This window comes from Cupressus sempervirens, chromosome 1, assembly GCF_028749045.1.
Source record: "Cupressus sempervirens isolate cs-2001-9-10 chromosome 1, ASM2874904v1, whole genome shotgun sequence".
NCBI classification, from domain to species: domain Eukaryota; kingdom Viridiplantae; phylum Streptophyta; class Pinopsida; order Cupressales; family Cupressaceae; genus Cupressus; species Cupressus sempervirens.
This window is the reverse complement of record NC_143118.1, coordinates 593,475,198-593,547,286: the sequence shown is the minus strand read 5'-3', so window position 1 is coordinate 593,547,286 and position 72,089 is coordinate 593,475,198. Positions and strand designations below refer to the sequence as shown.

The 72,089-nt window shown below is 34.9% G+C and overlaps 1 pseudogene; it reads right to left on the bottom strand.

Moving 5' to 3' along the window:
- Positions 1-18,845: 18,845 nt before the first annotated feature.
- On the bottom strand, positions 18,846-50,556 carry LOC149578818 (wall-associated receptor kinase 3-like; annotated as a pseudogene).
- Between the last annotated feature and the right edge of the window lie 21,533 nt (positions 50,557-72,089).

Below are 72,089 nucleotides of genomic sequence, written 5' to 3'. Positions count from 1 at the left end.
TATATATATATATATATATATATATATATATGGCTTAGCTATAGGGATTTGAGGTCAATGGTAAAGAGAACTTAGTATGCAGATTAAAGAAAAGTTTATATGGCTTGAAGCAAGCACATCGACAATGGTATCTAAAATTTGATAGTTCTATCCATGAGCATGGATATAGTAGGTGTCATTCAAATCATTGTGTTTATTTTAAGAGGATGGGTGATGAAAGCTACATTATTTTATGTTTATATGTTGATGATATGCTTGTAGCTGGGTCTAACATGGATCATATTAAGGGGTTAAAACACCAGTTAACACATGCATTTGTTATGAAGGTGATCTGAAGAACGAATCTAGACTATTTGCAGTAATGAATGCTTAATAAAATCAAATTAAATAAATCACAACTTAGCGGAAGTCTTAATTCATTTACTATCAATGAAATCAAAACTTAAGATGAGAAATGGAATTGAGAGAGAAGATAAGAAGATGTAAACAGAGTTTGATTTCGGAGTTTGCCACAAACGTGACTACGTCTCCGGGTCGGCTCCAATAGAGTACGATCGATCCGATTAATCTCCAAAATAAATTACAAATGCACCAAGATTATTCCCTTAAACACATCAGCATAGCATGCCCTCGACGTGCAGAATAGTCTTCAAAAATCTCTTAAACATTCTCCTATTCTCACCACCTGAATGCTTCCAAGAGTCTCCTAAACCCCCTTTTTATACATTAAATTAGCCAAAATAGGGCTATAACAAAATTTACAAAAATAACCCCTTTAATTAATTCCTCTCTCGGAATAACCTATTAGCCATTTTTAACAGATTTGGCTAATGTCAATTTTAGGACAAAAAAAATAACAAATAACCTTAATTTTCTAAGGTTGGCGGGTTTGTTCAAAGGATAAATATAAACAGGCGCAAAATAATTTTCAAGCGCACAAATAGCACAACGGCCAAACCCATTTTATAGTGAGCCGCTGGTCGGCAGTTCCAACCCTGCTGGTGGGCTTCCTTTATTCAAGATTGGCGCTACTAACTGTTTGAATATCAACTCTTGCTTATATATTTTGAATGCATAGTTTGGTCTAGTGGTTAAATTAATAACTCTAAAGGAGATAAGTTGTGGGTTCGAATCCCACTCAAAAATTTTGCCACCTGGTGTCATGTCAGCTTGATGATGTCATGTTGACATCATCGCACTGAATTTTTTATCTGAATTTCAAATTGCAATATCTTTCACATATGGAGTCTTTTTTTGATGAAACAAACACTGTCGGAAAGCTCTCGACGAGCTCTTTATTTTGAAATCCATTGTTGACCACTTTCAAGATGGTCTGATTTTGCCTCCTATCTAACCCTCTGGTTTGCCTATTGACCAAAACTTTGACCACGAATAACTTGCACAAATGGACTCCTTTTCACTCTGTTCAAGTTGCGTTAGAATCAAGATGCTGAGATATTTCTAATGGTAATGGTGCAAAAATTTGGAGATTTGAAGACACTTCAAATTTCACTAAGATTGTCCACCGGGTAGCAAGAAAAATCCATGGTATGAAAATTTGCAAAGATAGGAAGAACATGAAATTGACATTATCTTAGGTTGATTATATTGAGAAGGTGTTCCAAAGTTTCTCTATGGAGAATGCTAAAGTTGTCAGCACACCTTTACCTAGTCATTTGAAGTTGACTAAGAAGATGTATCCCAAGACACAAGAAGAGAAGGACAAGATGTCTAAGGTACCTTATGCTTTAGTTGTAGGAAGCTTGATGTATGCTATGGTATGTACTAAGCTAGATATTGCACATGCAGTGGGAGTTGTTAGCAAGTATATGAGTCATCTAGGGCTTGAGCATTGGAATGTAGTTAAATGGACTCAGATATTTGAGAGGAACATCCAGAAAGTATTTACATTTTGGGGGCTCTATTACTAATTTACAGTGATATGTTGACTTAGATTTGGCAAGATATATTGATACCAAACAGAGTACTACAAGCTATGTATTTACTAGTTGGTGGGGAAACATTGAGCTAGGTTTCATGGTTATAGAAGGTTAATGCTTTATCCACCAAAGGCAACCAAGGAGATGATATGGCTTCAGTTCTTTATGGAAGAATTGGGACACCCAAAGAGGGATAATTATTTATTCACAAATAGCCAGAGTGTTATTCATCTTACAAATAATTCAGCTATGCATTCAAAGACAAAAAATATAAAATTGTGGTACGATTTCATTTGATCAATTTTGGATGATGGTAGTCAAAGTTGGAGAAGATACATACAAATGTCAATCTAGTAGATATGTTTACAAATTTAGTGACAAGGGAGAAGTTGAACCCCTCTTTAGCTTTGGTTGGTCTTCTTGACTAAACAGAATAAAAGAACAATAGAGTCTAGGGTGGTTTGATATATTCTAGTAGGAGCTATAGGTTTAGCAGTGCTATGACCAGTCTCTTAGTGGGAGGTTATTTTTGTGGAGTCTGATTAGTCTCCAAGTGGGAGATTGTTGTGATATGGAGCCAAATCAAACTTAGAGGTTTATTTGGAACGATTTTTCTCCAGATTATTTCTACAGGGGTTTGGGGGAAACACCCTCATGACAGGGTCAAGGGGTAGTGCCCTAGGTGCACTCCCTATCATAGTATAGGGTGGGGTCGAGGGGTAATGCCCTCGCATGGGTTTTTGGGAGAAGTCACTTGAAGTCAAAAATGCACTTATATTGTAAAAGGTGTCAGCTACTATTTTTCCATTATTTTAGCCCTAATTTTGTAAGCATCAAAAATCTTGTATAAAAGGCTTACTATTAGGGATTTTCATGATGTGTGAAGCAAAAATTGGTTCTTGCAGTAGTATTGAGCTACAAGGGATTACAGATTGTAATAAGGTTGTAATCACTGGATAATAATAATATTGGACTCATTGTTGGTGGATGAAGCCTAGGGATTTGGTGAACCACATTAAATCTTGGTGTCTTGTGTTATCTTATGTGCGATCTATTATTTTATGATATTATTTATATTTACATGTATCTATTATTTCTGTTTGAGGTTAATCCTAACATATAAACACCATTTTATAGAGCTCAGATTTAATAATATTATCATATAGAGTTTATAGTGTTTTAATTAGATATAGTTTATTGTAATTAAAAAATTCTACAACCACATATTTTAACACTCAAAAGGATGTCAGTTTTGAGAAAGAAAAAATATTAAATCATATTAAAAAAAATTAAAAATTATATGATGTTCTAGAGGAGAGAGTCCTCTTCTAGAATGTATAATTTTTCTCCGAGTTAGAATAGATTTGTTTTGAAAAATGTGGTGGGAGATGAAAACTATCAATTTTAGGTGAGTTGAAATTATAATCATTATAAAAGAGAAAATATAGGTCTAAAGGTGATTTTATTTTTGATTGTTCTAGCTATATATGTTATCTATAACATAGTTTGAGATCAAAATGAAATAAGTTAAATTCCATAAAGTTTTGTGGTGGGAACTAGACCCCTAATTTTCAATAGCTAAAAAATTATCTATAAAAATTAGAAAAATTTATCAATTCTTATTCCAAATAATTATTAAAAATTATAATCCTAAACTTCATCTATTTCTACACATTTCATTAGTTTACTTCATTTTCAAATTCAAAATAACAATACCAATTTTATGTCATTAAAGGTGAATAGCTATACTTTTGTTAGCCTTTTCCTTTACAAAAGGGGGACACAATTTTGTGCTTTTACTCATGTCTTTACTCTTGCAGGTGAAGCAATTAGTTGGATGTCAAATCTCCAAGCAATGGTTGCTCAATCTACAACTAAGGTAGAATAAATGGCTATCTTACATACATGTAAAGAGGCAATTCGGTTGAAGGGTTTTTTGGGCGAGTTTGGAAAAGTGCAGGATAATGTAATTATATTTTGTGATAGTCAAAGTGCTATCCATTTGGCTAAAAATCTAGCTTGTCACAATAAAACTAAGCATAATTAGATTAGGTACCATTTTGTAAGATAGGTTATTGAAGAAGGTGGAGTATCTCTTGCAAAGGCCCATACACCTAAAAATTATGTAGATATGTTTACTAAACCAATGCTGGTAGAGAAGCTAAAGTGGAGTGTGCCTTTGATGTAAGTAAACATCTTGTGATATTACTTTCTTTGGTGCATGATTTAGAACCTACTTTATCATATGCACTCATTAGATTATTTACAATGTTTTTTTCATTTAAATCATCCATCATTCTTAGCCCAACAATCTTCATGATGGGCCTCAATTTCAAATTCCTCGTCATTTCAACAAATAATTGGCATTGACCTGTCATTTTTAATTCTTCAAAGAATAATCTCCACATAGGATTAACTTTTCTTTGACAAGTATGCTTGCTAATCTTGTCAAGCATTGATTTCAAAATATTAGTAGCAATATTCATCAAATATTTTGGTCTTCTAAAACAAATTCTAGAAGGTGTTATAATCTCTTCCATTCCCTCAACATTTTAAACATCAACATAAGTGTAGTGCCTACCCCTAGTCTACATTTTCCTAGTTTACATTTCTGCTATTATTGCCAAACTCTTTTAGGCTAGTTTTATGTTTGATGATTAGTAGCATTATCTTGAAATTATTAGATATTGTTTCAAAATCAGTTGATATATGATGTGATTACTTGGTACTCTATACTTCATGTGTGCATGATGATTATTACAATGTTGTTAAATTATTGATGATGTTTAGTTAGATGGATTATCATATGTGTTTTCTAATGGATACTTACCCCATACTACATGTGTATGGTGTGCGTATTTGTTTTCTTTGTGTATGGTGTTTATGATGTGGTTAAGGAAGGGAGTCGTAGTCACCTGCTAGTCGAGATCTACACGATGCACCACTTCCTGCCATTGCATGTTTAGCTTAGTATATATTGTGTATGTACATGCATGGATTTTATGCAGGTTGTAGATATCGAGTATCGACTTCCCTGAATTGCTAGGATGAGCGTACCCTATCGTATTATCTCAATGGTAAGAGAGGGAAGATAAGTTCTTAAGTCTAAATCCTAAATCTTTGAGCCATTTTTCTTAATTGACACTTAGGACAAGTATCTGAGTCGTGTACCTTCAGAATGCATCGAATGATGTTAATTCTTGATTTTAAACCCTTAGTTGATTTTGTATGTGTTTTACTATGATGGATTTTTGTATTTTACTATATGAGTTTTTGGTGAATTTTTTGATAATTAAATTTAATTAAAAGATTTGATTAATGATATAATTTAATGGAAAATTATATGTTATGTTATTTAATTAATTGAGAAAATTAATTAAATAAAAAGAATTAAATAAAAGAATTAACTTGAGGATAAATTTATAAGTTTAAATTTGGAATGTGATAATATTTAGTTAGTTTAATAATAATATATATATTTGGAGTGCATTTTTAAATAAATGTAAATAATATTATTATTTAAACTTATAGGTAGTTATCAAAATTAATGTTCAAAAATAAATTTAAAAGTGGGAAAAGAAATTATTTTATTAAAAGTTTCATGATTGCATAATACGTGCATGACACAAATTTAAATAAATCAATTTAAAAGAGGTCAAGTAAAAAAATTAAATAAAGTAATTTAATGGATTATTGAATGTGCATGAAAAGATAAACGATAAGATAAATAAAAGTTAATTTTAGAGTTAACTCTGTTGAGCAAAGAGTCCTCTCTGTGAACGCACAATTAGTGCCCCAATTTTAGGGAAAGAACTCTTTATCATAACTTGGGGGTTCATTTTTCAATTGACTGTGAATTTTGGAGACACAAATTTTGGGAGACAAATTTTGGAAGTGAATTTCTAAAGGAAAATTCTAGAAAAGATTTATAGAGAAAATTTATTGAAGGGGAGTGAATTCTCTCATAGTTTTTCGGGGATTTTGTATTAGCATCAAGATCAGGTAGGGTCTTGTGTTTTGATCACTGATTATTTACGCATTTTCCCTATTTCCTGTCTTCTTCGTGTCTATGGATTGTAGACCTAAATTTTCTATGATGAATGTTTAAACATTTCAATATTGGAATTTATCAGATGCTTGTCAATTAACTTCTATATACATAGGATTTAAATGGGAAGGGTTGAATCTAAGACCGAAATTCTAAATTTGGATGGTTGAATTTAAATGGAGAAATCTTGTTTTTTTTTTTTTAAATCCTTATTGTATTTATTGATAGTGCTAGAAATTCAAATTAAATATATACATATATTAAACGTTATTGGGAAAAATGTTTTAAATAATATATATACAGTAAATGTTAAAAAAATAATAATAATTTATAAACGTTATAATTGTTATTGAAAAATGTTTTAATTTTTTTTTTTAAATTACATATAATTATGGGGGGGAAAGGGAATTACCCCGTACCCCACGCCCCTACCACTGCTCTGTGCAATAGTACCTACGACAGGCACTGAGTACCTAATGCCGCAGGCCCCTTTGTTAAGTTGGCAAGCTTATTAAAAAACACGTTTATTTTTATATTTTTATTTAAATTTTTTTTTAATATATATTTTTTAAAAAGATAAATTTTATTAAAAGATTTAAATCATAATTATTATAATGTATTAATAATAATATTATTATTTTTAATTAAAAATTATTAAAGTTTTATTTATTTATTTATTTTATAATAATAATTAGTATTTAAAAGATATTAATTTATTTAAAATGAATATATAGTTAATGTTAAATTAATGGATATTAGTTTTTTTTTTAAAATAAATTTTAGATGCAACGCCCTGCCAAGGGATCCAAAAGAAATAACCTAAAGTTTGACTAAGTCTGATAGCATTTATTTTATTTTTTAAACATGAAAGATACACCATTCACATCAAACACAATATAGCAAAAGCAATAACATACATAACAAGTTACATTCCTTAAAGATCCCATGACATTGAATCACATTTAAATCTAATCTAAAACTAAGTCCATCAAATGCCACATCCATATGAAAGAATAATTATAAAGGCCAATGTCCATTTAATATACATTTTTTCTGAATGCCTCTTGGCAAATTAATTTGGAATGCTCATTCATCCACTGTACATGTCACAGGGTATGAAAGGCTTAAAAGAATATACATATGTAAAAATAGATATACATCATCCTCTTCGGATCCATGATACATGTGCAAAAAAATAAATGAAATCACTCACCATACATGATACATCCATACATCCATAATGATAAAACATCCATCATAAAATCCATGAACAGAATGAAGGTAAATGCCAACCAAGAAAGCTTTACCCATGGTGACCACGGATGGATCTCAATGGTAAGAGTAAAAAGCACTACCACCTGACCACATGGAACCTAAATGGCCCACTCCCACCACATTGAGGAGATAGTCTCAAGTCCCAAATAGGAAATCAAATCACATAACACAAATACTCTCTAATTCTAGGAAATCCTAAAAGTATGCTAACTCAAAGGTTCCTAAAATAGATCAACATCTAAACCCAGAGGCACCACAAAGACATGTAGGTTTCTACTATGAAAGCGAGCAAGTGTCATTGCATAAATCATGTTTGGAGTTACCTGAGCAATCCCTTAGGACTCTCGGGTCCCTAGTGATCCCTGTGGCCACTAGTATCCTCTCACACTAACAAGGCATACTACAAAATGCAAGGTCATAACCAAGCATTATCTCTACTCCCATCCTAGTTTCTATTAGCACTCAAGGCATGGGTGAGGACATACAATTATCTCTTATTAGGTTCATTTAAGTTAGTATTAAGTGTAAAGTTATCACTTATTAAAAAACTTACAATGGGTTACCCCCAAGACCACTTAGGGTCCCCGACCCCCATTGCAAGCCATTTCCTGACATTGCATATAGATAACCTACCCTAATCTCATGAAATCACAAATCACATAATCATAGTCAAATCACCTCAGTCCTATACAAGTGACTGGGAAGCATCATAAAGATAATCATAGTAATCACATCAATTCTCTACGAGCAACTGGAAAGCAACAAGATAAATCACAATATCCATCAGTTCTCAATGAGAAACTGGAAAGTAATCCAACAATACTGATCAATGACTCAGAGTGGTTAATCAAGTATCTCATAACATACATCCCACTATCCCATAAAGACACTGAAACATAGTAACCAACAAAATAAACATACTCATCATAAGCATACCATCACATGCATGGTTGAGCAATAATGATCAACATCGAGTCAACATGATACCACACTCACAAAACTCTGAGCCTCTGGTAGACATCCTATAACTGGTCAACAATCTAGTCAACCCAAAAACTCCAAACATAAATAGCTTAAGAAAATAAGATATAAGCACATGTTTTAGTTTATTGAAAGCACATAGTTAAGTTAAATGCGGGGTTTCAAATTTCCATTTTAGAGTTTACCAACAAGTGAAAGAAGACTCTCTTTTACCCTATAGTTATCCCAGATATACCCTTAGATAGTTAAGGTTTAACCCCCGTAATAATCAAAATCCACCTTTCAAAACCTTAACAAGGGTAAAATATAATTTGGTCTTCTATTTATCTAACACTCCTAATTTTCCAAAAAAAAAAAAAATTTAAAAAATGCTATCAGACTTAGTCAAACTTTAGGTTATTTCTTTTGGATCCCTTGGCGGGGCGTTACAATAAGGTTGAGTGTTCTACATACCTTGAACTAAAGATGATGTGCCATGGCAATAAGATGCAAAAGATGGAATATAACCTACTTGATATATTGATGTTGTGCCTTCAACATAACATGATGGAGTGTGTACTTCATCGGATGTAAAAATTAGCATCTCTTCAACATGAGATGATGATATGACTCCAAGATTGGAAGATGGTGTAGCTTCACAATTCAATTGTCTTTTGAGTGTAAGAGTCTCATTCATTCTCTTTGTCTTTGAAATTATTACTGTTTGTTTCTTTGTATTGGTGGTTCATGTTCCTCTTCCAAAGATAATTCTTCATTATTGCATTGTTATTTTTTTTGCTTACGTATTATTTTCAATTCATCTCTTTTAATTGAAAAATCTCTCTCCCTTTCTTCTATTGTTTGAGTTTTTGGTTTCTTCCTTGGCATGATGATGATTTCTATATGTCAAATTTTTCAAACATCTAAATTACTTACAATTTGTAAGTAATAGATCATTCAAATACATATACAAATTACAATTATTTCAATGAATACACAATATATATTTAAAAACTTGTAAAATTATAATGAATTTTTCATACATTAAATTTTTTAACCATTTTCAAATAAAAATTCATTCAAACATAGAAATTTCAATGAATTCACTATATATTAAATAACTTGTCAAATTATAATGAAATTTGTCTCTATAGTAACAAAGAATATTTAAAAAGGACTGCACTAACCTTTTCTATAGAAAGAATGTTCAAAAACCCTTCAAATAGTGTATCCAATAATTGAATTTGATGTTTTCTAGCTTCCAATACCATGAAACTTGGATGTTTTCTATCAGAACAACATAACAGTCAATAGACAAAAAAGAGAATATGGGTCAGTAGGGACCCAAACTTTCCTTATAACCATTTTTTGTTGTTTTCATATAGTGTGTATGTAGTATAGTGCATACACACTATGTGAAAAATCTCACTCTCTCCCTATTGCACCCTCTCCCATCCTCTCTCTCTCTCTCTCTCTCTCTCTCTCTCTCTCTCTCTCTCTCTCTCTCTCATCCCACCCTCTCCCATTCCCTACTATCTCTCTCTCCACCCTATCCCACCCTCTCCCATCCCCTACTCTCTCTCTCTCTATCTCTATCCCACCATCTCTCTCTCACCCTTTCCCATCCCCTACTCTCTCTCTCTCTCTCTCTCTCTCTCTCTCTCTCTCCCCCACCATCCCTCCCTCTCTATCCCACCCTCTCACATCTCCTACTCTCTCCCCATACTCTACTCTTTCTCACTCTCTACCCTTTGTCCCTCTCTCCTTCCCTCTTTCCCTCCCTCTCTATTGAAATAAAAGGCTTAAAAGTGCATGCATGTGTGCTCTGTGTAAGCCTTACATTTAAAAATGATTTAAATAATGCATGCACACTATGGTGCACACACTCTATTGAAATATTTAGATTCTACCAAGCCTAAGGATTGAATTTTTCTTGGGGATCCAACCCAAAGGTTTGGAGTCTCTAAACTAGTCTAAGATGAGTTTTGCAGCAAGCATACAAAAAATGATTGATTTTTCTTGTGTGCTCTCCTTCAAGTTTCCTCATGGTTGAGCATCGACAAAATTAGGTTACTTGATATTGTAAATCTCTATGTTAGCTATATAACCATATAATTTATTTTGAATTCATACTATTTCAAGTCTTTCAACTATAATTTCCTTTGAATGTATGTCCATATCTCAACAACCAACATGTACTAATTGGGGTGTAGATTTTAGCCCATTCATCAAATTTCACAACTTAATTTTTTAGAAACTAAACTCCATTCTACACACTTTTCAAAAAAAGTTATGATTTTAGATTAGTTTGCAATCATTTCTAGGAGAGCACACAAATATTTCACATTTTTGGGATGTGTTTAATTACAAAATTCATTAGAAAAATACACATAAAATTACCTAAGAAATGTGGGATAAACTACACGGTGTTAGGTAAATTTTGACCAAGAATTTCAAAAAATAAAAGTTAAAATTTTAGGGGAGCCATACTTTGCACTATGTTATGATTTTTCTAAAAATATAGTACCACTTTCTGTGGCCCTCTTTTTTAAGGACCTAAATCTAAACCATCTTGAAAATAAATTAGTAGTTGAGAAACTATATTCAAAGGAATCCTACTTTTGCTTTTGTCATGTCTTAAACTTTTTGCATATCTATCTTCAAATTCTTGTTAAAGTTTAGAAATTGTTGATTTAAAAAAAAAATTGGCCACTTATACCCCCCTTTGGGCACCACAACTTGGTGCATTTACCCACTTGTGTCTTGGTACCTTTATGATAGATTGCTATCAGGTTTTCCTCAACCTAGATGTTGGTTATGACTTGTGGATTGATATTTGTATGGGACTTAAGATCATCTCCTCAACATAGTGTGAGTGGGCCATTTAGGTTTCATAAGGTCCTATGGTAGTGTTTCTTATACCATTGAGATCTGACAACCAAATGTCGTTGTTGGATGTACTTGTGCAATTATTCCTGTTAGGATATATATTCTACCAATATAACTAAGAGGGTGGGTGAATCAGTTATCCAACTAATATCACAATTATCAACATTATTAATCTTTAATAATATGAGCAATATAATCAAAAACCACAACAAGATACTTATACACAATAACACTAGATATGTTAACTAGGGAAACCCTTGATCAGAGGGAAAGCCTTAGTGGGGTTGGTACCCACAAGATGGTGTACTAATATAAATATTCCTTGTTAGAGGATGGACCCTATTAGGAGTCTATGAATACATTCAGTACATATGAATCCTTATTAGGAGAATTTGAATTCTTGTTAGAAGATTCCAACCCTTTTAAGAGTTGTGCCAACCCTTTTAGGAGTTATGGAAGACAACTAGACCCACTACCCAAGTAACTTCAAGGTTAAGACCAATGAATCCACTGTCCAAATGATCTTTGTATTATTCCTTCCAAAATAATAGAAATGAAACATGTACTTCATCTTCCTCTATCCTATCAACCAGACTTTTAATCCTTCAGATCTTGTAAGAAATTTACAAAACTCGCATCCAATAATCCCTTCAATTTCTTACACTCATTTAACAAACAATTTGCTACATTTTGTACTTTTCACTTCATACAACAATGGATACATTAAAATCAAGGAAAACATCTTTCCTTTATACCGTATCTTCAAAATAATTCCTTGAGTCAACCTTGAGGCTTTCCTAATTATTTATAATAAGATTAATTAATTAATTACAATTAAAATAGCACTATTGGCTCATAGTCTACACAAAAATTCACACGTGTGATACTAGGGCATTTGCACTCACTGACATCATCAATAGAATGTCCTCTGTCATTGGTTGACTACACATCTCTTCATTGCATCACCGATGGAAGATATCCAACAAACATTAGGAATAGTTTTCCCAATACTCTATCTCTAAACTACTCTCTATAAATCATGTACAACTTCCATACGTCTTTGAGTCACATGCTACACATTGAACCATGCATCAAGACACTATGTTGAACATGTCCATGATTATGCATCACCAGAAAATCAAACCATTGTTCATACAACTAAGATCTCTCTCTGCTACTCAACCAATCTTTATAGAAACCATACTATATTTATCACATCAATGAAAAACATAGTCATGAATGCAACATGTTAGTACTTTCCAATGCTGAGGATACTTCCCCAAATTAGTATCATTAGCATTCATTCTAACAATCTCCCCCTTTGGAATTTATGGAAACATATATGAAAAACATCTAAGTTCCAAGAATACCAAAATAGTACTCTATTGTTGTTGCTACTTTCATCTTCACAAATCCTATTCATTATCCAAGTCAGAAATCCTCTAGATTCTAGGATTAGCACCAATTGTTCAATCACTAAAAAATTCTCAACACATTAGGTGCATGTCTCTTGCTTCCTAACATGAATCTCTCTAAATTTCCCTAAAGAGATATTTCTCCCACATTCAGACTTAGGAGTTATTCTCCTCTATTACTTAAGAGATATTTTTCAAGCACATTCTCCCCCATTGACATCAATGTTAAAGGCCTCAATATTAAAAAATACCAATTGCTAATACACTACTCCAAGTCTTCAACCAACTCAAGTGTCCAAAGAGATTATTCAAAACAATATACCAAGAGTTCTTAATGACTCAACTCATCACAGATACTCCCCCATATGGGAAGCATCAACATTTAGTCCAATCTAACAATAGTGTGTTGTACCACTGGACTGATGCACTTACTACATCATCTACTAAGAAGTAGGTAGGGGCATAACCCCAAGCATACCTCTCAAGTACTCAAATGTATCTTTAGGAAAAGGCTTCATAAAGGCATCTGCAATCTAATCTTTAATACTCACATACTCCAATCTGATCTCCTTTTCTACTTCTTTTTCTCTCAACACATGATACTTAATAGATATATACTTAGTCTTAGAATGTAATACTAGATTCTTATACATTCTCACTATACTTGTGTTATCACGTTACATAGTAATAGGATTCACAAACTCAATTCTGATATTCTTCAGCATTTGCTTCATTCACATTACTTGATTACAATTATTTTTTGCTGCAACATACTCTACCTCAACTCTACTGTATGAAAAATAATCTTGCTTCTTGCTTAGCCAAGAAACTAATCTTCCTCCAAGAAAAAATATTCCACCATTGGTGCTCTTTCTGTCATCCATATTTCTTACATAATTTGCATCAATATATGCACATAGAGTAAAATCACTTGATCTATCATACCAAATTCCATAGTCAGATGTTCCTTTCAAATATCTTAATATCCTCATTACTACTACAAAATAACACTCCTTGGGATCACACTAGTACATTTGAGACCATTTTTTGACCATTATTGGTCAAAATTTCAACCCAAACTTCAACCAAACTTCGACCAAATTCGACCAACCCATTGGTCAGAATTTTTCCAACCAAAATTTTGACCAACCTTCTGGTTGGTCAAAATTTTGACCAATACGTTGGTCAAAAAACCTCCATAGCCATGGTGCAAGTTCTACCAAGAATTGGTCAAAAATTTGACCAATGAAGGTAGAAAATTTTGACCAATAAAAGTAGAAATTTTGACCAATAAAGGAAAAAAATTTGACCAATAAAGGTAGAAATTTTGACCAATAAAGGTAGAAATTTTGACCAATGAAGGTCAAAAATTTCAACCAATAAAGGTAGAAATTTCGACCAATGAAGGTCAAAAATTTTGACCAATGAAGGTAAAAATTTTGACCAATGAAGGTAGAAATTTCTACCAATAGTTAGGTGCAAATTTTTTTCAGGCATTCTATAAAACAGTCACATGCCTTGCGTATGATATGACATTTTGCATGCATCTTGCACTCTCATCCGGCTGATGATGGATTATGGAGAGTGATCTAAAACCATGATGCTAAAAACACACACAATCAAATCCAAAACAAACTTGCATTACAAATGGATTGTGGAAATCTAATATTGTTAATTTTGCATGCATGTCTACCAGGACAAATATATGTTTAAGTTGTGATTGTCCTAGTAGATATGCATGCAATTTTACCAATATCAAATTTCCACAATCTATTTGTAGTGCAAGTTCATTTTGGATTTGATTGTGTATTTTTTAGCATCATGGTTTCAGATCACTCTACGTAATCCATCATTAGCTAGATGAGAGAGAGTGTAGGATGCATGCAAAATGTCATATCATACACAAGGCATGTGAACTATTTTATAGAATGTCTGAAAAACACTGACAGTAACTAATATGAAAAATATATAATTAGTTATATGATTGGGACAAATCATGTACCAGTGAGTTGGTCAAAATTTTGACCAAAATTTTTTTGACAAATTTGGTCGAAAATTGGGTCAAAAATTTGATCAATGAAGGTCAAACAATGAACCCAAATGCACTAGTGCAAGTATGCTCACCAAGTTGACTCTTTGAGTTCGGTCATCAAGTCACCCCACCAAAGTGCCTCATCAAGGTCAGTCTTTAGGTCCACTCGTCGAGCTTGCTCACCAAGTCAACTCACCATGTCACATCTCTAAGTGGCCTCACTAAGTCAGCTCGCCAACTTGCCCCACCAAGTTGCCACTTTAAGCCCACTCACCATGTTAGATCGCCAGGCCGACTCCCCAAGTCAGCTCGCCAAGCTGACAATTGAAGTATGCTCACCAAGTTGACTCTTTAAGTTTTCTCACCAAGTTCTCCCCCTAGGCCAACTCTCCAGGTCAGCTCACCAAGTCACCCCCACCTAGTCACCTCAACGAGTTGACTCATTAAGTCAGCTCATGAAGTTGACTCACCCAGTGGTTTTACCACCTTGCCCCAGCAAGTGGGCTCACTCAGTGTGCTTACAAAGTTGCCCCATAGAGTTGCTTCTCTAAGCTCGCTCACCATGTAAACTCACTTGGTCGACACGCCAAGTTGACACTTTAAGTTTTCTCATCAAGTCACCCAACCAAAGTGCCTCATCAAGTCCAGTCTTTAAGTACACTTAGTAGGTTGGCTCACCAAGTCGCTTCATGAAGTCACCTCACCAAGTGGCCTCGATAAGTTAGGTCACTAACTTGCACCACCAAGTCACCACTTTAAGTTGACTCGCTATATCAACTTGCCAGGCCGACTCCCATAGTCAGCTCGCCAAGCTGACAATTCAAGTATGCTCACCAAGTTTTCCCCTAGGTCAACTCTCCAGGTCAGCCCACCAAGTCACCCCCCACTGAGTCACCTCAACGAGTTGACTCTTTAAGTCAGCTCACCAAGTCTACTATTCAAGTACGTACGCCAGGTCAGCTTGCCAAGCCCACCAAGTCATGTCACCAAGTTGATTGTTTGAGTACACTCACAAAGTTGACTCTTTAAGGTTGGCTCACCAAGCCAACCCACCAATTCATGTCACCAAGTTGCCTCACCAAGTCAACTCACCCACATGTCCCACCAAGTCCCCAAGTTTTCTCGCCAAGCTGATAATTCAAGTGCGCTCACCAAGTCGACTCTAAGTTCTCTCACCAAGCCCATCCCCTAGGTCAACTCTCTAGGTCAGCTCACCAAGTCACTCCCACCTAGTCACCTTAATGAGTTGACTCTTTCAGTCAACTCACCAAGTCTACTGTTCAAGTACACATGCCAGGTCAGCTCGCTAAGCCAGCCCACCAAGTCATGTCACCAAGTCGATTGTTTGAGTATGCTCACAAAGTTGACTCTTTAAGTTCTCTCATCAAGTCACCCCACCAAAGTACCTCATCAAGGTCAATCTTTAAGTCCGCTCACCAAGTTAGCTCACCAAGTCGTCACACCAAGTTGACTCACCTCTCGCCTCACCAAGTGGACTCGCTAAGTCGGCTCACCAACTTGCCCCACCAAGTCAACTGTTCAAGTATGCTCGCCAAGTTGACTCTTTGAGTTCGGTCATCAAGTCACCCCACCAAAGTGCCTCATCAAGGTCAGTCTTTAGGTTCTCTCATTGAGCTTGCTCACCAAGTCAACTCACCATGTCACATCTCTAAGTGGCCTCGCTAAGTCGGCTCGCCAACTTGCCCCACCAAGTTGCCACTTTAAGCCCACTCACCATGTTAGATCGCCAGGCCGGCTCCCCAAGTCAGCTTGCCAAGCTAACAATTGAAGTACGCTCACTAAGTTGACTCTCTAAGTTCACTCAAGTCTACCCCCTAGGCCAACTCTCCAGGTCAGCTCACCAAGTCACCCCCACTTGCCCCACCAACTCGCCACTTTAAGTTAACTCGCCATGTCAGCTCGCCAGGTTGACTTCCCTAGTCAGCTCGCCAAGCTGACAATTCGAGTACGCTCACCAAGTGGACTCTTTATGTTCACTCACCAAGTCCACCCCCTAGGTCAACTCACCAAGTCACCCCCACCCAGTGCTTATTGTGAACAAACCAATCTAGATCATAAGAGAAATGATTAGAGATTATTATGAAAGGGTGCAACTGAAAAGAGAGATAACTCATGTCATTTACAACATGACTAATCATTTCTAATGAAAGCTGTAGAAAGGTAATTCTATCATTCGACTCAGGTTGATTGGAAGAACTTATTATATTTTGTATCTCACAATGATCACTCTATAAGAGAGCATATTGTCTTTCACACCCATTCAGTGCAGGCATATAAAGTCTACCATCAGAAATGGCATCATCTTTGAGTATATTTATATTGTCATATCAGACAACCTATCACAATATTTAGAGCATAAATATAAAGTTATATCAGAGACAGCCTGCATATTTGCAAATTCTTACTTGTATATCAGACACAACGAACAATACAAGGTACTAAGAATTTGCTTAGTCATTGCATGTAATTTCCTGTATATCAAAAATAGAAAATATATATCATCTTGATTGTTATGCAATCATAATTATTTTGATCTGAACCATACTGTATATGCATTTGGAATTAAGAATCATTCAAATATTACTTTAATACAAGAAATTATTTCTATATTCATTGAATTATGAAGAATTCAAGTAGTATCTTGTAATAAAAAACATAAGGAAATTACAACCACCAAATTATGTGACTGAGAAGTGAGTCTACAGAGTCTTCAATTGCTCGTTTTACTATAGACATAATTTTCCTAAGAAGCTTTACCCTAGCCATGAATTGATACTCCAATGACACATACTCACAACCACTAGTTTTCTGTCCACCAGGGTCCCTGCCAATATTTGAAGGTTGCATATGATGCATGACTACTACTAGGATTTTCTCCACAAAAAGAAATTCATGTTGTCATAAAAGCTATTGTCTAGTAACATCTTGGCAAATCTCGTGCCTCTAAATTTCTAATGATGTCTTTATATGTCGGATCCCAATTGTGACACTTACAAATAACACATTACATATCTTCCTAGAATGTTCTTGACAGGAAGAGATCCCCTATTTTAAAATAAGACAAATCAAAGTCAGTCCATTTAAAAGTCAGATATACAAATATAGGTGGCACACAGTCTATTAGAAACTTAAGCGTCCACTCTACTTACCAAACATGAGAGTCACAGTTGTTGTTCTGGTTATTGCCCATCACAAAAACATAGCCATGAGGCACATGCTACAAATGGATATAACATGAAATGTAGAGATTTTAGTTAACTTTATTGATCGTGTAATCAATGAATAACAAAAGGATATGTGATGTGTGAAACCTCTATCTTTATGAATATTGTAACTTTAATTCCCATATGAGTATTGTTTCCAGTGTAACAAATTATGTTAATTTGTCAGGATTCAACTACGTGGAGGGTTTGAGTCAAAACTTATACATTTAGCATATTTTGCAGGAGGACCATTGTCTTCTACACCCAATATGTTCCCAGCATTCAATGGCACAATTTCCTAAAATCTGTAAAGAAAAGAAAGAAAACCAAATGTTTAATGTTTACAACTATGAACACTTCAAAGAAATATAATAACATGTCAATGCCCCTTATTTGTGAGAATTCATCTGGTAGATTAATTACCACTCTGAGCGTGGATGAAAATGTTGATTTGAATGTTTATGTACACTTATTAAGTTTTAATGTAAAGACCTTATTCATGCCAAAATTTAAATGAAAATTGATTAGGATAGAAGGATTTTAATGAGTTCCAGATTAAGGAAAAAGGCACTGGTATAGGGAGAGCCATCTTGCACCTTCTGAGACATGTTTTGAAGATGGACACATCTCTGGTATGAGATATGTCTCCATTAAATTTTAGAAATTGAAGAATTTTGCAATACAAGTTAAAAGAAAAAAAGAGCAAATAAATAAAACAAGAATATATAATGTTTCAAGATGATAATTTGAATGATACAGAAATCCATGTAAAGTTATAGTGATCAGGTATACACCTTTTAAGAGGGATATAAACAATTGTATGACTAATCCTTTGTTAGAGAGAACCTTCACTATTAGCATTCTTGTATGACTAATATACTATTCTTATTTTCAAAGTTCTATACCATGGAATTTTCAAACATTGTTAATTTTTTTTTTAAATACCTCGAAGTCTATGGAAAAGAAATTTAAAAACAAATAAACCCTCCAAACAATATTTTTCTTTAAATTGCTTCCACCTCTGAGATTTGAATATTGATTATTAGATAGGTTCAAGAGATACTAACCAGTGTTAGATGCCAAATAGATGATCACCATAGCAACATCCCATTTTCCTTCTTTATAAAGAGGTTGGTTTTTCCGAAGATCACCTAGGAAATCCTTGGGTGAAAGTATGTCCATTACAGGAATACCTTCAATTGGACCAGATGCAATACCATTTATTCCATAACCTGTCCCCCACTCTAAAGCCATAGATCTTGTAAGACTATTAGTAGCTGCATGTAAACAAAACAAAAATTTGCTAGATAACTTGTTTAAATTATTATGTAAGTAAAATGACTCTCATGTTTATGTTGAAACATTTAAATTTATTAAATAGTTAATTCAAATCTTAATCCAAGAAGAATATAATGATTTAAAATGAACCTTTGCAGTAGAGACATGAATTTGATACCAGAAAGCTGAGGTACTGTATTGTAGCACTTAAGTTTAAAATAACACCAGCCTCTGAAGGAGGCTTTCCAATTCCACCTTCCCTCAAATACTTCAATGCTACTTGACTCATTGTAAATGTGCCAACAACATCAATATCCAGTACTACAAACACATGTAATTTATCTAACTTCATGCCACAGTTAGGGAGAAAAGCTAAAACATCTTAAAAGAGTTGACAAAAACTTAGCACTTCCTCCATTGACATACGTCATAATGAACTAAAAAGTATGAGTCATCTACACTCTTCAAAAACAAGTCCTTAAGAAATTATGCTTCAACAGAGAGATCAATTCAAACATCCAAGTGACTTGGCACTATTCCGTAGAACATCAATGTCAAAGCAACTTCAATAAATCACTCAACCTCGTTAGGAAGCCAATTTGAATTTCTTTCCCCATCATTTGCCATAGCATAGCTAATCAAAAACATGCGTGCTTAGACAATGACAAATACTCAAGTTGTAGTCTCCCTATGTGTGCTCCCATGAAGCACTCAGTCATTTCTCATCCACAGGTTTCAATACCCTCATTAGATCATCCACATTCAAGATAATAATTGTGAAAGACTATAATGCACAATAATTAATAAATATTGTACAGATTATGGAAAAACTTAATAAATTTCTTGTGCTACTCTTTGTTTGAAGGAATTACATTGAGGGAGTGCTCACAAAGATGAAGCACCACGACTTGCTCAAAGGCTCAACCATTCTAGTACTACTCCAGCTCAAAAAGGCTTAACTATGGAGTTTCCTCCATGGTTTAAACCACTCTACTTGGAACCCCATTTGCAAAACCTACAACAAGTGTTTCACCTTATGAACCATTCATTAGAAAGCCCCTTGAGCTCATCAATAGATAAGCCTAAGAAATAGATTTGGACAGCCAACTCAGTTTCATAAATGCTCTTAGAGACTGCATGTTGATGAAAAATCATACACAAAAGCATTATAGTATAGACTATTGTAATATGCAGCCAACCAGAGGGCCCTATACTATGCCCCATATCCTTCAAAATGTACAAAAAAATTGGGTTTCATGATCATGTCAAACATACAATATCGAAGGAATGTTCTGTAAATAATCTATAAACAGTATCCTTCCAAAACCAAAGGGAGCCACATGCCTTGGAAACTATTTTGACTTTAATTGCGTATGCAAACTTGCAATTTTGCATCCAACAACTTCCAAAAATAATTGGCAGGCTTCAAAACTTTGGAGATTCCAATAAACTCTATCCTTAAACAAAATCTTTGAGTAATAAATGGCATATTTCTATTTGAATTTATTAAATAGGACTCTGTTAATATGATCAAGGAGAAGATACACACACTAATACATTATAGTTTATGCTCTCAACATTTTCTTGATCAGAAGGCCCTGAGCTGGGACCCCAACACCTGTAATCCATTAAAAATATTGGATTTAGTTATTTTTCCAAAAAAGTAACTTTCAAGGGATATTCCAAATATATATATAGAATGACAACACTCCAGAAGTGTAGAACCATATCCTTTATAAATCTATTATACTTCTGTTGTATAAGAAAATTTATAGCTTGACGTGTAAAACCTACTCATAATGACCTATACTGCCATTGGAGGATCCCATATTTCTATCCCTTTACAATACCTTAGGCTAGTAAATAGGAGTTCTTCTCAAGTGTGCAACCAATAGAGCCCAATAGGTTTAGCACGTATTTAGTTTAGAGTTCATCACGAGACTTGTTGTACCTATAGATTTATCTATATAACATATATATATATATATATATATATATATATATATATATATATATATATATATATATATATATATATATCTAGTGATAAGTAGATTAAATCTTGGATTTCTATATCACTAAATCAAAATGGTATCATAGAAGATGATGTCCAACAAGGATAACTACAGCATTCCAAGTTGATCTATAGAGGTCTAGTCATCAGACAGTAATAAGCCGTCATAGTTGTAGATTGCACCAGCTTGACCAACTTCTTGCACTAATATCAGCATAAATGAAGAAAACCCAATCTAAGGAAGAAATATTTTCTTCTAAGAAATCCAAGATTAACTAGCTGATTGTTATGTAGATAATATAAAAAAAAGCATATCGATGCTCTGAACATGATAAGGGCAACAATGCCTAGGAAAAAGGACTAGAATGATGACAAATTTGAAATTTGCCTATTCTAGAGAAAAATTGCATCTCCTCTTTCAATCTTAAAGTTTAGTTAGATAGCTCAAAAGTTAGGAATAATTAGCAGCGCAAGTGTAGCAAGCTGCCCCATGTGGGAGTACATGTTCAAACTTCAATGAACCCTTATTAGTTTTAAGAGCCTATTGTTTTCTGAGAAATGCATGCCAAGCATTAGCAATAATCCAGTATCTGTGCAAATACCTGCTTCCTTTCTTTGAACCAAAAGCCCCATCTTTGGATGACATGCCTATTATCATTAAATAAATAGAAAAACCCCTTTGTTAACAAGGTGGAAATAGACCAATTGGGAAACAAAAGACCTAAGTACATATTCACACAAACCTTTAGTTCCAGCCTTTGATTGATCATCAGGATTGATAGTTCCTCCCCATACAAATGCTTTTCCACCATGTACATCATCTACCTTGAAAGATTCCACAAACTCTTCATATAAGTGAGATGCTTCTTCATCTGCTCTCTGCACCACAAGAACAAATCATACAAGATAGCTTAACAAGGAGATTATATAATCAAGAAGAAAAAAAAATTGTTCATGACTAAATCTCAAAGTCGATGATATGTACCTTTTTCTTAGCCTCCTCTTCTTCTCTATGCTTTTGAAATGGGGTCTTCTTCCGAATCACAGAGAATGAAGTCATCTTCTCATCAAACGGTATCTGTTGAAAACATGCCTATTTAAGAACAAGTAGATTTCCACAATCCATGAGATATTTGCAACTTGCCGGTTGTGTAAAATTTTTTGCATCAACCTTTCAGATAGCAATGACTGAAGTCTCTTCACCTCATTTTTGAGCTCCAAATCTAGCAACAAAAATGTAGTGGAAGGTTTTGTCACATAATTAAATCTCTGCCTTACGTACAGCAATTAGATGCATCTGCAATATATCATAATACCAAGACTAAGCTTAACAGTTACAAAAAAAATTTAAAAGACCAAAAACTTACTCTCTGTATATTGTGCAAGAAGATTATTTTTCCACTCTATCTTTTCCAGTTCTAATGACCTCAACCTACACAAACATGAAAATCACAAGTACACGATATCCATTTTCCAGCATCAAGAAAAAATGCAATATTAAAAATCTTTTTAAAAGTAGTGTATACCAAGCCAACCCCAATTAAAATTATTCAAATGAACAAACCAGTCATTAGTAAGGAATATACCTGTTAAAAAAAAATTGTGATTTTTTCATCATCAGCATTTAACTTCAACCAATTGTTTGCCCTTTTTGTTTGTTCAAGCAACTCCTGGTGAGTTGTTGAACAATAGTGAATAAATTTGAATAACAAAAAATTCAAGAATAGGCATCACAAAATTGAATAAATTTGGTAGCAACATGATTCAAGTTTTCCATAAGAGGACAACCCTTGACAATTCAGTCTCTAGGAACTAGCAGTCCCATCCAAAGCACCATCAGCATTGGTACTTATGAATACCACAATCTTTGATAAAATAATTCTTCAATCATCCCAACTTTTTGTTCTGCATTTTTTTTTCTTGATTCATTTTTATCTAGTTTAGAATCTCTAATGAGATTTGACAAGAGATCATGGTTGTTAATGAGGGTCACTCAACCCTCTTATTTTCCCCTTTTGCAACCATTTGAAATAAAAGTTGAAGTGAATCATCTTCAATCAAACTTTGTGCTGCTCCGAGGCGACTAGCCAATGCCTTCATTATATGCACTATATTTCCTTCTACCTAAAAATGTTTAACCAATAACCACTATCATGCAAATCCACTAACAATTTTACATTAAAAAAGCATCTACATATAGTGGATGCATGCATTTTCATAAGAAAAGGACCTCCCATATACATTGTGGTGTCTATGCATTTGTCCAAAAATAAATGTGGATTCTACAAGTCTAGTGGTTGTATCAAGCATTGACCGGATGATCTTTTGGTGCAATGGAAACCCTAGCTTGTAAGAAAGCCTTAATTCACATGAGCCTGCATGATTTCACTTTCTGTAACTCACTGGTAATGATAAGTTATAATCAATGATAACAAACCAGTATTAACATACTCCTCCCATGGATTTGAATTACAAAATTTGATAATCCTGAGTCATAGCTAGTCAAAACCTAAACAATGTGTATAAAAATTTGGCATCTTCACACATTTGCAAAACTTAACCCAACATGCCACCTCCCACATAACTTCCTGGGAGTAGTAGAAAAATTACTTTTTCCACATGTACATATCAAAGCAAATTCATGTGGAATATAGCAATCACAACAATTATAATAAGATGTTCAAATATTTGAGTTTTTATAGCCATAATTTAAATTGATATTAACGATGCCACATTAAAAAACTCTTGCATGAACGAAAAAGATGATTCAAGAGCTACATTGAAAGGTAAAATGACATATAAATACATTTGAGAAATATAAATATGTTAGATGAGGCCACCTAAGTTATAGTGGTTTCTTGGTGGTCAATTTTATTGACTAGATTCCATCAAGCAATATAATGTAATTGTTGGCTACTTGTGTAATCTCACTACTTGAGATTGAGTGTGGTTTGGCAACCTCAATTTGTGATGGCTTGAGGTGATGTCTAAAAATTTTCATTCAACAAACAAATCTAGGTGTGACTTGTTGTATTCAGTACATGTTGTTGCTTCAGATAGACTGAAAAATTCAATTGATGCCCACCAAAAAAGTTTGGGTGTCTTGGCATTTTCAAACCTAGTTGCAGTCTTAGAGGGAGACTTGAATGGTGAACCCACACTCAAGGGTCAACCTAAAAGCTGGTTTGAGGCCATATTTAGAATTTGTTTCTTCAGGGAGGCTTTTCAGAAATCATCACATGCTTGATTGTTCCGTGGAGTGCTTAAAACTTGTTATGGTTCAAGGTAGATTGTTGAAAGTTTGATTGCTATTCACTATTTATGCTTGCTTATGGCTTCTTGTGCTCAAGCTCTGTGGCTTGAAGATATTACAAGGTTGAATTTCAATCAAACCTAAGGTGCACTTAAGCTTTGTGGCTTGAGGTTACAATCTCCTCTTTTGATATGACTTACCAAAGCCAAAGAAAATAGTTTTGTAGAAATCAATAATAACCACAACCACAATTTGGAGAAGTAAGAACCTATACTTCCACATTACTAACAATATCTAGAGATAATAGGACTTCTACAAAAATAGGTAAAGGTTTATCAAGAATACAAGCAATATCAAGAAGGATCTCAAAATACATAGAGTCCAGAAAATAGCAACCCCAACAAGAGTTACTATATTCAAAAATAATCTGCTTGATACATTAATTTAGGAGCAGAACCACTACTAGGAAACTCATTCCATGACCTTGAGAGCCCGCTTATGCTACAAGCTAGTAAGGATATTGATGTAAGTTCCAGCTGTCTACTTTGCCCACACGTATGTGGGCAAAAAATTTTCTTAGTAGTCCTATTGTTGATCCTATTTCCCAAAGTCAAATTGTGATATTGCTATCAGACTTCAATTGTGTAGCTTTTTGGGTCAAACTCATTGACCCATGTTTCAATGAACATTTATTTACATCTTTAAGTAACTATTCAAGAAAAAAAACCACCTATGGACACTCAATTTTGAGTTATAGGAGGTTCGACAATCCGAACAACACTAAAACAAAGTCATTAGATTATGAATTACATTTTAAGAACGTGTATCTACAGCACTTACCAATTGCCTTCTTGTTGTAAGAAAAATAACTGTTGGAAGAAAAATTATAGCAGGGCAAAAAGAAAAGTTACATTGCGTGAACAAATTGGAGCACCTGGAGCGAACTGTTGAGGGAAAGATGAGCATCCGCAAATGTGTCAACCAATTACCATTACAAATCTAATGTAATCCTTGTAATGTTGGAAACAATAACATCTTTGGGAGAGATTCATGGAAGAAACACTACCAATAGCTGGACTTGATTGGTCGTAAACAAGAAGTTGAACCAACATTAATTTTAAGCACAACTGCAATAGATTTAAGACAACAATTAAGCTCCAGAACATTGGCTTTCCACATTAACTCCAACATTGTGCCCATGCCTATCTTGGGAAAAAGTGAATCATTCAATTACATGAGAAGATTCTATAAATAAAAACTGTTGAGTAAACAATCATAACCAAGACATCTTACCAAAACAAAAAAATCACTAAAAATTCAATCTAAAACATTCAAATTTGCCATGTTAAAGTAAGTCTAAGTCTAATGACTTGAAGCTGATAGTCTTTTAACAATTCAAAACAATGTCCTAAGAAGAACACCCATCCCTTTGTAGCAAAGCAATTATCACATCCTTTCAAAACCAAACTGATACAATTTTCACCATTTCTTAACTCTCCATGAAATTTGTAGTCACAACTGATCTTCTCAATGTACTCATGTTTCCTTTCTAAATATTAATCTACATCGTACCTTTCCATTTCAAATGTTGCAGCAGTAATTCTTCACACATCTAAATTATTTTATACCCATCAACAACTATTAATTGCATTTGAGCTTTAGATCACTGTCATCTAGTAAACATTTACCTGACATCACAGAAGTGTAAAGATAATTTGAAGCTATTACTTCTTGATCCTTAACTCTTTTCATTCAGTCAATGCTGTTAGTAGTTGAATTGTACTTACATTATGTTTTATCCAATCTGCAGCAGAAAATAGACATCAATCTGTTTTCTCCCTTTAGTGAATCCTCCATCTCGATGCTTGAGATAGCATACTGAACTTTCATTGTCAGACCAAGTCCAAAATAAGCATGTTTTACCCCAAGGAAGAAAGGACAAAAGATATACTAAAACCCTTAATTCATTGAAAAAAATAGAGGAACATGAAACTTACAATATCATTAATCCAAAAACCTGTAATATCCCATTTCAAAATAGGCAAATATTTTGATGTTGACAGTAGCAAAAAATTGATTAAAGCTGTGATATCCATGGAAGTCGCTTCAAACCGCTTGCATGCTCTTTCCAATTGTATGAAAAGGTAATGGCCTACATTATTCAATCAACTGAATGGAATTTTTACTTCGAAGGTTCGGAGGGTGCATTTGGATATCACTCTCTATTCAGATTCCCCAAAAATTGGCCTTCATACTGAATCACTTCTGTTTTACACCTGCATAAGAATAATGTTGACAATTAATTATATATTTTTTGAGAAAAGATCGCAAACATGTGTTTTTAAAGTACTACAATTTTAGACTTTCAAATGAATGAATTTTTGAGACTAAAGCAGCTTATGGGACTCACAAGTTAGCACACACTACAGAAAGGAGAAAGAGAACTTAAGCTAGTTGTGACCTCTGTAACCTCTTGATTGATGTCTCTTCGCTAGTGGATTTTAATAATCAAAAATTACAAATCACAAACTATCTATAAATTTGGATGTCTTTCCAGATAAAATATCATGTCAACTAATATTCACATATTAAGTGGCCTCATCACCCAAATGAAAAGTAGAATATGAAACCTCACTCAAACTACAATAGATCACTGAAACAATATGATTGAAAAATGTCTTACAGAATCTTTGAAGAACTTACATCAATGCAATGGAGAGCTAAACCTACAGTTGCACTATTGCTTACATGGTGGTCATCATCAGACTTCTATTCATGGTGGTCATCATTAGACTTCTATATCGTCAAGCCCACAAAGAGTTGCAAATGGTTACAGAATTGTTGATGCTTGCATTGTCATCATCATTAGAACTCTATTGTAGTCAAAATTCACAAAGGGTTAGAAAATGATGAGATTAAGTTATTTTAAAGAAAATTATAATATTTGAAGAACTTAAATCAAGACTTCTAGTAGTATTGTTGCTTACACCGCCATTACCATGAGACTTTTGTTAAGTCAAGTCCACAAAGGGTTAGCAAATGTCAGATTAAGTTACTCTTAAGAAAATTAGAATATTTGAACAACTTACATGAAGACCTCTATTAACATCATGGTTGACATGGTCATCATCATTAAGCTAATGTTTTAATCAAATCCATAAAGGATTAGAAAATGGTCAGATTAAGTTATTCCTAAGAAAATTAGAATCTTTGAAGAACTTACATCAAGACAGTGGAAAGCTGAACTTCCAGTAGTATTGTTTCTTATATGGTCATCATCATGAGGTTCCTATTAAAAGTCCTCAAAGGTTAGCAGATAATCAAAAAGGAGAGAAACAAACATATAAGTTGTAACAATAGCATAACCTTTAAATCTTACTTTCTATTTGAACAAGACATTACAAACCTTTCAAGATTCTTACTTTTCTAATAAATAATATTAGCATAGTCCATTATCAACCCAACATATCTCTGATAAACTCATTCAAAAATGAAAATTAACAAATGTCTAGATTAAGTTATTCTTAATAAAATTAGAATCTTTGAACTTACAACAAGACGATAGAGAGCTGAACTTCTAGTAGCATTTTTCTTACATGGGCATCATCATCATGCTCCTATTATAGTCAAGTCTAAAAAGGGTTAGTAAATACTCAGAATAAAAAATTCCTATGAAAATTAGAATCTTCACAAAACTTAAATCAAGACAATGGAGAGCTAAACCTTTACTAGCATAGTTGCTTACATGGTCTTCATCATCAGACTCCTATTATAGTCAAGTCGAGAAAGGAATAGAAAATGGTTAGATTAAGTTATTCCTAAGAAACTAAAATGTTTGAAGAACTTACATCAAGAAAATAGAGGGTTGAACCTCTAGTGGCATTATTGCTTACCTGGTCCTCATCATCAGAATCCTATTTAAAGTCCACAAAGGTTAACAAAGAGACAAACAAAGTTAGTCTAAATTGTAACAAAACATGTTAGTTGTAATATTAGCATAAATTCTTTCAAAATTCTTGCTTATCTAATAAAAACTATTAACATAGTCCAATATCAATCTGACATACCTTTATAACTTTTATATGTTTCTTCTTCAGTTGATTTACTTGGTTGTTAGATTGCTTCCTGATCATATGGCTAGCATGTTTTCATGCCCACACACATTGCAAATATCGAGCTCTACTTGTAAAATGTTCAAATCTATGTGCACACTCCATGTTTTCTTCGGCTTTCTTAAGTCTATGTTCATAATCATTTCCCTTATGCTTTCTTGAAACTCTTTCAACTTGTGGCAATTTTAGAGAATGTTGATCATCATACAAGGCAAACGTCTGATGATATAACTGTCCTATCTAGCCTGCATTTCTCCCTTTCCCACCATTAGTAGCCATGACATCATTTTGAGAAGAAGCCCCTGCATCAGACTCATTTTTCTACATGTCAGCATCTTTATTCTCATTGGACATAGAATTGAAGATATCCCCTGAATCATCATATACATAAAATTCCATATCCTTATATACTTTTCTAATCACCATGTCCAGTCGGTTAATATACCTGCAAAGAAGGGCATGGCTTATATGAACGTATGATAAATTTAAATGTTATCAGATATTAAATTTATTAGACACAATCTATTAATAAGTTGGACATTTACCTAGTAGATGCAATAACTCTGTTTGCAAACACATTTAGGTTTTCACCACCAAATATTCCTCCTGGCAAATTAAATTGGATGTTTTCTAGAAGTTTGCAAATTTCTTTTATTAATTTATTCTTTGTTTTCTCTTCAATGCTCCCAGCAATCTTTAAGGCAAGTATTTCCATGCAAAATAATACTTGTAATTCATGTCTATTCTTGAGTGAAGAATTTCAATAATTTTTTTAATGAGCTTTCAAAGAAATGTCTATGTAAAAGTCTAAATGAAAAAGACAAAAAAAAAAAAGGATACTCTCTAACCTTGTCCTCAGAAGTGTATAAAGAAGCAAAATTAGAATTGCCAAGGTGGGTAGATAATGGAAGGGGGAAATCTTTGTACTTGACTGCCAATTCCTTAGGTTTTTTCAAAATCAACTTCATCACTTCATGGCAAGTGGATCTCTTAGTTGAATTGCTTTCTTTTGCAATGTTTGTAGATGAGCAATGCTCAGCTTCTAGTTGGACCTCTACATGTTGGAATTACAACATCTATCAGGCATTGCACTAGATCTCTCAAATCAATGTCTTTGCTAGAAAGGCCATGCTGCATTTTTTCATCTAGTGATTCAGTGAATGCTTTTTCATTATCTAACTCAACAGTTTCTCAATCACAATCTCCAACCTCAGTAGATGAAAAAGAATTTGAAACAGATGATAAAACAATGGATATAGGGCAAAATTGTTCATAGTTTTCCAGAGGTTGTCGTGCTTTCTTGAAAACCATATCTATAGTTGCATTATTTTTCTCCATGGGAAAGGAATTCAAAGCCTCTATTTTAGTCTCCTCGCATTATTTACTTGAATAATGTTACTAAAGTAAGTCCACATTAAGCAAGTTACACCTAATATTAATACTAAGGTTTATAATTTATTTACCTTGTAAACTAAAAACCTTGAAGATTAATTGTATCTGCTGATCCAACAAAGTCAACTATACTCATTACAGCCTTCCTCTAACTATAGCTCATGTTATTAGAAAAAAAACTATGTAGATTTTTATAAAAATCCCTCTTAATTTGTAAGATCAACCATAAAGTCTCATTCTCAACGACCGTCAGAGTAAACCCATAGTCTCAGATTGTAATAGATTTATCATGGATACTAAAATCGAGGCATAGATATAGATTAAAATAGTGAAATGAGATCTTTTAACTGTAAAGATAATAGAAGAAGAAAATAAATGAAAATGTCTGACAATAAAGATCAGTACACTGTAAATGCTGTTCAATTTTGAATACAAGATGGATAAAGTTGAATGTGAACAAATTGCTTTGAGCTTTGATATGCTCTCTATATTTTAGAGACACGCCCAATCAAGCATAAAATACCTTCTCAGAAGATTGGTTAGTGGTAATTTCAATGCTACTTCCTACCCTTAATGCATTGTTTTCCCAACTACTATAAAACTAGAATAAAATTAACTGATGATATTAATGAGAACCTCAACAACCTAAATTGCTTGAACATAGCGAGAAGGAAAGAAACTAAATAGATCCATCCAGACCAAGGAAACCCAATTATCTCTAGTATACGAGGGTTGGTAAGGAGTAAAATAGGAGATAAGATCCAAGATTTTTATGAAGATTTAGGTATCTATGCTAATAGTTATGTGGAAGGGATGGCTATGTGACATGGTATCAGATCTTTTTGGGGACTAACAGTTGAAAAAATCATTTTGGAAGAGGAATCCAAACTCATCACAGATATCCCTTTGAATTAAGATAATAGGTCCTAGAGAAATATCATCCTTATGAATGATTGTAAATGAAGGATAGCCATGTTTAGATTAGTCAAGATCACACATACTCTAAGAGAAGGAACTGGGGCAGCAGACATCCTAACTGGATTTTGGGCTGCTGGGAAGTGAAAGTGATTTTTTATGTATTCAACTAAAATGAATTTAATTAATGATAAAATATTAAATATTTGGAAAAAGGTGGGAGGTTTTTTCAAATTATTTTATTATAAATGACATTAATGGGGTCTTGATTTTATGATGGCACCTCATACCATTTTGCACATTGACTTTCTTGTGGAGATTGAGAATGCCATCTCTGCTCTCCCTAATGATGCCACCGAAGAAATTAAATAGGATTGCACAGTTGCTTCGAGGCATGCCAAACCTCCTAGGTACAACATCTCCAAAGCGGAGTTCATTTTTTTCAAAAGTTTGTTGTGTCACAATGACTTTGTAATCACCAAAGCAGACAAGGGTAATGCTACTATCATCATGAACAAGCAAGATTATGTTGCAAAGATGCTTGACCTTTTGGTTGATTCTTGTAGCTACAAAACCTTGTCTTGTATCCCTTGTGCCAAAATTTAAAAAAAAAGTCAAAGCCAGTGCCTTGGCCTCCTCCTTTGGTGTTAACATAAAAAAGAGGTTAGTCCCTTCTAGTGAAGTCACTCCCCGCATCTTTGGTCTCCAAAAAATTCACAAGGAGGGTATTCCCGTAAGACCAATTTTTGACACTATAGGCTCCCTCACGTACCCTCTAGCTGCCCATCTTGCCAAACTAATATTTCTCTTGGTCGGCAAATCTAATTCCTTTGTCAAAGACTCAACCCACTTTATCAAATTCATCAAGGATGCTCATCTTGATAGTAATGATGTCTTGGTGAGTTTCAATGTTGTCTCTCTCTTCACAAAGGTCCCAATTCCCGATTCAATTGAAAGTATGAAGCATAAGACCAATATAGAGATCAAAAATTTGGTTGAGTTGTGCCTTAAATCCACTTTCTTCCCCTTCTAAGGGGTCATATACGAGCAAGTTGACGGTGTGGCCATGGGTTCCCCTCTCTCCCCAATCATTGCCAACTTTTATATGGAACATTTTAAAGAGTTGGACCTTTGATCATGAACTGATTATGAAGCAAAGATAAAAGAGTAGAGTTCTTGTAGCAGAAAGAAACCATGCACGAGATCTACAAGAATATTGGATAGTGCTCAATGATCATGACTATAATGATAGCAAAATGAAAGGGCAATCGGACAAAATAGTGAGGTCGGATATCCTGAAAAGATGAAAGTGTGAAGATGAGAGAAAGACCAAACACAATTCATGAAAGTAATGACGGTATGTCAGTCAAGAATGTGAGAATAAGGGAGAAGGAATACCTTTTTTTTCCTCAAAGGATAGATACCCCTATATGATTATCTTGGTTCATAGTGGTGAAATTGCTTATTGCATTTTCTTGATCTCATAATGATGAATGAACATGATAGCATCAAGAGATAAGTGGCAAGCTCCAAAAGCAGAAGGAACTTATAAATGGTCTCAATGCACAAGATCTGATCAGAATGTTCAAAGGCTTTGTGAGGACATTGTGATTTGCAAGTGTATCAGTAAGGCAAAGAACCCATCAAAAGACTATTTAATAGAACACAGTCAAGAAAAGACAGTCATTAATAGAGAAAACCACAGTCATGAATGGAAGCATAGGACAAATCACAAGTTTTAGAAGTCTTATGACTGTTGATTATTGGGAGTCCATAGAGAAAAGGGCAAGTTCACGAAGGGACAGCTAAATATTAATAAGGAAGAGAAATAAGAAAGTGAAGTCTATTATGGAAGCCATGATAGCACCTTGTCTATGAAAAGCAAAAGGAAGCATCAAATATGGCATGGTTGTCTACAGTGTTATTATTCGTTAATATGTCTAAATATAATGACTTTCAACATCACATCAGAATGGAAACAGATCCAAGGAGACAGTAGAATGCATGATGGCAGTCCTCTAAAGCCACTATTCACTAAGAGGTGACAAAAACAATGGGCAGATCTGATGTCCCAAACACAATACCAGCACAAAAGTTAAACAGGTTTTGAAGATTATTAACATGCATGACAGAACATGTAATGATAGAGAAAGAGGATGAAATGCTAAATCATTTGTCATCAAGATAGAGGCATGAATAACCCATAGTTATTATATCAAATTTCCTAAATATTTCAACTTTATACTCAAATAAACTAGTGCACTACAACTTGTGCAAAAGATTTAGGTGACCATTACAGCACTGTAATCTTATGGCCATGTATATGGAAGCCATTCAAGAGGTTGTTACAGCATATGAATAATAATTTGTTGCTATCAATGTACAAATGAATATAAAGAAAATATGATATATGGAGATATAGTTGTTGTGAATCAGTATATTCATGGATAATTATTGGACCATGCCTACATGCTAGCAACTTCGAACTGGGCATTGGGACTGGGGGTTTAGCAGTTGGCAGGATCTGAACCAATGTTAACAAGTGGGTAATCGGTTGCCATAGAATTTTAGGCCAATCAAAGGGAGCAGGCTCTATGTTGTCAATCCCACTGTATGAAACATATTCTCAGAGTAAAGCATAATCATGTTGTACCATGGAAAAAAATTAAGGTCAGTGATTTAGTTATTAGTGCAATCTACTTCAGAAAAAATAATTCATCTCTTTCAGAAAAAAATTTGTAAGGAAAACCTAAATAAGATATGTTTCTTCACCTAAAAAGAAAAGACCTTTAAAATTGGCATAACATGTAGGTTTCTCTATAAAAAGCAGTGTAACATGGGGATGCATCCCCCCCAAAATTGGGCCATCTCAGAGACAAGGATGTCCCTGGGATAGGGGGACAACATCTCGACCTTTCAGGCAGCACCACTTAGAGCACCACCTCTGCTAGAGATGGCGAGATGTCTTCGAGATGGAAAAATGTCTCCTTTATTGTGGGTGCGGGGGGACACAATAGAGTCTCCTTTATTGCAGGGGGACGTAATGGAGTCTCCTTTATTGTGGGTGCGAGGAGACTTGTAGTTTTTGTTTGCATTATAATATTATTTACTTATTTTGATATCATGATTCATGGCACATTATACTTATTGCAATCAAAACACATGCTTTCTAGGCATGACATGATGCCAATAGCACAAAAAATAAAATGCTAACCATCAATTTCTAGGTGTAAAAATCAACAATAGGACAAGTTTAAATCACAAATTCCAGAAAATAGTCTGACGGACATTTTAAGGACTAAACTAAAGGCTTGCTAGGCATGGCTTGATGCTCATAGCACTCCCTAAAAAACAATAAGGAGGTCATCAACTTGTGGGCCTTAAGGCCACAAAAAAAATCCTACAGCACAAAAAAATGGCTATAAACTGTCAATTCCCGAGCCCAAAATGAGAACAGATAATGTAATGATTTCTGGTGGCTTGATTGGATGCTCATACTATACAGTACACATGATGTAATGTTCAAGCTCTCTACTTCGGAGATATTTTATAGAAAAAAAAATTCAATTGTTTTATGAAAAGAAAAATAAACATCTAGCTGAAGTTCAAAAAATAAAAAAAATCAGTCATTTTATTAAAGGAAAAACAAACATTTAGGTGCATTCAAAATTAACATATGGGTCTTTAAGTTTTAAGAGAATCAAAATATGTGCCTTTACTCATCAAGAAACCCATACTACAAGTGTTTTCCTTCGGAGCACTTTCAAAATCCAATTTGAGCCTTCAGGACATATTTTGCAAAGGCTCAATTGGTAGCTCTTGATGTGTATTCTTGCAGCTCAACTAGCACTAATAGTAATGATCCCACTTTCAGTTGGCATGGATAATCTCACAATTTGAATGTCTATTCTATATTTGGATGGGGTTGAGGATTTGTATTATTGCATGCTTGCCAAGAAGTTACAACACTTTAGTAACTTAGTGTTTCTTACCCTTCTCTGGAGTTTCAACGCACACAGGACAACTGTGAAATACCATTTGAGCCCCACCAAGGTTTTGCAAATATTTTCTAGCATGCTTTCATGGATATCTGGGCCCTATCCATGTTTTGCATACATGTTTATTAGGCGACTGGGAACAATAACATCTAGCAAAAAATCCAATCCACTCTTTGGCAGGAACATCACTGCACTGCAACCCCTACTATGCAAGCATATGTTATAGTTTAATTCACTTTAAGTCAACAATAATCTGCACAGGAACATTTTCCATGCTTGAAATATGGAAATGGTCTGTGCACATACCAATAATTTCTTTCTCAACAACTTTCGAAATATACCTGGTTGCAGTGTGGCAATCACCACATACTCGAAGGTTTTTGATAATTCTAACCATTGTTTCATCATCCATGTAACAACCCATCGTGATGCAGGAGCATCTTGCATGGAAAAATTGAAAAAAAAAAAAAAAAATTGGACCAAAAAAAAAAAATTGTGGAGGAGAGAGAAAGTGACGAAAATTAAAGGAGAAATATAAAAAATAAAAAATAAAATAAAATAAAATAAATAAAAAGAGGATTTCTATTTTTGAGGTGCATAGGTGGCATAATAGAAAAATAAAAAATAAATGGTTGTCATTCCATTTATCGAGGTGTGTGGGTAGAATTCTAGAAAGTTATGAATATTGTAGAAAGTTGTGGATATTGTAGAAGGTTATGAAAGTTGTAGAAGATTGTGGAGGAATTCTAAAAGGTTGTGGATAAGTCATGCATGGGGTGGTAAGTGCCTATTTAAGCAAGGCATATGAGCATTTCTAAATCAAGCTCAATGAGTAGCTTGAGAAGTAGAAGCTCAAGGAGTAGCTTGAGAAGTGGAAGCTCAAGGAGTAGCTTGAGAAGTAGAAGCTCAAGGAGTAGCTTGAGAAGTGGAAGCTCAAGGAGAAGCTCAAGGAGTAGCTTGAGAAGTGGAAGCTCAAGGAGGAAGTGAAGAGTGAGTTTTCCTGAGTCTGTGGACAGAGCGCCGAATGTGAGGCAGTTTATAGCAGGATTGTGGTGGAATTGTGAGTGTGTAGACAGAGTGCCGAATGTGAGGTAGTTTACACTTGGATCTTGGATTAAGTTTGTGAGAAGAGCTAGTGACTGAGGTTTAGAAACAAGGAGGTTGCTTGGTGGCTTGCGAGCACAAGTTGAGATCTTGGAGGTTTCTACCAGAGCGTGGATCTGGACTAGCTTAGGTTTGGATTAGATCTTGAGAGATCTTGCAAAAATGTTATTGTAATTACTATTGGATTTTCAAGTATAATAAAATTGTCTTCATATTGTTGCATTCTTGGTTGTGAGTTGGTAAGGGTGGTGTGGCCCTTCATTAGTGGTAACAGAGCGGTACTTCATCAGTGGTATCAGAGCCATACTTCATCAGTCGTATCAGAGCCATACTTCATCAGTCGTATCAGAGCAGGAGTTCCTAATTGTACAAGCAGATTGCCGAAGTGTGAGGTAGTTTGTACCAGGATCTTGGTTGGGTGAAGTTTATTAGAGTGGGAGTTCTTGACCGTGTAAACAGATTGCCGAAGCTGAGGCAGTTTGCACCAGGACCTTGGGAGGACATGTAGATTGATCGATGGATGCGGAGATGGAAGACTAAACTTGTTGAGGCATGATTGTGGACAGCTGGTGGATTGAAGATCCGTTGTCCTAGACTTGTGATGTGGTTCCTGATTGTTCGTGCGAGGTGGCAGGTTGCGATCTGACTTGCAAACAATTTGAGGTTGTCACAAGGAGCGTGGGAAGGATTTGTTGCAGAGGGTTTACAAAGATCTTGGGAGATGGCTCCAAGAGGATTGGACCCTAAGATGATTGTGAAAATCCATGATATAGTGGAGAGGAATTTTTCTAAGATGATTTCTCGGTTGGATGCTAGATTGGCTAATCAAGCTAAGAAGGTCAAGGTGGAAGAGGTTGGTTTTGTTGATCAGATTATGGAGTCTGATACAGAACCTGCAGAGCAACTAGAGGTTGTTGCTGAAGATATTCATAACCTTGTTGATGTTGGGACAGAGGTTGGTTTTCATGATCAGTTGGTTGAGTCTGACATGGAGACTACAGAGCATTTGGTCGTGGATGATCTAGTTGATGTTGGTGGTGACTTGTATGTTGCAGAGCACTTGGTCGTGGATGATCTGATTGTTGTTGGAGGTGAGTTATGTATTGCAGAGCATCTTGTTGTGAGCAATGAGGTTGCTAGTGTTGAGAGTTTGGCATGTGTTGATGGAGATCTACATGTGGCTGTTGATGTGGGGTTTGTTGCTACAGGTGTGGATTCACTAGTTGTTGATGTGGATGAGAGTTTTCTGTTGAAGCATTATGTTCAGTTTGTTCCTGGAAGTGAGCATGTTGATTGGATGTATGAGATTTGGGTGTTTGATAGAGTAGTGCAGATGTGGAAGATTTGCATGGTGGTTTTCTTGTCCCTGTTGAGGTGGAAACCTTTGGTGAAGATGAAGATGGTGGTAGATCTTTCTTTTTGGCATCAAAGTGTGGGACACACTTTTCTATGTACCGGGGGAGTTTGATGTAGGAGCATCTTGCATGGAAAAATTGAAAAAAAAAAAAAAAATTGGACAAAAAAAAAATTGTGGAGGAGAGAGAAAGTGACGAAAATTAAAGGAGAAATAAAAAAAATAAAAAATAAAAAAATAAAAAGGAGAAAAGAAAGAAAAAGAGGATTTCTATTTTCGAGGTGCATAGGTGGCATAATAGAAAAATAAAAAATAAATGGTTGTCATTCCATTTATCGAGGTGTGTGGGTAGAATTCTAGAAAGTTATGAATATTGTAGAAAGTTGTGGATATTGTAGAAGGTTATGAAAGTTGTAGAAGATTGTGGAGGAATTCTAAAAGGTTGTGGATAAGTCATGCATGGGGTGGTAAGTGCCTATTTAAGCAAGGCATATGAGCATTTCCAAATCAAGCTCAAGGAGTAGCTTGAGAAGTAGAAGCTCAAGGAGTAGCTTGAGAAGTGGAAGCTCAAGGAGTAGCTTGAGAAGTGGAAGCTCAAGGAGGAAGTGAAGAGTGAGTTTTCCTGAGTCTGTGGACAAAGCACCGAATGTGAGGCAGTTTACAACAGGATTGTGGTGGAATTGTGAGTGTGTAGACAGAGCGTCGAATGTGAGGCAGTTTACACTTGGATCTTGGATTAAGTTTGTGAGAAGAGCTAGTGACTGAGGTTTAGAAACAAGGAGGTTGCTTGGTGGCTTGCGAGCACAAGTTGAGATCTTGGAGGTTTCTACTAGAGTGTGGATCTAGACTAGCTTAGGTTTGGATTAGATCTTGAGAGATCTTGCAAAAATGTTATTGTAATTACTATTGGATTTTCAAGTATAATAAAATTGTCTTCATATTGTTGCATTCTTGGTTGTAATTTGGTAAGGGTGGTGTGGCCCTTCATAAGTGGTATCAGAGCGTACCTTCATCACATCGCCAACTCTTTTGTATGACAGGAAAGAAGAAATTTCTTCTCTCATTTCACATCCATTCATTACAAATTCTCGCCAAGGAGTGTCGCCATAAATTCTCCCAACTGTATGTTCACATTTGATTTATAAGAGCCAAGCAAACTCATCCACACAATTGAATAGGGCTTTACTTGCATTTCATGAAGTTTAATATACCTGATATACCTATAGTTTGGGGTAGCTAGGACAGGCGACTCGTAAGTAGCTATAGGCAGAAAGAATGCCTCTGGCAACCATGGCGGAGGAATGATTTGCTACAACCATTCTTAGTAGGCCTGCACTCCATTTCTTGTTGCGTGTCAGGTCCTGCTATCACAAATTAAAACTTAAACTCATAACCATTCTCCTGCTCCTTTGCGTGCTCGGGTAAATGATTTTTCATTTTAAGTGAAAGACTGTGTTGGTTGAAATTTCGACCAACACGGGTTAGATTTTTAAAAAAGAGAAAAATTTCCTTCTACAATTCGACCAAACTAAACCTTTTTAATTGATGGTCAAAAATTAGGGTCAAATGTAGTAGTGTCAGCTTGAAATCTAGTTACAATCCCAACTGCATTTTCTATATTTGGTCTGGTGTGAGTCAAATATTGCAAATCTCCAATCATGGATCTATACTTCTTCTTCTCTACTGCAAGTGTCTCATCTTTGCTAGATAACTTGTGGTTAGTTATCATAGGTGTACCAATAGGTTTACAATTTTCTAATCCAAATCTTTTCAACAAGTCTTTTAGGTACTTAGCTTGTGAAATACAAATACCATCACTATTCTACACAATCTATAATCCTAGTAAAAACTTCATTTCTCCTATCATGCTCATTTCAAACTCATTTTTCATTTCTTTAGAAAACTTATCACTTGCTTCATTATTACCTCCAAATGTAATGTCATCCAAAAATATTACTATTATTAACAAACCATTCTCAATTTCTTTCAAATACAAGTTATTGTTTATCGTACCTTCAGCAAATCTAGGCTTTGCCAAATAGTTGTCCAACCTTGCATACCAAGTTCTAGGTGCTTTCTTCAAACCATATAGAGCTTTCTTTAGCTTGCATACCATGTCTTTGTCTTCTATCAAAGGAAAACCTTTAGGCTGCTCAATATATACCTCTTCTTCAAGTTCTCCATTCAGGAAGGTTGATTTAACATCCATCTAGTAAACTTTAAATTTCTTATTTTCTACATAAGCTAAGAACATCCTTACTACTTCCATTCTAGCTACAAGTGCATATGTCTCCTCATAGTCTATGCCTTCTTGTTGTGAGTATCCCTTGCATACAAGTCTAGCCTTGTTCCTCACAACTTCACCTTGCTCATTCATTTTGTTTCTGAATACCCATTTGATTCGTATCACATTCTTATCTTTAGGTCTAGGAACTAACTCCCATGTTTCATTGTTCACAATTTGATCTAATTCTCCCTTCATTGCTTGAATCCAATGATCATCTCTACATGCTTCATCTGCACTCTTAGGTTCAACTTGAGAAATCAAACATATCTCTTCATTAACTCTATTTCTTGTCATCAAACCTTTGTCTTTGCTTCCAATTATCTACTCAAAAGGGTGATTCTTTGTCAAATTCCTATTAGGGTTTAGAGTTGACATCTCAAATTTTATGTCATCTCTAGGTTCAAATCTTTGTTCTCCTCTTTGCTCAATAATTAGCACATCATTTTGAAAATCATTGTTAGTCTCAAAGAAAACTTTTTCATTCTGTCTAACAATTCCAAAATTATCTTCTTCTTCATCTAAATTATAATCTACTATCTTTTCCTTAGTTCCAAACTTTTCATCAATCCTTACATTTGCACATTCAACTATTATCTTAGTTATATAGTTAAAACATTGGTATTCCTTGCTTTTCAATGAATAGCCAAGAAAAATAACTTCATCACTTCTTAATCAACCTTACCAATATCATCATCTCTCTTAATATAACTTTTTCTCCCAAATATTCTAAAATACTTAACTAATGGTGAATGACCAAACCATAATTAATAAGGTGTCTTGTTCATACATTTTCTAATTTGTACTCTGTTCAAAGTGTACACTAATGTATTGACTACTTCTCTCCAAAATGTCTTACAAACTTCATTCTCAAACAATGCCACTCTTGCTACCTCTAGTACTTATTTACTTTTTCTTTTAGAAATCCCATTCTTCTTAGGACTTCTAGGTGAGGATAATTGTCTTTTGATTCCATCCTCTTCACAAAATATGTTAAACTCTCTAGAGGTCAACTCTCCTCCTCTATTTGATCTCAAATAGTTTATCTTGACACTAAATTCATTCTCAACTATATTCTTAAATATCTTAAACTTCTCAAAAGCTTCATATTTCTCTTTAAGTTGAAATTCTACCCACATCATTCTAGCGGAATCGTAAAAAAATTTCATAAAGTACCTTTCACCATAGAATCCTCTTGTTCTTGAAGGACCACTCAAATCTATGTGAATGTTCTCCAGCTTCTCTGTGGTAGTGAACTCCTTGATAAGAAATGATACTTTCTTTTATTTAGCCAAAATACATTATTTGAAAACAACATTAGTAGGCTTTTTTATCTTAGGCAAGCCTCTAACTGCAAACATGCTACTAACTTTCACATTATTATCAAAATTTATGTGATAGAATCTTCTATGCCACAACCAATTGTTGTCCACTTTAGCTACCAAACATGTCATTTTAGTAGGATTCAATTGAAATACATTACCTCTAGAACTTGTGCCTGTTCCAATCAGCTTACCATCTTTGTCTTTGATAATGTAGGTCTTCTCAGTGAATTGCAATTGATAACCCTTGTCCACCAACTGTCCAACACTCAACAAATTATGTTTCAATCCATCAACAAAATATGTGACAAGCTACATTGTTACCAACTCTAACAATACCTCCATCATGATTCTTGCACTTAACAAACTTATACATATCACCAATCATGTGATGTGAACAACTAATGCCAATTATCCAATCAGGTTTCTTTTCAACTTGGGAAACTAGATCTCTTTCTTCTCTAATTTCTCTATCAAGATCATCTTCCTTGATAGCCACAAATCCCAATTCATAACACTTTCACTTTGACCTCTCTCATCATATTCTTCTTCTTCATTTGCATATAAACAATTTCTATCTCTTTTAGGCTTGAATTTTCCCTTATACTTTTTCTCTCTTTTAGGACATCTAGATGCATAATTACCAAATTCATCACAAGTACAAAATTTAAAAAATTTCTTATCATCTTTTTCTCTTCTCACAAGAAGGGATATACCTTCCTCAATCTTCTTGTTTTCATCAAATGTGCCGCTACTAGAAAAATCTCCACATGTGATTGAACTCTTTGTTAGATTAGGTTGAATGTTTAGGACACTAAAAGTTGTTTCCACTCTTGCTAGATCTCCAGATTATCTTAGATCTAATTCTAGATAGATTCTAATCTTCCAAGCAATGTTTCCTTGGTGAAATCCTTAGTGTAGAGTATCAATAGCTAAATCATCTAAGCTACTTGCTTGAGTGGTGGCATCAAACTTTTCAAGATCATCCAAACTAACTCATCTTCTTCCTTAGTTCCACCATGAGACCAAATTCCTACAACAATTTATGATATTCTACCAATATAGCTTCTTACAGATTCATCTTCCATTATCTTAGCATCTTGAAATGCACATATCCAACTAATTCTCTTTGCATGTGTATCACCTTCAAAAGTAGATTATAATGCTTTCCAAATTTCATGAAATGTTTGAAGTGACTTTACCTAACTGTATGCATTCTTTGGAAGAGCTAATAGTAGAGCTTTTGTATCTCTCATGTTGCACGTGAACAGATCTCTCTCTACTTCATTGCATCCTTTAATTTTTTCTTCTTTCATAATCATCTTCCCATTCTTTGTCAAGATCCAATAACCCAAACCCATTCACAAAAAATGAGTCTTCATCTTCCCCGTCCAACTATCATAGTTGGCCCCATCAAATCTAGGAATATCATTTCTAAAAAGATTCACCATAGATCTCCCAAAGCTATTAAGCTTATCCTTCAAGGACCTTATGCTCTGATACCAATTGTTAGAATATATAGTCCACCAATATAACTAAGAGGGGGGGTGAATTAGTTTATCCAACTAATATCACAATTATCAACCTTATTAAACTTTAACCATATGAGCAATATAATAAGAAACCACAACAAGATACTCATTCACACAAACACTAGATATGTTAACTATGGAAACCCTTGACAGAGGGAAAACCTTGGTGGCGATGGTACCCAAAAGATGATGTAATAATATAAATATTCCCTTTTAGAGGATGGACCCTGTTAGGAGTCTTTGAATATATTCAGTACATATGAGTCCCTATTAGGAGACTTTGAATCCCTGTTAGGAGTTGTGGAAGATAGCTGGATCCACTAGACAAACAACTTCAAGTTTAAGACCAATGAACTCACTATTCAAATGATCTCTATATTATTCCTTCTAGAATAATAGAAATGAAATGTACTTCCTTCCTCTTCCTCTGTCCTATCAACCAAACTTTTGCTCCTTCAGATCTTGTACCCAAATCACAAAACATGAATCCAATAATCCCTTGGATCGCTCACACATATTTACTAAACACTCTGCTCCTTTTTGCACTTCACACTTCATACAATAATGGATACATTACAATCAAGAAAAATATTTTTCCTTTATACCATATCTTCAAGATAATTCCTTTAGTCAACCTTGAGGCTTTCCCAATTGTTTTTGATAAGATAAATAGGCTTTGAAGGGACCCTGAAACCCTTTACAAATCAAGATTTTTCAATGAAGCCCAAACCAAACATACTACAGTCCTAAGGAAGAACAGGTCACAAAATAGAAGTGACCAGAGTGGTATCACAAATAAAACAGTACACATCAGCCACAGAACCAGGTTTTGAAGGGTGCCTGAAACCCTATATGAGTCAACAAAGGAGAAACAAGTCACCAAACAAAAGGTGACCATTGTGGCAAAACAAAAAACAAGACAATAACAGCCACAAAAATAGGTTTTTATCGGGCTCCTAAAACCCCAAAATGAAACACACTGCCAAGAACAAAAGGCCAAAAGAGCCAGGGAACAACTGGCCAAAAGCCAGGTGAGTTAGACTTTCCCTTTTGAGCCCTTCAAGTTAGACTGCAGTGCCATGTCAAAAGAGGGAATGGGAGGCTTTCCCTTTTTTCCTTTTACTATAGTCCATCCATCCTCCACCAAACCAGCAGCCTTCTGCCACCCAAAATTAGCACCATCACAGCCAGAACCTAAAACCCCAGAGGCCAAGGAAAAGCACGTTGAAGCGGAAGTGATAGCAGAAACCTGAGATAGAACAGTGGCACCCAGCAAAGGTATCACAGGAGGAACTGCCTTGGAAACACCAAAAGAAAGACCAGCAGCCACAACAGAGGGAGCCAAAAGTGGATCCATTGACAAGAATTCATGAGAGGGTAGATCAATAGAGACAGGAGCAGAGTCCAATCTAGAAACTGGGTCTAGAGACGAACTTGCTATAACCACTGAAGGAGCCAAAGGAGGGGACGGAAGTGAAACAGAAGTAGAATCCACCCCGAAAGCAAGGATAGCAGCAGGAAAACTAGAAGTAGGAACAGAAGCCAGAGACTGGCCAACAGTCACCACGGAAGGGGAAGAAGGAGGAACCATCTTCAAGATACCAGGAGAAGAAGGATTCTGAGAAGATTTAACAGCAGCCTTCACATATGTGTAGTGGTCATCTGAGACCCCCTTCCACCAAGAAGGGGACAATGTCTATCTAGTTTTACTTGAAGAGCACCTGGAAGCCAGGTGACCAGTCAAGTGATAATTCTTGCAGCAAAAGGGGATACCCTCATAGTCTAGAAGAATATTCCAAGAATCAAGAGGAGAATCCACTGAAACCATATCTGGGAAACCCTTAGAAATGTCGATCTCAACAAGAATGCAAGCAAATGTTGATCAATACATGTTGTTAGTATCTGTATCAGATTTCACGAAGTCTCCAAGTACATTCCCCACCTCCACCCAGAAAGGTTCCAGCCAAAGAGGAAGGGGAAGGTTCATTAGCCTTACCCAAAGAGGGGTCTTATTAAAAGTTTCAGTTGAAGGGTTGAAATCCTTGTGCCAAATTTTTGCCATCAAGGGAAACTTCCCATCCCAAGAGAAATTATTGCTAAGAATGGCATTCTTGTCATCTGCAGTATCAAATTTCACAACAAATAAACCCCTTGCCATAGGGTAAATCTGGGCACTCTTCGAAATGAATGGTTCCCAAACACGAGATATCCATGCATGCAAATATGAAAGAGAGGGCCAGAAACCCTTAAAGCAAAAGATAGCAGCAGCAACCAAGAAATCATCCAAATTTATAGAAATCTTATCAACTAAAGAAGATAGAAGAAGCCTTTTTGGGTTACATACCACAACCGGCATAGCAACACAAAACCCTGAATCACAAGACCCAGGCTGCACCATCCGACCACCAATACCAACCTCAAATGTAGCCACATCAGCATAGGAAATGGCTGAACCACCCACAACTCCAGGCACAACCCTTGCCCAATCAACAAAAGTGATTGCTGCAAAGCCAGACACAGGAGAAGAAGCCAAGTAGCCATAAAAACCCAGTGCAGGAGACAGAATAGGACAGGCTAGGCGAAAAAGCTAGACGAGAAGCCGAATCTAGACCCAAAAGTAGAACTCAGGCCCTACCCGAGCCCAGGCGTAGAGGCTGAGTCTGAAGCCAAATCCAGGCAAAGGAGCATGGCACAGAAGACAAAATGAAGCCAGGGGCCAAAGCCAAAGCCGAAACTTGTTGCAGGGAGCCAAGTGGGAAGAATTTTTTTTTAAATAGCTTAAAACAAGTGAAAAGTCAAGCACAGAAACCAGAACGAAGCCAAGGTAGAAGCTGAAGTCGAAGCTAGGTGCAAGAGCTTGGTCAAAGCCAGGGGCCGAAGCCGAAGCCAAAGCCAGGCACAAGGAGCCAGGCGGGAAGAAAAAATCAAGTAGTGTTGTTTTAAATTTTATTAACCCTTGGTTGTAAGCTCTACAGGCAAGAAGCCCCACTATTTCACCAAGGGTCAATGGAAAAACATTCTCAATTAAGATCCATAGTAGAGAATGGCCCTGTGGGGACTTGAACCTTGGTTGTAGGCTCTGCAGGCTTTCCCAATTGTTTATAATAAGGTAATTAATTAGTTAAAATTACAATAGGACTGTCAGTTCATAGTCTATACAAAACTTCACACGTGTGATACTAGGGCTTTCCCACTCACTGACGTCATCAATAGACTATCCTTTGTCACTGGTTAAATATGCATCTCTTCATTACATCTCTAATGAAAGATATTGAGCAAACATCAGGAATTTCTTTCCCAATACTCTATCTCTAAAATTCTCTCTATAAATTAGGTACAACTTTGGTATGTCTTCGATTTACATGTTGCACACTGAACCACGTCATAGAACACTATGTTGAACATGTCCATGATTGTGCATCACCAGACAATCAAATCATTGTCTGTATGACTAAGATATTTGTCTGCTACTTAGCCAGTCTTTACAAAAACCATACTATGTTGACATCAATGAAAAAAATAATCATGAATGCAACATGCCAATACTTTCCAATGCTTAGGATACTCCCCCAAAGTAGTATCATCAAAATTCATGCTAACAATCCCTTTCTTTCTAATCTTGTGATTCTGTTGGATTGTTACATTATGATGTACTGTACTTGGTTTTCTAGAGATCTTTTGAGATGATGTATTGATTTGTGATGTATATTCTTTGAGTTTTTCATACCTTGTGAATTGTACAACAGATGATCATGCATTATGGTTATGCCATATGGCATCTGATCTAATTGTATATTATTTAATTGGATTCATAGTTGTGGTTATTCTATCATGGGGATTTTGTTATGTATCAATTTTATTATTAGTAAAAATTATGTATGTGATTCAACATCATGAAACCCTTAAGAGATGTAATTTGTTTATGGATTATTTGTATGCATGTGAGTTATTGCTTCCACTATATTATCTCTTGTTGTTTAATCTTAAGAAAAAAAATTGTTTGGCAAAATTAGTGACACTTTAGGTTAATTTCTTTTGGGTTCCCTAGCGGGGTGTTACATAATCTATGGACTAGCTTAAGTAATCACATATCTTGAGAATGACATGCTTCCATTTACCAATATTTGCAATTGAGTGTTGATATTTTTTTAAACTTGAAAGTACAAGTTTGAGTTTTATTGTTCTTTGTTGATGAGATTCCTTGATCTTACATAGAAACTTGTATAGTTGTAAAATTAAATGTTTTACCATGAGTGCAGGTAAAATGCCTAAATCTAAAAATTTAACTTTGGGTTAATGTTTTTTTTATGGTTAGGACAATGAGGAGGTATAAGCACCATACAGTTGCATCATGTGGCACCACTTAATTGTGAGCCCCTTCTTTTGTATTTAAAAAGTCGCATATGTGGTATTTTTAGCTATGTTTTTTTATCAATCATGGCTTTGGGTGTGGGAAATTTTTTAGTTGAGAAAATCAAGAATTTTCTCCATTGATCATAAAATCACACACACAAAACCCTAAGTCCGTCAACATTGGAAACCCTAATCATAGGGAAAATAAACGAGCAGGCATTTCCTTTTGAAATCATTGCACATGGCATTTTTATATCCTATTTTGGTTCTTGATAACTTTGTCGATGTAAATCTTAGTTGGCTATGGTCGTTTTAGCAGTAACACTACCTCAACAACAAGAGCTAAGAAATTTGTAAATAGGAAAATCCAAAGCCTTTAGATTTAGGGCCTAAGATATAGTTCTAATTAGTTCAAAATAGAATACAAATAAAAATGTAAAAATGAGTTGGACATAGTTTCAAAGAAAAGAAAATAATTTGTAAGCCTATTTTATTCCATTGTTTTTTTTTTTTTGGCTCACTAGATGAGGAAAAATGGGGTCCCTGCAATCCTAGTTACTCACCACATTTGGAACACTCTCCTCACAAATTCTAGGAGGGGAAACTTGTCAAAACTCCTTTCTAGTTGTATCGATTGATGTCGCTCCAAGCTAGTCGATGGGTTTCCTATGATGTGCAAGTCATAACTAGATGGGCCCAAATTTATGATGTCTATGAAAGTTTATTCTAAAATCTCTTCCAAAAGTTTCCTCCCGCCTTTGTGGGTCTCTTCCTCCCACCTTCCTCTACCTCTAATGAGCTCCTAATTGTAGATGGAAATGCATGAGCATTTTAAGTTTCAATTTGAGACAATAATAATAGTTTTTATTTGTATTTATAGTAAAGAAAATAACAATAGTTTTTATTTTTATTTATAAGAATGAAAATAATTATTTAAATATTTAATACAAAATTTTAATTGTCTTAAAATACTTCTTTATGTAGTAGTGTGCTTTGCTTGAAAATTAGAAAAATAGTATATGTAACGCATAAATGCACCATCGACGTTATATATTGGTATTTTTTGTTCCAATATCTCTATTGCTATTTGTAATTATTATGCATTATGATCATGTTATCAACATTAGATAACTATTTCTTTTGAAGCCATAATATGAATAAAAGACATGTGTAAACTTATAAAATAAAATAAAATATTTGAAGGATATAAAACCTTGTAAAATATAGTAGATAATAGAACATAGTATTAAATTAGAAAGAAAATATTAGATAGTGGATTGGTTTTTCCCTATTTGAGAATAAGAGGGAGCAGATCAAATGCTCCTGTTTTTGTATATCGTGCAAAGCCTCTAAAGTCGTTGGAAGACATTTTGGAGACACACTCATAGCATTTGGGAGAAATATATAGCACCGTCTACAATACAAGATATATGCACCATAGCACCGTCTACAATACAAGATATATGCACCATTAGTCAACGGAAAGTGAGCCCCACGTAGAGGGATCAAGCCTCCCGAGATGTTATCCGCAACACATATGATCTGCCCCACCTTGTGCCAATTCCCTCTCCTTCAGTGCTAAACGACGAACTGCAGTGCTGTGCTATTGAATAGGCAGCCCTAATTCTCTCGTTCCTTTCTTCCTCATCGATTATCAGCGCCTCCATTTCTTCTGGATCGGTATTTACCCGCGCATGTGCTCTTTCACCGCCTTTACACCACACCAGCTCCTGAACTACCTCTTTCATCGAAGGTCTCTTCTCCCCTTCAACGCTCAGGCATTCCTTCGCTAGCGCCGCAACTCTTCTCATCGACTCCCTCTTTTTACCTTCCTCCACATCAAGACGGGGATCTATGATTTCCCCCAATCCCACTGTATTTACATTGGAGATGAAATATATGGCCAGGTTGCTGTTGTTATCCATCCTCTCATACGACACAGGTCTCAAACCCGTCAAAAGCTCGGCCAAAACAACCCCAAAGCTGTACACATCGCTTTTCTCTGTTAGCTGAACCGTTTGAAAGTATTCTGGATCCAAATAACCCAGTGTTCCCTGAACAACGGTAGTAATGTGAGTTTGCCCCATCGGCACCAGGCGAGACACCCCAAAGTCTGCAACTTTTGGATTATAATCCTTGTCCAGCAGAATGTTTGAAGAGTTCACGTCTCTGTGAACAATCGGTGTTGAGGCGGCAGAATGCAAGTACGAAAGGGCTTCTGCAGTTTCTGTCGCAATACGCAGGCGCTGCTCCCATGGAATTTTCTGCTGCGTTTTCTTCTAGTCGTGCAGATGATCGAACAGTGTTCCATTCGAAATGTACTCATAAACTAACAGTGGAACCGAGGTTTCGAGGCAGCAGCCCAGCAACTTCACCACGTTTCTGTGATTGATTTGGCTCAGAATAACAATTTCATTGACAAACTGGTCGATTTGTTTAGAATCAACTTCCTTTGACCTCTTCACAGCAACAATAAGTCCATTGGCGAGAGTACCTTTGTAAACGGTGCCGTACCCACCAGTTCCCAAGATCAAATTTTGAGAGAACTTATCTGTAGCTTTCTCAATCTCATTCAAAGAGAAGAGCTTCACGCTTTCTACTCCCCCTCGTGATGAAAGTAATTTTCCCAACTGATCTCCTCCATTCCTCTTGAAGTTCTTTTCCCTGTCCCGCTTGGATTTTCTTAGCTTCAGAATCCACAGGAGACTGCCGCCGCCGAGTAGCGCAGCTATTAGTATCCCAAAAGCCCCTGCATTCCACAATTAAAACACTTGTACAGCAGGAAATGCAAACCAGACAGGGAAATATCATTTAAACATTAGATGCCCATCAATAGATACCTGCAATTATTGATGAAGTTTGGAGGCAAGTGAAACCTGTGCATTTTTTTGTTTCTGGAACAGGGGATAGAAACATTAGAGTAAAATCTCAAATTAAAGAATGTACTGGAAACACAAAAGGATTTTTTTTACCTGTACATCCCGTGCCGTTGGTGTATCCATCTCCGTCATAGCCAGTGTTACAGCTGCAAACATATCCCCAAATTCTATTTTGACAGTCGGCGTTCAGAGAACACTGGTACGAACTCTTGCTCTGAGCAGAGAAGCAGGTATCATTTGGAATAGCCCAGGCCACCCTCAAAAGAAAAATCCGCAACTGTGAACGACGTTGAATCGGAAATGGAATCCAAGCTATCTTTATCGACTATAGCGGAAGCTGAATTGCTACAATTGCTCGGTCCATAGGAAGAGTAGAATCGTGCGGCAAGGTTAATTCTTGTGTAACCTCCTGGAACCGGAATTTGGCAACAGCCATTTACTTTGCAGGGCAGTTGTCTGTTATAAAGCGATGAAGCATAGCCACATTTAGATGTGCAGGAGCTCGAATAAGGCGTTTCCTGCGATGCATTTTCCATATGCATCTGGAATTGGCCATATGTGTTGCAGCCAATAGCAAGGAGCCTATTAAACTCAGAAATCCTGAAAGGCCCTTCGTCGACAAGGCTGAACGTTGTGGCGTTCGTAACGTTAGCCTATTTCTCGCATGGAGAAGCATACATGCCTGCGCCGTCAAGTAGCATGTGGTCGTAAGAGAGATTTTTTATTTTCACTTCCCCCGAAAGGTTTGGAAGGAAGGGGATTACACGGTCAGAACTCGATTTTGTTATGCAAACAATTTCGAAACCAGGCAAACCGCAATCATTTTTGTGCAGTCGGAAAGGGTAAGGAAATGTCAAATCTCCGCACGTTTGAGGCCATGTGCATTTTTCTGCATTTAGTGATAAAACTAAAATTAGATGAGACGAAGAGTAGAGCAAAACCAGCCATGAGCATATGATTGTACTAGAGGTCGGCCTGAACATCTTGAAAAGGAAATTCGGAAATACATGCAATCGTGTACCAATTACATGCTGGCCCTATTTACAGTTTTTTGAATTGGGTATGTCTTTAATGGAGTATTCCATATTGCAGGTCAGCCTTAAATCTCCAGCTGATGTGAAGCAAATGGTCTGCGTAGACTTCAGCGCCTGTGTGACTAATTAATTCTCACACATCTAATCCAGTGAATCAGCCACGCCTAATATAGTAATACGCTATGATCTTCGTAGCTCTCCATATATTTATCTTGCGGATTGAAGCATTATTGGCATTGTGAACACAGAATATTTAAATTGAAAAGCCGCCCTTGTGAACACAGAATATTTCCACATGTTTGAGGATCTGGGCGAGAGCAATCATCATCTTTGAGTGCTACAACTTGACTAGAAAATGATATTAAGCTATGATCTCTGCGGCTCTGTATATATTCATACTATGAATGGGAGCATCGTTGACAGTTTCAAGACGGAATAGTTAATTGAAAAGTCGCCTTCGTGTTTTAGAATTGAGCGGAAGAACATGGCATGATGATGGAGTCTAAGCAATGTAAGTGTCTAAGGACTTGACTCCGTAAGCTTCTATTTTAATCTGGAATTACACGTTTTTGCCCATGCATGATTAATTTCAATGAATACAGTTTTCAAACAACAAAATCTAAAAGATACTAATTTTTTCCACTTTTTCTTGAATGAATATAACTGCTGGCATAGGAAAATTCAAAAGGAATAACAAGTCGTACTTTTTAAATTCAAACTTCATGTTTATTTAATTAATTAACCTATATTTATCAATAGTTTGTTTAATTTTTGTCCATGTTTGAAATTTTCAATTTTCATTTTCATGGAAAGTTAAATAAAAATAGTTATTTTAATATTAATATAAATTATATGGAGATTTATTAGTTTCATCTCTATGGACATATATTTATGTTTTTCCATATAACTTTTTATATTTGTTGGCTTCAAAAATGGTGCTTTCAAAAGATAAAACGTTTATAATATTTAGGAGGTTTTTTGTTTTTATTTTTTAATTTTTTAACATTTTTTTCAGTGGTTATTTATAATTTTGTCTAATGTTTTTTTTTTCTATTTTGAAAGTCAAAATTATTACACTCTGAATGAATTTAAAATGAGTACAAGGAAAAATTTATATTTAGGTTTCTAATATTTTTAAAAGATTCTAAATTTATATATTACATTTCTAATATTTTTTTAAACACTTCTATTGCTTCTTGTCAATCCTTGCTAAACCTAATATCATTGCGAAAAGTATTAATTTGTTTTACACTAGCAATTGCAAGTGGGTTGACCCTTTCTTGGTTGTTGTGGCTTGGTTCTTTTTTGGCCGCTTGCAAACAACTAAAATTGTGCTCCTCATAATTGTCTTTCATTCTTTGTTTCTAGTGTTAGTTTGGGTGTTTTCAACTATGTGGCTTATCAATAACAAGAAAGAGATCTTTGGCTATTATAAGTGAGGTAGTTGTTCTCATATTTAAATTTCATTTCCTTTGGCCAATATGCCAAGGAATTTAGTTTTGTAGTGTTTATTCAAAGTTCTTCTAACTCTAATAATGATCTAGGGTTTTATCTATATAATTATTTTACTTTCCTATAATAATTTCTTTAATTTCACGAGAAAAAACCTTACTACTAGGTTGTTGGTGGGTAGGTGACATTCTTGAAATTTGTTTTTGTGCTTGAATTTTCTAACATACAACCACATCTAAATATTCTTCAAAATATGAGTCTACATGAGTCATTCACATCACATTTATTATCAACTCAAAATCCTAATAAATAATTAAAATAGAAGAAGGCCACATCAAAAGTAGGAAATGTGGTGGCAATTGCACACAATAGATTTTTATCCACTAGGCATAGGGTCACTATTTATAAAAAAATTCAGTCAACGATTTCAACTTTGAAAGTAGAATCACTCAGTTCCTTGGGTATAAGATTTCAAGACATTTATTACTTGCATAACATTGTTTTAATGTAAGGAATGGTGAGTGCTTATCAACTTGCCTTTGCCTTTGTTTGGACTCATATTTTTCTTGCACTCAATTATATTTTATTATCAATTAATTAACCATTACATGTTAGGAATTGAAAAAAATTAGTCATCCTTCACTATAGAGTGATTTATTAAACTTTGTTACACATTTTTAAAATAATGTATCAAAATTGATAGATTTTCTACCAACATAAATATTATGACTATCATGTTGGAATATACCTTTTTATTCTTGCACGATGTACAAGTAATATATCATTTAAGTATATATTATTTGAAATGTTAAATTGGGACTTTCAGGAAAATATTAATATGATGACTTTTTTTGTGAAATGGAAACTATGCAACAAACTATGGTCTATTTCACTGAGCATTTAATTTTACAAATTTTGTCAAATAAAGGATTGAAAACCTTTATGACTTAAGTGATGATATTTGTCTATATATTGGTGTGGAATGTTTTAAATAAATATGTCTAGGGTCATTTCTTCAACATCCGTTGATTGTGCATTACTATAAACTTCCACAAAATATGGTTATAATTTTCAACATAACAATGGAGAAGATGTAATGCTCACCTTAATGATACTTTTTTTTACACTTGAGAGAGAGAGACGTGATTGTTACATTCTATTATTTTGGTACTTTGTGCTTATCTTAATATACTTAGATGATAAGATACTCTCAGATTGTACTTGGATATCATGTTTAAAATTGTTATCATTATGTTGTTTATACATGATCTCGAATGGTATCTAATTGATTATCATCTTAGGGGTGTTTTGATTATGTTTACATGATGGAATTTTTAATAATGATTAGATTAACTCATTATTCTTCCTCATTTTCACAGAAAGAACATCTCAAGTGACCTTCAAAACAAACTTTTGAAAACCATTCGACTGTTAAAATTTTCTACTGAATAGCGACCCATAGAAACATACCCACCTTTAGTAGACATACATTGTCCCACAAAAGATTTAGAGTGGTGTCTATCTTCTTCAAAAAAATTAATTCTATTATATAATTATAAACTTCATTAACACTATAAGTGATAAACTTTGAGCCGTCCCAAATTAATTTATCTAGTTTGACCTTCAAGACTATTCAATGGGTTATAAGAATATTCCCAAATTCCTCTTTCTCAATGAGTGAGAGACGAAGATCTTCCATGGACTTCCATGATAATTTTTCACCAAATTTGTCAAATACTTCTATGAGATAGTTGCAAATATTGTCATACCAAAATTTTTTCCATGTCTTTAATACTAGAAGAAATAAATCACTTATATCTAGCACTAGAAGCCCATCCAAAGAGTCTTCCCAAAATAAAGCATTATGTTCATCACCAATCTTTTAGGTTAGATTATTGCTAATAAGATGTCTACAATCCATCATTTAGTTCAAAATACTTGATCCTTTAGGGGGTTTTGTTACTCAAAAATATTGAGTGGGATCAAGAAATTACTAAAATATTTTTACAAGGGAGTTTTGTCCATTTCCTATGAGGTTCATGATACATCCTCCAAACCAATTTAAGCACCAAGGGTCATAATTTTCCATTCTATGTCTTTAATACCAAGACCACCATAATTTTTTGGGTTGACAAATATGGTCTCATTTTATCAAGGCTAGTTTTTGTTAGATAACTAGGTGTAGAACCAGAATCAGTATGCAAAGAACATTAACAAATAAAGTAAACATTCACAAACCAAAAACTAAATTCACATATATGCTTAGACAAAGAAAGAGAACAAGAAGTGCAAACCTCACAAGAGAAAACACTCCATGTTTTCTTGATTCTGTAGATGTGTCCTTTTGTTGTGGATGTATGCTCAAGATGCTCAAAAGTTGCTTCAATGGAGATGGGTAATGGCAAATTGGTAGCTTTGTGAGCTCTCAATTTGGCATTATAAGGGTATGGTTGATGGCTTTGGTTCTCAAAATAGCATGGTAACTTTAGCTCAAAGATTGTTGATGAAATGGCTTGGGATGGGATTCAATTTATAGGCTAAGGGGTAGAGAGATGGAGGGCTTAGATGCAAGGATGGATGAAGGCTTAAGGAGGGCTAAGATGCACTCAAAAGGGAGCACATGGATTGTGCTTGTTTAGCACCAATGGGAAGGTGACACTTTTCACAAGGAGGATGAGTGTGAGAGGGTAGGGTAAAGGGTTGGTTAAAATCATGATGAGTGGGGTTGAGTATGTAAGAGGGATGTAAGAGGAATGAGTGTGGAAGAGGGAAGAGTGTGGAAGATGGGTGTAAGAGTCATGAGTGGGCTTGTAAGAGTCTTTTATGTTTTGTAAGAGCACTCATGACTTAGTGGTTGGGCTTTTTTGAGGGGAGACTTTGGTTTGGATTAGGAAAGTCTTAAACTTGTTTAAGGAATGTGACAACATTAGGGGGTGGATTAGGCTTGGGTTTAGGATTAGATTAGGGATGTTAGAGATGTGCAAGTGGATGGCATTAATGAGGGTGGGTGAGTTAGTGGCTAAGCTTGGTTAGTATGGGTGGATGGGGTGGATTAGGCTAAATGGAGGATTAGAGATAGGTTAGGGGTTTTTGAATTTGAGGATTTCATTTATCAAATAGATTTATTTAATAAATGGGGATTTTTGGAATTAGATAGAAGAATAGGATTTAATTGATAAATAATAGATTATTTGATTTATCAATTAGGACTATAGATGATTAATTAAATTAATCAACTAGGGGATGACAAAGGATTAATTAAATAGAAATTTAATTAATAATGCCCTTTTTAGATAACTAAATAGGATTACTAAAATAGTGTAATCAAATTTAGGTGTCTACACTAGGGGTGGGGGGTGAATTAGTTATAACTATTTATCCTATAGGTCCTTAAACACTTTTCCAAAAACCTAACACTTTAAAATTTCCAATCACAAGTTCTATACATAGATCAAAATTCATATTATCAACATATTCAAACTTTGTAATAAACCATTAACTTCATATACAAAGCATTAGAGTAAGCTTCATATATATACTGAGTTGTTTCAATAAACAATAATCATGAAATAACATGCAACACAATCAACATCCACACATTTTCACACAAGTAATTTAACTTGAAAATTTTGTAAAGGGAAAAACGTACTTGGATTGACAACCCAAAATATTTACTCTTTTGAAGTGGATTTGGTTGGAGTATTTTGATCTCATGACATCATCCATTAGATGTTTGAAGTTGAGGGAAAATAACTCCCTTTCACTTTCACCCTCGATCATGTATTCACTATTAGAATGCTTCTCACAATAATAAACATGTGTAATGATGTAGAACCAATTTGATGTAATGACTCTTCTCTACTAATATCTCCTTAATTCATTGATATTCTAAGCCACCAACTCTAGCAAGTTGATCTCTAGCCCAACATTTCCATGACCAATCTCAGGTTCCACTTTCAAAGAAACTACAACCCTGTGACCAAGCAGTACATTTTTCTAACTCATTTTAGGGATCTCCAACTTTCCTAAGTTAAAAATCTTTTTTATTTCCTTTGAGGAAGAAATACCAAGGAAAGTCAAATCATCTAGTAGGCAGGGGGTCCTAGACGAGGACACCTATAGCATAAAACTTAGGGGGGTTCTACAACAATATGCATTGCACAGAAAGGACAAGGCATAGGCCTAGACATACCTATTTATGGTCAGGAGGAGGAGGAGGATGGAAACCCTTACCAGAAGCACACACCATGGGCAGGAGTTGTAGAGCTCATTCAAAATTTTGTTGTATTTTTCAACATTTGAACTAATGCCAAATCATATTTCTCTCTTACTCATCTTGGTATTGATAACTATTACCATGTCATCTTGCCTCATTCTTGCCAAATTGACCTAATTATGTTGTGATTCTAAGCTTGTGTTTTTATTATTTATGCCCTATTTTTAGGGTGATAAAGATCACTGTGGTGCTAAAAATGGGGGGATATTTTAATAAGCTAGAATCAATGGTTTATGTTAATTGGCAGAAGAAAGCAGAGGTTTGGTTGGATCTCTCTACGAATACCAAATGTCTACATAGAAAATATCCCTAGGGAAAATATCTAGGTAATATAATGTTGTGTTTAAGGATAGGATAAAGGGAGTTTGCAATTCTATGGGCGAGAACTAGAATTCAATTAGAATTTTATTGAAAAGGTATTTGATACTTTGATTAAAGAGAGAACATTCTATAATGACAAGAAGAAAGATAATGATAATATGCATGTTTTTTTATTATCCAACAAAAGAGTTAAGGTGTCAAAAAGTTCCAGTTACCATTTTGTAATGCTTAATCACTTTTGTTATAATGATTATATTTCTCTTCCTAACTATTTACTAGCATCCATTAATCACAATCTTTATTAATAAGCATAAAACCCTTCTTCTCATGTGTTGCATGAATGTATTATCCTTCTTATTGTGTAATATTCAATAAATTTTCACATTGAAAGAAATCCCTCACCCAAATTTGGTATCAAGTTTCAAAAGAATGTTAGGATTCATTATGGTGATGAAGGTTCCTTAGATAATGGGGAGCTTGATTTAGATGGTAAAATGATTTTCTATTAAAATACTAGAAAATGTTCCTCTTCCACATCCTCAAAGTATAAAAGGGTGGTTTCTTTTGATGATGATGGGATAGAATATGTGCCCTCTGATGAAGTGGTTTCAAATCCATGGACCCAAATTCTCACAAGAATGGAAAAGGTAAGGTTAGGGTTTTGGGTTTAGGGAACTCTGAAAATAAGACAAGACCTTATGGGCCTCTTATCATGGAGGATAAGCATAAATCCTCACACTAAAATAATCCAAAATAGACTTTAGAATCCTCCCCCATATCCCATGTTAATCCTCCATAGGACATGAATGATGGTGTGGAAATGGGTATTCATATCAAGATTCTTGTTAAGATGTGGACAGACCCCCCAATAGAAAAGTTGTAATTTATTTTTGGAATCCTTAACATGTTGAAAATTCTAAATTAATAATTTAATCGATTATCAAAAAATTTAAAACAAATTTTGGAATAAATTAGTGGTTTAAAAAATAAAACCTCCCATAGTATCCTAAAGTTGGATAGTATTATAGAAAACACTTAAATCCTTACTTAGGTTATTAATGATCTCTAGGTAGTCCATGATAAATGTATTAATAGACTTAAGGAAAACATAAAAACAACATACATAATAAAGTAAGTGTTGTGGTTTTTGTTAGTAAGTCTAACATGGATGATTCAATTAAAGGTCTTGTGAAACTAAATGAACAAGAAGAGGCCCTTCAATCCTTGACTAAAGTCTCCCCTACTTCATTTTTATTAAGCATCAAGTTAATAAGAAAAGGTCATTGCAAATATCATAGATCTATTGGAGAAGTATTTTTTGATGCTAGTAAGATAGATAAAGGCAGTATAATATGACCAACTACCACACTTAGAAGAAAGGAAAAGAGAATCACTCTTGTGGATAGTGTTGTCAATAAGGTTAGGAGTATTAATAATGATTTGGTTAGTAAAAATAAAGATTTAGTTAAGACTCTATAGATTTTTTGGGGTGTTGTTCCACATTATTTTGTATTTGTTGGTTAGCATCTTTTTATTGCTTGTTGAGGAGTTGGTTTTCTATTGTCTCTTCTTTTCTTTTCTATTTTAAATTTGTGACTCAGGTTCATGGCCCTTGTAAAACTATTTTACCTTTAATAGAAAACTACTTATTGGAAAAACACTTGACATGTGGTTGTGACTTGGACTACTGGTCCTTGTAAAACTAGTTTTATTTTAATCAAAAACTGCTTATTGAGAAAACACTTGGCATGTGGCTTCATCATTTATTTGCCTCTAATTTTTCCTTCAAATATTTTTTTCAAGAAATATAATTTTAAAAGTACTAATTTAAGAGGATTGCATAAAAATAAGCAAAATTTGTTACCATCTATGGGGTGACTAACTCCACAGATTATTGGTCAAAAAGTTGAGTAGCTATTGCTAGCAAATTTAATCTTAGTAGTCACATGTTGACCTATCCTTAGTGCATTTGAAAATTAATGTAGGAAAACTTAATGGTTGTGAAATTAAACAAATTTGAATAATATAACCTACACAACACACTATGTTAACAAAAATCAACTAATCAAGAGTTGTCATAGAAAATTCAAATATACAATTCATCAATTAGATCCCACAGAAGGATAAAATTCCTATACATTGAGCTATATGGACATTTATGTCAATGTGGAAATGACATGAATACATATTATTATATTTCTTTATTGTGGCCCATAATACAACCTTGAACTCTTCTCCTATGAACTCATGCTAGGTTGTCACATGTAAAGTCTTCATAATATTTCTCTATCAATCTTAATGAGCCAATGAGAAGTTGTAATAATCTACACTATCAAGATCGTAACTAATTTAGAATAGTCACCATTGTGCATCTATACTCTTGCCAAACCAATAAAAAATGAACATGTGAAGTTGACCTAGAATGAGTTTTATATCTACACTTATTGAAAACTTGATCCCACATGAATGACTAGATCTAGGTTGCGTGACTATCTGACTAATTATATTTGATAGAGTTTTAAAGTCACTAGAGTATGTACACGTGTGATAGACCACTACATGAAAAAAAAACCTCTACCATGGGGTGAAGGATGACAAATGTTTGGGCTCAAGGCTCTAGAAAAAGATACTTGGAACAATGGTGCTACTTCAAATATCTTTAGCGAGGCACAATCATTTATAGTTGTGAGAGAAATGAAAAGATGATACACTAGTTTAGCTAAATGGTGTCCAACATTATGCATCCCTTTACTTATATGAATCAAATAAGACCATGATTTCTAGTGCTCACTTGAACCCTATGGTACCACAAAAAGGTTCAATACTTAACCCAATTTAGGAATTATTAGATATAATATCATGTGGTCATGATGGAAGATAATACAAGAAAAAGAAAGCTAGTAATATCATTAACATATAGGGATTAAAGTATAACTTGGAAGATTGAGAATAAAACAAAGACAATAAAATTGAAAAATAAGAAAAATGAAACTAGGACATCAACTGTAGGGGTTTTGGACTTAGGAAATAAAAATAAATAAAAAATGAAATGCCAAACCCTAATAAGTACAAAAAAAAAATCTATTAAGGTATTGGTATTGAATTTGAATAAAACAATTCCCATGCCCCTTAGTTCATCAATATTATTAGTATTATTTTCATAATGACTAATATTTTGTAGTGACATGAGAGGAACCATTGCATATTAAATTATATCTTTATTTTATACCTTATTCTACTAAAAATGAGCTCAACCTCTTTTGGCGAGGTCACTACAAAGATAAATTAATAAATATTTCTTTAAGAGTATGGAGGATAGGGAACCTTCCTTTGTCTTTAACTCCTTATATACAATAACTAAGGGTAAGTGCACCAAGTTGTGGTGCCAAAAAGGTGGCACCCTTTTTTTCGTCTAACTTTTAGTAGCATGTACATGCAATAGCGTGTACATGCTATAGTGTGCACGTGCTTTATAGAAACCTAATTTTTTATAAATGGGCTACATACCTGTAGCCCATTCATTTTATCTCCATTTTCCTACTTCCCTTCCTCACAACATGTATGCGGACAGAACAAATTAAAGATTTTCACCACCTGCCTTGCCAATATGCCTCCTCATCGTTGAAGTTCAAGATCATGAGCACACCGTATGTTGTCTAACCTTGTTTCTGCATTTTTTAATATGTTTTTGTATTGTTTTGTAGGTTTTTTCCATTTTTTCTTTAAATTCATTTATTTATTTAGACTTCAATTGATTTTTTATCAGGAAATTTGAATAATAAATCAAAAAATCCCCAAGAAGATCAAAACCAAAACCCTCAACAAGACCCACACCAAAACCCTTAACAATAAGAACAAAAAATTTTACAACCTGCACCAATTGGAAGATCTCCTCTTGGCACACAAGAAAATATAATAAATGAAATAGAAAGAGGCAAAAATGAATTAGAAGAACTCATTGGTAGGTTGAAAGCTTCTGGATAAACTAATCCAATGAGAGCTCAATTGCCATCCTCCCTTGAGTCCATTAAGACCCATGTAGGTTTTGTTAGTGGTTAGTTGGAATTTTGGCAGGTTAAGAGGAATGAAAAAAATAAAATTATCATATCAAGATGTTAAAAAAAAAGATATAACAAAAGGGAGGATTTGTGCATTATTTAGAAAGCTTAGTGAACAAGATGTTGTTAGAAAGACAACTAAACGGTTCCCCATCCATTGGTCCATACACGATGGTATTAGGAATACTTTTTGGGATAGATGGTGGATGGTTTTTGATGCCCCTCCTTGCAATAATCATGAGGTCCCAATGTATTTCTTAAGGAAATTGTATTGTGAGTTTTTCCTTGGGGAGATCCCTAATTATTTTGATATATTAGACTCTCAGGGTAGAGGTGGGGGGTCATCATTTGAGAGATTAGGGGCACATCATGACCCTAATGTAGTTAGGGCACTTGTGGTCAAGCCACAAGGTGAGCATGTGACTATTCCTTCAGTTGTGAAGGAACATGTAGAGGTCAGCACTCTAGGGACTATTAGTGCTTTAACACAAACCCTCCTTCATTGCATGAGTCCATTAGTTGAGGAGGAGCCTTCTGCACATTGTAGTCACATGTGCAGATCATGCAGATCCTTATGCACAATTGGCAGTCATGCTGGAGATGGTGCGGACGATGGGCTTGTGTTGATCAGTTCCTGAATGAGACATTTGGCATTGACACACAGGTAAATTACAATTATAATAAACTAATTTGATCACATTTCATATGTATAGTGAATGACTAATTAATTAGCATGTATTGACATTGTTCAAAATTCAAGGTCAGAGTGTTGGCGGCCCTAGTAGCGATCCCCCAACCCCATTTTTTGTCTCATAAACGAGTCCAGAGGTATGTATCAATTTAATCATTTAAATTAATATGTATATTTATTGAGTAATCATATGAAGGATTGACAATAAAATCTATGCATGTGCATCAGTTCTCTACAGGACCATCGACATTCACTATGAACTCTGAGCCTAAACGTGATATGAGCTTCGTAGAGGTACATTTGTTTCATGATAATTTAATTCATTTGATTATATTTGTTTCATGTTTCATGTTACATGTAACGTGTATTGTATGACATGCAACTCTTGACATCTGAGACTCCTCCTCATCTTAGGCAGTTTGTTGATCATGGGATGGCTATAGCTATGGCTAGTTTACAGCCATTGACTGAGGTATGAAACAATTTTCTCAATTTTAGTTGTTGTTTATAATAGTTAGTATCAAAATTTCTAATGTTATTGATAAGTGATTATATTGATTGAATTGTTGGAGGGTCTTGTCACACCCGATCGTCCACAAGCCTTCGAGGTGGACTTGCAAACTAACTATATGATGGCGGTAAGAAAATAGTTAATTTTTTGTGTACATATATTTTATTTCAATGTATAATAGTTATTGATTCATATCTACTTTGTTTGTATCAACTTGAGTTAGAGAAGAGCCTCAATAAGAGTACGAGCCAGCATGTGAGGAAGGCCCCATCATCGCCACCATCTCCCTCCACACGATGACTGAAGACCTCTAGAGATTTGTTTCCTTCCCCTCGTGGGAAGGAGAAGATATAGTTGATAGACATACATGTATAGGCATCAACAGACATATATGTTGGATTTTATGTCAGTGGACATTTTTTATATACATTTGATGTATATATGACATTTTATATTTGATGTATGACATTTATTTGATGCATGACATTATTAGACTTATGATATTATTGGTTAATATATGATATGTTTGTTCATGTATGAAATTATTGGTTATCATAATATATTATATGTTTGTTAATGTATGACATTATTGGTTATCATTTTATATTATATGTTTGTTCATCTGTGACATTATTGGTTATCATAATATATTATATGTGGGCATATGCACCGAGTTGTGGTGCCAAAAAGGTGACAAGGAATTTTTTTTTCCTATTTTAAAAAGCACGTACGCGCTTTTAAAAAAATAAAAAGTATATATGATGGGCTGCAAACCCGCAGCCCATCATTTTCATCAGCATTTTCTTCTACTCCTACAGCGAGCAGCACGTACGCGAGTTGAAGACTCAACATTTGCACCACCATTTGCAAAAATGCCTCCTCATCAATGAAATCCAAGACCACAAGCGCACCCACGACGACGCCGTAAGTGATATAAACCTAACTTTACATTGTTTGATATATTTTTCATATTGTTTTGTAAGTTTTTTATATTCTTTTGTAGGTTTTTTACAAATTTCATTTAGATTTATTTATTTATTTGAATTTCAATTGATTTTTTATCAGGAAATGTTCATAATCAACCAAAAAATCCACAAGAACATCAAAACCCTCAAGAACCCCAAAACCAAAACCCTCCTCAAGAAGAAGAACAAATTCCACAACCCATACCAATTGCAAGACCTCCACCAGGCACACAAGAAAATATAAGAAATGAAATAGAGAGAGGCAAAACTCAATTAGAAGGAATCATTGCTCGGTTGAAAGAATCTGGAGAAACCAATCCAATGAGGGCTCAATTGGCATCATCCCTTGAATCCATTAACACTCAGATAGCCTCAGTTAGTGGTCAGTTAGATATTTTGCGGGCTAAGAGGGATGAACAAAAAAGATTTTATGCAAATAAATTGTCATATGAAGATGTTAGAAAAAAGGAAATACCAAAACATAGTATATGTGCATTATTTAGAAAACCCGGTGAGCAAAATACTGTTAGAGAGGGTACTAAACGATTCCCCATCCATTGGTGCATACATGATGCTATTAGAAATAATTTTTGGGATAGATGGTGGATGGTTTTTGATGCCCCTCCTTGCAACAATCACGAGGTCCCCATGTATTTTTTGAAGAAATTATATTGTGAGTTTGTCCTTGGGGAGATCCCCAATTATTTTGATATGTTAGACTCCCAGGGTAGAGGTGGGGGGTCATCATTTGAGAGGCTCGGAGCACGTCGTGACCCTAATGTAGTTAGGGCACCCGTGGTCCATCCACAACGTGAGCATGTGATTATTCCTTCAGTTGTGAAGGAACATGTAGAGGCCAGCACTCTAGGGACCATTAATGCTTTGACACAGACCCTCATCCATTCCACGAGCCCATTAGTTGAGGGGGAGCCTTCTATACGTCGTGGTCACATGTGCACTTCATGCGGATCCCTATGCACATTTGGCACTCATGTCGGAGATGGTGCAGATGATGGGCTTGTCACCAATTAGTTCCTGAACGAGACATTTGGCATTGACACACAGGTAAATTACTAATTTAATCACATTTCATATGTATAGTGAATGATTAATTAATTAGGATTTATTGACATTGTTCAAAATTTAGGGTCAAAGTGTTCCTGGGCCTAGCAGGGATCCTCTAGGCCCATTTTTTGTCCCTTCGACGAGTCTTGAGGTATGTATCAATTTAATCATTTTAATTAATGCATATATTTATTACGTAATCATATTAAGGATTGACCAAAAAAAATATGCATGTGCATCAGTTTTCCACAGGACCCTCAACCTTTACCACAGACGCAGAGCAGAGACATCATACGAGCTTCACACAGGTACAGTTGTTTCGTGTTAATTTAATTCATTTAATTATATTTATTCCATGTTTCATGTTAGATATAACGTGTATTTTATGACATGCAGCTCATGATGTCGGACACACCTCCTCATCTACGATAGTCTGTTGATAGTGGAGTGGCCACAGCTGTGGCTAGCTCACAGCCACTGACGGAGGTATGAAAGAATTTTCTTCATTTTAGTTGTTTTTTATAATAGTTAATCTCAAAATTTCTAATGTTATTTATAAGTGATTATATTTATTGAATTTTTGTAGGGTCTTGTCATGCCTGATCGTCCACGAACATTTGAGGTGGACTTACAGAGTGACTATTTGTTGGCGGTAAGAAAATAATTGATTTTGTGAGTACATATATTTTATTTCAATGTATAATAAATATTGATTCATATCTACTTTCTTTGTATCAGTTGGACCTGGAGAAGAGCCTCAACGAGAGGTCAAGTGAGCGTGTCAGGAGGGCCCCGTCATCTCCACTGTCTCCCTCCACACGACGACAGAGGACATCGAGAGACTTGTTTCCTTCCCCTCGTGGGAAGGAAAAGATGTAGTTGAGATATTTGATACATATATATAGAGACTTGTTTCCTTCCCCATGTATATATATAGGCATCTGAGAGACATATTCGATACACATTTGATGTACATATGACATTCTATATTTGATGTATGACATATTTGATGTATGACATTATTGGTTAATATATGATATGTTTGTTCATATACGACATTATTGGTTATCATAATATATTGTGTGTTTGTTAATGTATATGACATTATTGGTTATCATTTTATATTATATGTTTTTTCATGTATGACGTTAAATTAGATATGTTTGTGTATGACATTAAATTAGATATGTGCATGTATGAAATTAAATTCAATTTCTAGAGAGTTTCCATTATGTCTACCAACTAGTAGATGTTCTTTTTTGCTTTATTAGTATTTCTCAAAAATTGCAAAGAAGTTGTTTCTAGTGAATAGTTGTAAACAATTGTGATCATCGACTTCATGTACTCATGGCTTTGGCTGCGAACACTTGTAACTTTGGCTATAAGCATCCATGGCTTTGGCTATGTGCACTAGTGGCTTTGGTTGTGAGCATTTATGGCTTTGGTTGTAGGCACAATATAGCCTTGGCTGTAGGTTGTCTTTCTTGCTGCATGTCGAAGTTACCTTCAAGAATATCAGTAGTCTAAGATCATTACAATTAAAATACTATGACATAATACCTTGGAAATAATAGTCTTTAACCCATTACTTTATTTTTTTAAACATCATGTAGTATCTACTGTAGTCCTTCTACTCAAATATGTTTTCAAAAATACTTAGTATGGCAAAGAAATGTCTATGGAAAGCTTGTCAAATAGGATATTGAAGAACTAAATGTGGATAGTCATTAGTACCCATCAATAAGAACACGGACATCTTTCTCAAGCAAGCCATATGACATTAGCAAGTAATTTATAAATTTCCTTTGCAAATAACTAGAAGATGCTATGAATCTTAATACAGAGTTAATCACGAACTCATTATTCCATCCAAGAAGCATATATCACCCTAAGCCAATTAACCGACAGGATAAAAATTAATTCAATTTCAACAAAATTTTGAGTATAAAAAGCATCTTAGGGATTCTTACAAGAATTAACACGATGTTCACAAGAGCATTACAAGTTCTTGTAATGCTATTTCACATATTGTAATCATATTCAGTGTTGAATGGCCATTTGTGTTACAAGCATAAATGTTCTTTAAGGTCTTTTAATTCTAGACATGAATTTTATTATGAAGCTTTTTTATGACAACCGACTCAATGCATATATTGTTGTTCCACATTATGCTAATTTGACTTTAATTGGTTGATTTGGGTCTAGACATGACGTTATTCGCTACCTTTTTTATATATATTTTTTTGTAGTGAGGTTATGGCCTGAATGAATGTATTAATCATCGAAGTTGTGAACCTTGGTCGAGATCCTTACAAATATATTTTCAAATTGGACCTCAAATAGTTTTCTTAGTCACCCCCTATACACAGATATTGAAATTGTAGTTAATTACAAAATTAATACTGAATTAACACAAGTTTAATTGAGAAGTATTATGTACCTCAATAGGCTAGATTATTATTGACCGGGAAGCTTTATCTTAGAGCAGTTGATTTCCTAAATCTTTAGCACAATGACAGTCTTATGGAATGTGGAATTAGGTCTGCTAGCTAAGGAACGTTCTTTAAAAGGTAGAGGAAACTCAAGACTCACATGTTTCCAATCAATATAAATGTTTAAATCGCTTCTCTAATTTTTTCTATTTATGATCTTCTTAAAACTTAACTTTCTAAATGCATTGATGGAGAAATAAAGATCTTCTAGGAACTAAAGGCTAATCATGTTTAATACTTACAATTCTTTGTTTTTATCTAATAATTTAAAAAAGATTGTACAAGTGTTTTCAAAGAGCAACACTTGTCACTAACATCATAAGAAGGAATATCCAAGGAGTCTTACCACTGATCCCCCACCACCAAATTCAAGAGAAAACAAAATTCCACTACTAAAGAGATAGTAACAATGATCATCCCTAGTCTCTCCCTTATCACAAAATGATTACCATCAAAATTTGCATTTCTAATTGCGTCATGTGCGTTGAAGCGATAGTAACATTTTCACTCTCTTACCTAATGTCTCCCATTTCTGAAACTCCTGGGGAAGGGCAAGGCCATCTTCTCAGTACTTCAAAATACAAGTTCCATTTTTTCACATATTGATAATCGTTGACTTAAAGTATAGTCGAAGTATTGAAAGCCCATAGATATGCCCCGTCAAAGATCGCAGCCTTGTGGCATTTAGTGACCCTTAGGGACATTTTGGTTTAGCGTGCCTGAGAATGTTCGAGCACTGAAGGGGACAAGAAGAGGTTGGGGATAGGGTTTATCCAACCACTCGGAGCTAATGGAGTAGACAGTTTGATCCCACGACGAAAGATGAGAGAGATTTGGCAGTTGGCAACTTTGTACTGGCCAACACTACAAGTTTCAGCATCACCCGAGATGGCATTGTAGAATGAAAATAGAATGTGATCTCCAAAAAGAGAGAGATTTTATTGTAGGTCTCTGTAACACAGTCCTATAGGAATTGGAATCTCATCCATATCTCGCACGAGCTCCGAGATATGCCCCGTCAAAGATCGCAGCCCTGTGGCATTTAGTGACCCTTAGGGACATTCTGGTTCAGTGTGCCTGAGAACGTTCGAGCACTGAAGGGGACAAGACAAGGTTGGGGATAGGGTTTACCCGGCCACCCAAAGCTAATGGAGTAGATAGTTTGATCCCACGACGAAAGATGAGAGAGATTTGGCAGTTGGCAACTTTGTACTGGCCAACACTACAAGTTTCAGCATCACCCGAGATGGCATTTTAAAATGAAAACAGAATGTGATCTCCAAAAATAAAGAGAGGTTATTATAGTTCTCTGCAACACGGTCCTGAAGGAACTGGAATCGCATCCATACCTCACACGAGCTCCAAGATATGCCCCATCAAAGATCGCAGCCCTATGGCATTTAGTGACCCTTGGGGACATTATGGATTGGCGTGCCTGAGAATGTTCGAGCACTAAAGGGGATAGGATGAGGTTGGGGATAGGGTTTACCCGACCACGTGGAGCTAATGGAGCAGACAGTTCGATCCCACGAGGAAAGGTGAGAGAGATTTGGCAGTTGGCAACTTTGTACTAGCCGACATTGCAAGTTTCAGCATCACCCGAGATGGCGTCGTAAAATGAAAACGGAGTGTGATCTCCAAAAAGTGAGAGAGGTTATTGTAGGTCTCCAAAAAGAGTGTTTAAAAATACAAAAATAGCGGGGGGTCCTTTGTATGGTTTGGGAGTTTGACCATTAAAACTAGAAATTGTCCTAGTAGTAAGTGTTGGTAACAGTTTTGAAATTTAATTGTTGAGTGTTGAGAAACCTCAAGTTTGGGATTTTTCTTGTTGGTTTGAGTCTATAATAACCATTTCCATCTGAAAAGTCATGTTGAAACCATTTAAGAAGTATTTGCATAGTTTTCCCTAAAATTTGAGTGCATAAAAAGGGGTATGTGATTGCTCCCAAGGTGGATTTAGTGTTTTCTCCAAACAAGAGTTGCATTTTATGTTTGAAGTCATCTAATATAACCAAAGTGAAGGTGTTTGACCCATTTTGGGGTTCTAGAGACGTTGCAAAGTAAGAGTTCTAGAAAGCCCTAGGGTAAAGGGGCTAGAAAGGAGGGTTTTGTAAAAACCATAGTAAAGTTGATCATGAGACCAAAAAAATAGAAGAATCCTTGCATTTGATTCATGTCTTAAGACTTTTTTGGGTCATGGGAGTTCCAAAAGTCAAGGGATTGTGAGTTTCTTTGTAAATGGCCTCAAACTAGGCTTAGTTGGCAGACTAAAATAGCCAGTTTTGAGTGATATTTTACAAAACAAGTGTAGTTGGTTTTGGAGTATATTTTAGAGTGAGGAAAAGGGTATTTTAATCACCCAATAGTTTAGGAAGTTCTATGGAAAATTTTGGAGAAAACAACAAATTAGTGACTGGCAAGGGCTAGTTGGAACAAGCCTAGAAGAGGCAAAATTGAGAAAGTGTAAGAGATGAGTTGCTGAGAGTGTGCAAGGAGTTGGAACATGTTAGATGAGATGTTTTGAGATGATCCAATTTGTTGAGGCCATGATATGATGCCAAAGACGAGTTTTGGTACTTGCATAGGGTGTTCCAACCAAGCTACAAATGCATAGGATAGGACCTTGTAAGGTACTTGCAAATTATGGTTCTAATGCCGACAAAATAGAACTCCCACCAAACTTTGAAATTTACCTTATCTTTAATGTCAAGGACTAAGTTCAATATAAAGGGCCTACATTCATAGAAGGACAAACAAAATCAAAGGTTGAAGAAGTCACTATCCCATTATAATCTCAGCCAAAAGCTGAAAAGGTTATGGATTCAAGAATCAAGAAGAAGACTTGTCATGGCACCTATATGGAGCATCTTATCAAATGGAAGGATCAACCAAAATCTGAAGTAACATGGATAGATGAGAGTGATTTTGGAAAGAAAGGTATTCCTACGAAATTCCTTCAGATTTATCCACCATGAGTTCTTTGTCACATAGTCAATTGGTGTGCATAGATCCTAGGGAAGGGGATAGTTGGGAGATATCCTCTTGGGAATAGGGTCAAGAAGAAACCCTATAGGATCAGAAGAAGTCATTGTTTAGTTTGGGCATAGTGGCCTAAACTAGCAGGGTGGGTCTCCTTACATTACTGTTGGTTAGAGAATTCCAATTTTTATTTGTTCAAAGCTAAGAGACATATAAAAAACTACATTTTCAATTATGATCTCAAGGCCTACATGGAAATCCAAGTACATGGATGGATGATGAAATAATTATTCTTGAATTGGCTAGACCACTTTGTAAGAACAATTCCATGTGGGGTGTTTCTCTCAAAAAGGTGTCTTCTAGTATTTGATGATCATGGAATCCATATGACATGGAAAATAATTGATAAAGCAAAGAAGTTGGGCATAGATTGTGTGTCACTTGTAGCGTATACCATCTATAGGTGTCAATCATTGGATGTTAGTTTTTTCTCACCATTAAAATCTTACTTAAAACATATTTGGAATGTGTGGTTGGCTAGGAACCCTCAAATCAATATTGGTCGTGAGGAGTTAGGAATGTTATCCAGCAAAGCCTCCAATTTGGCACTTACACCCAATAATATAATGAGTGGTTTCCATAGGATAGGGATATGGTCTTTGAATAGGGAGGTTTTAGTGAATGATATAGGCCCAAGAAAGTGCTTCATTGTTGATGAGGATGGAAAATAGGGATCTAAACCACAACCCACAAGTAGTGGATCAGAAGAAACAACTACTGTAGATGATGCAAATATTGATGAGTTGTAAAGCGCGGGGGAGGAAATCACTATTGAATCCTTCCTAAAAATCAATGGCTTATTAGATGAACCAATTAACACTTTGTTGAGGAGTTATGGACAAAATATGAAGGGACTAGGTACAATTGCACCTAAAAATACCCAACCAGAAAACCTGAACCAGCCAGTGGACTATTATAGGAGATAAAACCTTGAGCATACAACAAACATTGATATTAGATTAAGCTTGCTAATGCAAGATTCACAACCAGATTGATTGTAGGAGGTTGTCACAAACCTTGGGTAACCAAATACTTGTGGGGATGAAAATGTTTCCCTTTTAATTCCATCCCCGCCACATGTTGACCCCAAGGACGTCATCTAATGCTTTGCAAATGGTGGCAACCATGATGAAATAAATAGTTAACAATTTTTTGATACCCAGGCCCAAAATGACTATGATGAAGATGTTGATTTTATACATTACATGCCACTATACAGAAAACAACATAGTGGTTTACCCAGTAGATTCCTATAGCTACCAAAGAAAAGGATACAAAATTCTAAGGAACAAGAGAGACTAAGAAGTTATTTGAGGCTAATGCACTTTACATGAAGGAGAAGATTAGGGATAGGAAAGATGGGAGAGAGGAAAAGATTGCAAGAAATGAGATCTTAGATGCTATAGAGAGGGGGAAATGAGTTGCGGAGAAGGTTGCACTAAAGGAATAGAAGAGGAAAGAAAGAGAGGATAATCTAAATGTTTGAAAGAGATATAGACCAAATATTGGAGGTGCACCTTCAACAACTATAGAAATTATATTTACAACACTAGTGGAAGGAGATGTAATTGCACTAGCCCTAGAATCAATTAGTATGCCCAACTTACCTCTTCTCCCATAACATAAATCACATTCTGATATGTTCAATGCTCTAATCCCTAGATTAGGAAATATTCTTACTTAATAAGTGTAACCCCAAGCATTGTCACCATAGTTGGAAACAAATGGTGAGAGTCCCAATCAACTAGTGAAAAAAATGACTAAGTTGATGGAGCTGAATCCTACATTACACACATCTCCTACTAGTGGATAGGAGGATGTTGGGATTGGGAGCATAGCACCTATTCCCTTTCCCAGTTTTATGGACAATTGATGGGAACTCAAGTAGATGGGAGAAATTCCAATTTTTTTGAAGCAATAAAGTTTTGTGATGTATTTAGAATATCTAAGATAGACTTATTTTTTATGTGAACTAAACCATTCTTACATTACTATTTAAATGTATTTGTATTGTTATAATAGTTTGATTGTTGGTCATAGTGTAAAATATGTAAAGTTTAGAAATATAAATAGTTCATCATAGAGATATTATATAATTAATTTATTTTAAATAATAGAAATAATCATAACAAATAGATAGAAATAAAAAATAATAATTTTATACAAAAAGTTTTAATTTATTTTAAATAATTAAATAATAGAAACATCATAGAATTAATAATTTAGTATAATCATAAAAAATAGATACTAAACAATCCCAAATTCAAACATACGAAGGTCCAACTAGAATAATGACTTTAAATAACCAAATACCAAAGCCAAACAAAGGAAATGGGACTTTTACCTTAAATGAATAAATTACATGAAGAAGGGTGGTTGGCTGTTTGGAAATCTACTTATTTTTCTTCTCTCCCTCCTGTCATCCAAGAGAACATGCAATGAAAGAAAAATATCATCACAATAAGAAAATATGAAAAATATTGTTCTAGCTTTAAAAAAATTGGAGACATCAAAACATAAAATCTAGATTCTAAACAAATCAAAACATAAAATCTATGATTTAAACTAAATCTCATCACTTACGCATCATAATAATACAGTCGACCTTAGTC